The sequence below is a fragment of the Lytechinus variegatus genome, chromosome 4, assembly GCF_018143015.1.
Source record: "Lytechinus variegatus isolate NC3 chromosome 4, Lvar_3.0, whole genome shotgun sequence".
Classification (NCBI taxonomy): Eukaryota; Metazoa; Echinodermata; class Echinoidea; order Temnopleuroida; family Toxopneustidae; genus Lytechinus; species Lytechinus variegatus.
In genome coordinates, this window is record NC_054743.1 from 58,453,472 (window position 1) to 58,525,560 (window position 72,089).

Sequence of the window (72,089 nt, forward strand, 5' to 3'; positions counted from 1 at the left end):
ATTTCCATAGAGTTACAATTGATCAGATGTATGGGTTTGCTACAGAAATGATGCGAGCGCGAAGTGCGAGCTGAAGATTTTTATGTTCCAATCTGAAAAGCTGACATTTTGAGCACGATTTTAAATAAAGAATGGGTTGTGTATCTCAAACTCGCTTGCTGATTTCTGTGTAAGATTACAATCTTATTTTATTTTTTTTTGCATTATTGGGGGGGGGGGGCAAAACGATATGTTTGCCCCCAATATTTTCATTGATGGAGCGATCGCCCCCTCCCCCCCGCCAGGATCGACGCCTCTGTATAACGCAATGTTACGGAATATGACGAATATTAGTAGTAAAAAGACTGGAAACACAAATATATTGATAGAAATAGATATGAATCTGAAAGTGCGCGGAACTTTTTAAGCTCACCCTCTGTGCTAGCTCGCATCCCCCGCCTTTTTTTACTATCTAAGCCCCCTCATTTCCCATTATATATTTATAAAAAAAAATAATAAACAACCCCCCCCCAAAAAAAAAAAAAAAAACGCCTTTCCCGCATGTTTCCAGATCTTAGTTCTTTCAATAGTTTTTTTCTAATAATTATGATTAACTTGACAATGTTTTAGGATATTGATTACATATGAATATTTTTTATCACAAAATGCCCTCTAGAAAAATTAGAATTTTGTAGACGCTAAGGGCTATGCTCCCTGGACCCCCGGCCTGCCGCGGGAAGGGGAAAAGGAAAGAGAAGATAAATATTAGAGCAAGATAAGAAGAAAAGGAAATGTATATGAAATAAGGGAATGGCAATAGTTGAAAAATGAACCAAAAATCAAGTAATATAAAAATAATGGTTTCGCTAGCGCGTTATGCTCACATTCCCTATTTATTAAAAAGGTATTCAAACTCTCCATTTTTTCAGGTCAAAATGTAAAAAAATCAGCTCGCATCATTACTTAAAATCATATTAGATATCTAGTCTTATTTGTAAGAAAAAAAACTTTAATGTATTAGTGGGGACTATACACCCTAAACAAAAATGTGGGTGAAAATTGTTCCCCTATCCCTCCCCCTAAATTTTGATGCTTCTGCCGCCAATGAGGAACTCATCAGCTTGCTTCCATTATCTCATTAGGAATAAACATTACATCCGGGACATCACCCTTCTGAGATTTATCAATTCAATCATTTTTTTTAATATTTCGTTATTATGATCATACATCTCACCTGCATGGAGGAAATTCAAGAGACAATCCTAAACTTTTTACCCTGTCATCCAAATGTCGCTTGCGCTATATACTTTTTGTTACATCTTGGTGATTTTGTGTTATCCGGAATTGTGCAATTATTGGAAAATCATTACATTGGAGGATTAGATATCATTGTCTGCTGGGTTTATCAGACGGTAAATGGAAATTGGATTGGAATATATCAGGCGCGAATCTGGGGGAGCCCCCCCCCCCATCCCTTTGAGAAGAAAAGTTAAAATTTGTAATGTAAAAATGTCATTGAAACCGTGTGTGTGTGTGTATTTTAGCTTTGTCAGACGTGTATCAATCAGATATGATTATTTACGTCTGGGACCGACCTTTAACGTCACCATCCGAAAGACGTGACCAGGGCTCGAACCTCGAACCTCTGCATCAATTTGTAACTTCCCCACAGCTTGGATTACAGGCGCACGCCACAACGCCCAGGCGCACGCCCCAACCGAAGTGTGCCCCCTCTTTTAAAAATGAAGTCCCTTTTTTGCCCCTAAAAATTTGTCGGGTACGAAATATCCTTAATTTTTGGTTGAAAATCCCTTTTTTCCGTTTGTCAAATTTTCCTCCGAAACATTTGCCCCCTGTTGGAAAATCCTGGATCCGCTCCTGGAATATATATGCTTCTCAGGAAAAAAAAGAAAGCCTGAGAGGAACAATAAAGCAGAGCGAAAAGAAAAGATGAACATGATCGAAGTTTTCTTTTGGGAAACATCGCAGAAAAATAATGCGAGATTCAAGTGGCGATGATTGCATCCGCTGGGGGGCATGGTGCGCTGCCATTTGCCAAAATCCCTGCATTCGAGGATTTTTGCATTTTGACCACTTTCCTCAAGAGAAGGGTTTAAACCGTTTGCACTGTAAACTAAAATGGAAGGTGCGGGCCCGTTTAGGGGAGGGGGGGGGGGCAGGGTCTGGCCAGCCGTCACCTCCACTTTTTTTTTGGGGGGGGCGGGCCTCGGGAGTAGGTCTTATGATAGTAAACTCCCGGAGTAAACTATTCTTTAAATAAGCAGCCCATCATCATAATGATCGATGCAGTAAGTGGTGCCCTGCCAATCCACTGGCGGATCCAGGGGGTCTGTATTAAAAAAAACATTAAAACAGAGGTGTGCCCCCTCTTTTGAAATTGAAAACCTTTTTTTTGGGGGGGGTTTCAAAATTTTCCTCCGAAAAATTTGCCCCGAGTCAGTTATTTCGTTAACCCCTACTTGGGCCCCTACTGAAAAGAATGAGTGATTTTCCTTTTCCTAACTAGGTCCCTCGACTCATTTAATTATTTTTAGTCGAGGCACCATGCAAGCGTACAATTCGTTAACAAAATTGAGGGGCCATGGTGATAATGGGGGCATTTTCTGAAAGGCTGTGAGCGAGTGGAGTTAAAACAAAACGAAACCTCCAAAATGAAAAAAAAAATAGCATGACGTGTTTTCCCATTATTACAAGTCGTCCATCACTCGACTGGGCGTGGCCAGGCCGGCCGGGGCGTGGTTTGTTTAGGCAATTTTCAGCAATCCAAAATGGCAGCATCCATGGCGTCTTCTTCTCTTGCGGGTAAAGTTGCTATCATCACAGGTATGCACCAATAATTCGCCTAATTTGAACCCTGTAATGCACAGCTGCAATTTAAGTAATTATTCGGAGTGATAAAAGACCGGATTTTGAGCTTCAAAGTTAGGTCAGGAAATGGTACAACTACAAGTCTTATTGAATTGAGTTATTATTGCCTGTCGTGAATCGATGTGTCGCTCTCCGTTCAGTTCGGGCTTCTCGTATGACTCCTCCCGACGGCCGTTCTGCACGGCACGGCAAGCGTGGCAAGGCAGACGTTTGTATTACCCAGGCCGGGCAGCAGCAGGCTCTCAATCTCACGTCATGTGCGCAGACTGTTGTTTTTGTCCGTGTACGTGTACGTGCACTTAGCCTAGGGAGTAAAAGTCATTTACTCTACGTAGGCTTACTCCCCACTGACGCCTGGGCATGCTGGGACGCCTAGACAGCTGGCAGCCGTCTGTTTCGAGGAGTTTTTTAACATTTTTTGAATTTTTAAAAATATTTCTCCTCGTACACAGACGGCTCGCTATCGTGCAGCCACCATTAGGGGACTTTCAATGCAAAATCCCCCGGCGTAGGGGCTCTTCAATTTTTGTCTTTAATGAATAAAATTAAAATTTTTGAAATTTAACGCAACCAAAATGCAAATTAATAAAGGCTCTTGCCTTGATTGCCCCAAAACGGAGAAAAATCAAGTTAAAAGGAACAAAAACAGTGACTTACCTCGGCTGTTGCGCAAATTCACTTCCCCGTTTTATCTGATCTTAAGTACATAAACATATTATGGCCATTGAGTCCCCTGTACAGATCGCGCTAGAACTTCGGTCTCTGTGTATTTGGTGAGTGAAGCCAATGGAGTTCAGCTGAACAACCAACATAACAGAGACCGAAGCTTTTGGTCTAGGGATGCCAAGCTACATTCACCCACGTACGGGTACAAAACCTGAAACTTTCGCCCCCTGATCGCGCGATTTGCGTGCTGTCGCCAAGCGGAAGACAACGAAATCTAGATGGCGACGTAAACACGGCCGAAAGCTAATCCCATCTTTTCATAACATTTTTCTTGGTTTATTAATGAATTCTTCTTTAAAAATGAAATCAATATCGCAGAAATGTTGGAAATGAAGTTGAACCCCATGTACATGTTTTAGGGCTAGATCGTTTAGAGGGAAAGTAGAAATCTCGGGGGCGAAAGTTTCAGGTTTTGTACCCGTACGAGGGTGAATATAGCTTGGCATCCCAGGCGTCAGTGGGGAGTAAGCCTACGTAGAGTACTAGATGACTTTTACTCCCCAAACGCCTCCAGGCTACATGCACTGAATGGTGAACTGTTTTGTAATTGTAATTTACTTATTTTGCCAATGCCAATTAAAGTCTTGCGTAGCCCATATGAAGTTTGAAGTCCACAAACATGACCTTCATTCAACTTTAAAGCCTAAATTTATTATTTTTTTTATTTCTTTAGATCTACAGTACCAGTATCTGCCTTTTTTTTCAGTGGGGGGCATGTATCTTGTCTTTGAGTGCACTTCCTGTTTAGTGTTTGTTGGTGTGTTGCTGAATTGATTAACAGTTAGATCTACATGTAGAGATGTTGATCTGGCTCTGCTTTATCAAATTGATGTCATGGAATTGAGATTTAGAAATTCATTTACTCTGTCTCTTAGTTAAGTCTAACATTACTCAAAAAATAAGATAAAATATATGTTTTTATTCAATGAAAGCATAATATTGACAGGCCTTGAGGGGAAAATCAAATATATTGCCAGCAAAAGAATCATATTGGCCCGAGTCTTTAGACGAGGGCAATATGGGTCTTTTAAGGGCAATATATTTTATGTTCCCCGAAAGAAGAGCCAGTCAATATTTTTATTATCATCCAAATCAGATATCTAGAGCAAAAATCGTGATAATGGTGATATTTCTTTTTAAAATAGTTATATTGTGTCTTGTTAATATAAGGGTCTAGGGCTAGGCTCTGCACTTTACCATTATGACGTACTTGCAAGCGCTTGGATCCAGTGATGTCTTTATAATGACGTATAATGTTGGCGCGCAGATCCTATGAAGCGTATCTCTTTATACGCATCCTCAAATGCCCGGATGTGAGACCAGGGAAAATACAAAGGTATATTTTGCGTCGTCTCTGCATGCAAAGTAAATATGCGCATTGAGACCGAGGAAAATACAAATAATATACCTATCCCTTCCCGATATTTATGAATCTAGGGCAATACGGTTTTGAAAATGACCAGCTCAGATGTCAGATAAGGGTGATAATTGATTTTATCTTTGAGTAACATCATATGTTAGACTTAGAGACAGAGTGAATGAAAGAGAATGATTGATGTCATGATAAGGACTTTAAAGTGATGGTAAAGACAATCAATAATGATGTGATGATGTTGACAAAATGATCAGATAATAATGATGAAGAAGATTGATTGGGGCCCGAAATGAGGAGGAAAGTGATCATGTAATTGATGATGATGACAATTTAGAAGGTGAGGAGATGATGTCGACCCAGTCAGTTGGCAAGCCCCTGTGTTAAATGAGCAAATGAGCAAGATTTATCCAAGTCCTCTTGTGGCTGAATTCATGTCCCTGCAAAATCTCGTGAATTGTGAGACTTTCTTTCTCAAAGAATTTAACCACTTTCTCTTTGAGTAATATTGATTATTTTTGTACCATGGGCAAGAGTAAATGTTACTCTTTTATATTGGTCATTTCTTTTGAATGAATTTTTTTGATAAATAAGTGTATTTTTTACCTGAAGGCACCAACATTATTTATATCATCAGAAAGCTCAAACTCTACTCTCAATACGATGTCACTCTTGATGTGTGGCATCTTTTAGATGGGTCAGCAGCCAGCTTTTTCCATCAAGAAGCAAGACGAGATTTCTGAAATTTCTGAGTAACATAAAATCCAGAGTTCTGATTGGCTGAATAATGTTTTCAGAACAACAGGCGCGGCTAATTTGAAGAGATTACCACATGTTGAGTGTGACCTTGCAGAGGCCCAGTGTGGGGAACATTGGAATTTGCGTGGGTGTGTGGTTTTTATGACCAATCAGAGCACAGTATTCTTGTTTTTCAGCTGCTAAATGTACTTGACCTATGAAAAGCTGGCTGACCCATCTAAAATACATCTTGTAAAAATCATATGATATTAAAGCTTCGATCTTCAGCTTTATCATGATCTAAAAATCATTTGTGCTCAAACAGAAATTACATGTTTAGTGTGAAAACAACATTTGTTGCATGAAAAAATTATTTTGTTTCATGTTTTAGATAAAAAGTTGTCCCTATATTACAACATCCTTTTAAAAATCCAAACACATGACCTGAAAGAATAATTCTTCTTTACAAAGATACCAAAAACATGAAATTTGGTCAATATTTAGAGCAGCAATGGCAGCAATTTGAATATTTCATGTAATAACATACAAAAGAAATAGTGAGTGGATGATGTCATAGTCTCCTCATTTGCATACCAGCCAGGATGTGCATATAACTGTTTAGTGAAATTAAGCAAAACTTTATAATGTCATAACTCTTATTTTACATCTGATTTTGATGAAATTTTCAGTGTTATGCTTGTTGGATTTTCCTCTTTTATTAAAATCAACTTTTTGTTGGGGGACTTGTCCTTTAATTTTCAGGGATTTGTAGTTTTCTCCTAAGTGCTTCTTTCCCTGGGGCAGTAATAAGAATATTATAACCAAGGTAGTAATGTTTATGTCCTCATGAAAGAAAAATATAATTTGAAGTAAATTTTTTTTAAAAAGAAGATATTTTAGTAATTTCCATGTATTAGAGTAAATCAAAGAAAAGTCCTTGCCTTGCATCACCACAACTTCACCATTGTGGCCAATTTGAATTCTTCATGGTTATAGTGATTACCAATTTTTCTTTCAGCTTTTAAAGATTCATAACTTTCTTAAATAGTTTTTCCGATATTCAAACTTTCACCTATGCACTTGAGATTTTTATTTTTACTTAAAAAAAAAAAATTAGTTGGGTTGGATTCCTCGTTGATAATGTCAAGTTGTTGATCATCTCTACCATTAAATTTCAGTTTATTATGCCTCCGCTGACTATGATGTTCCAGACTTTTCACATTTAGTACTGGGAAACCCTCAAATCACAATGGTGAGCTGAGAGTGAGAGTGAGAGGTTTTGTCAAAAGGTGGTGGACTGGGACAGCATGCGAATCGCTTGACTCTGGACAATGACATATTTGCAGTTGTTTGTCCAGTGCAAATCTTCAGTTGATCTGCTGTCCCAGTCCACCAACTTTTGACAAAAGCCTCTCAGCTCTCCATTGTGATTTTAATTGCATTTTCAAAGGATGTGTGCCAGAGAGGGTTTTGGGTCTTCCCTTTCTTCTCTTCATCAATCTGCCCTTTGTTCTCTCTATAACTGAAGAAGTATTTCGTGGATTAACTTCCAACTTGGTCTTAGCATGGATATAGGAGTGACAATTTTGGGGTCATGAGGTTGAAGGAAATGGGCACAAAATAACATGTGGGGATAGAAAATGTAAATCACTTTATTCTCATCTCCTTCTTATCTCAGTTCAGTTTTTAATTAACTCCAGGTTCACATAATGCGCACAACTACAAGGTTGAAGAGCGAACTGCCAAGTTGCAGGGTACATGTATGTCAACTGTGTTACATATTGTTGTAAGATGTAATTATGTCATAATGTATTCATGTGTATTTTGTATCAGGTAGTTCTGTTTTATAGGAATTGTATCTGGGTATCGGGCAGATCAAAGTAAGACCCCATCCTATGCAGACAATGACCTTGCTTTCCCCCACCTTTTGGGGGTACCTCTAATGCTCAATGTGCTAACACCCTATAGGGATGATTTGTAAAGGTGTTGGTGGGTGAGTGATTCCCTTTGTCTTGGACTGTGTAGATCCAGCTAGTCATTCTTTAGGAAGAGGAGTCAGACTGCATTCTGGAAAGTAGAGACTGCTTGCTGGTCTCAGCTGCTCTCACTCTCTGAAGTCAGAAGAACTTTAGAAGACTGATATTTCATGATCAGTTGGTGCGATGATGTTTTTTGTGGATGGTTGGAGCTATACAGCTATAGCACAGGCCTACAGTACATTGTGATTACTGGTATGTAGTGCTAATTATACAGAGGGGTGGCAGAGGCTGTTTTCCTGGTGATATGAAGAAGACACTCAAAATAGAGTCTCTCCAACAGAGACGGAAAGCAAACCGAATGTCAATCTTCCAGCAGGCATTGTCGGGCCAGCTCGCCGTGCCGCTGCGATCCACCCTGCGCCCGGCCCAAAGGAACCTGCGTAATACCTCAACCACAAATAGCTTTATTCCGATTGCAACTAACAAAAACTGCTATAAGTTTTCTTTTATACCACGTTCTGTTGTTGACTGGAACAACTTGCCAAACTCAATCAAATCAATTCTCGACAAAGACAAATTCAAAGTAACAATCCAGAAGTACCTAAACCAAAATTAATACTAAGCATCGCCTCTCACCTCCGCGTAACGACCATCAGCGCACCCTAACCCTGCCCGTTTGACCCCTTTTAGGGGAGTTGGGCAGTATCCTGGAAGTAAGTAAGTAAGTAACTGAAAAGAAATTAACGTACATAGCCGTCGTTGTTGGTTGAATCTCTTCAATATCAAGGGTCCTTTCCAGGACTCAGCCTAAAAACCAACCAAAAGTTTTTCCTATTCATTTCCACACCTGGCCTTGTGCAGGCAGACAATACAGGCTGATCTGTATTGTACATAACTTTCTTTCACTCATTCACGCTGTATGCTCAAGAGTTATGCTTGTGCCTGTACATGTAAGTATTTTTACATTTATAATTTTCATTCACTTCAGGGTCTATGCCTGAACATTATGCTTGCACCTGTTAGTATTTTACATAACTTTCTTTCATTCAGGCGTTATGCTCGCACCTGTGTTTCATATCCCTACAAGGTCAAAGAGGTCATTCTTCTTTTCTCTTTGTATACAATTATAGGAGCCAGCTCAGGAATAGGGGCAGCTACGAGCATCCTGTTTTCTCGGCTGGGATCAAAGCTAGTCCTTGCCGGTCGAAAGGAGGATAACTTGAAGAGGACGAGAGATGCGTGCATGCAGACAGGAGATGAGGAGGTAATATTTTTCTCATTTCATTTTCATGTCCAATGAACAAATATAATTGAAGTGACATTATATGCCTTGGATGTTGTTTGAAGGTTTGCATGATGGCATCGCTGATGTGGTTTACGGCACTTGTTCACTGCTACCACCCTGCCTGTGGGGAATCTACAGGTAGGACTATGGTATGCCAATGTTGTACAGAGCACAAACTTTAAAAAATCAATAAAATATCAATTGTGACCAAAATTACTTATTTCCATACAGTTGCAATTTATTTTTCATTAGTAACTTGGGAATAATTTTTGTATTCACCAGAGCGCTCAAAAACTTGAATTTGGGGCATATTTTTTGTACGCCCTCTATTGGTGGAAAGTAATATGGCAAGAAAATTTTCATTTTTTGATCTCTATTTTTAATTAAGAAAAAAATGATTTAAAGAATCAAATTTAAATAAGAGTCAAGTTGTATGAATAATAGGTGTAATGGAAATTGTCAGTGCAAAAAAAAATCAAGCATTTGCCCCAAAGAAAAAGAGAAAATAAGCCAAACATTGCCACCCTTATTTTGCCACACATGGAGATATAACTAAGTGAGAACAAGGTTATATCATAACCTTGTTCAATGGATGAGTGGTTTACGGTACAACATGAGAGATATATAGTAACAGTGGATAGAAGAAGAAAAAGGAAATGGAGAGGCGAGAAAGTTGAGTTTTGAGAGTACAGTAATCTTTCTTGAATGTAGTCCTGAAATTAAGGACTGTAAACCAGAAGAGATTGATGGATTGAAAAAAACAGCTTGAGTAGTAGGATGGATGAGGAGATGCTGGCTTGAGTCGGCGAGTAGATAGAGATGATGAGTAGAAGCAGTAGAGAGATTCGATGTTTCGGGCAGGTTGACTATTTTTGTCTCCTTGATTGGTTGATGTTTTTTTTTGTGACTTTGTACCACGAAATGTGTCCTCTGATCTCTAAATTGAAAGCATTACACAATTAATGCCTCGGATCGGAGCTGCAGCTTGGCACGCGCTAGCTATCCCAGGCTGCCCAGCAAAGATCGGCAATGTTGTTTTTCAGTCCAGGTCGGTCGACACGGCGACTCACAACAATCATAATTACAATATTCAATTCTATGGGACCTTGTCTATAAAGTAATCAAAATTGAAATAAGTACCTGGATAATGATACAGTCAATTTTTTCTTGTGTATCTCCATATTATTTCCTTCTGTTTTTGTATTTCATTCGATAATGCGATTGATTTTTACTGTGCTGCACTGGCGCTCCTTTGAAAGAGCAACTCGATGTATTATGTCAAACTGTCTCAGTCCTGTTCACTGTTCACAAGACAAAAATTCACCGGCATTTTTTTAAAGGAAATATCTACGTCTCCAAAAGAATCCGCCACGTAAGAAGCACATGATCATAACTCAATTTTCATAGTAAATGTTTTTATTATGCGTCGTTACTTCTCCCTTTTTTTCATATGATGGTCTGCGGGTTTGAGAATGAACTCGGCCCGGCATACCGGCAGGTTAACCCGTACCGCAATGGGAACGGGTTACAACATTACAAAGTGGTTACATTATAAAGTAATATTGCAAGTCTTTGCAACAAGTCTAGACTCTGGAGTACAGCATATTTATTTTTTTCTGACTACAGTGTAAATAATCGCTTCCATTGGGTTGGGTATGGCTTTCATTAAATATCTTGACAGAGAAAGGCTCCAGAGCCCTTTCAAGAATATAGCAGATGATGATGGTGATGGGGTATATGTGCCCATCTTTTCCTTGCTAAATTATCATTATCAGATAATAATATGATGCTTGAATTCTTTGCCATATTTTCCCAATTTTAGTGGAGGGGTCATATGATATTCTCGACTGATTTTGTGTCCCATAGAATGACACGATGATGATGATTTTAAAAAAAATGTTAGATTGAATTTATTTCTGATTTGGAGCTACATGTACATTTTTTCCAATGGTAGCCCGTGGCACTGAGAATTGTATTTCATGTTGTAGTTTTATTTAGATTAAATTCTCTAATCATTGTTTTTTGCAATTTTCAGTAAAATGAAGTAATTCATATAACAGCTAATAAAATCCTTCCATTTAATTGGCTGAAAGTAAATTTGTTATAGAAACATTGTATTTTTCATAATTTTAACGATTCTTAAATATGAAACAGGACCCATGGTAGAGGCATATTTATCAAAATTTCCTGTTAAAAAATCCATCGTGTCCTATTCATATGATTAATTAATTAATTTTTGTTGACGTCTTGATTATTCTAATAGCCTCTTCTGGTTGTCGGAGAGCTGAGAGATAGTTCATACAGAGAAAACCTTGTTGAGCGGACGGTGGAGAAGTATGGAAAGCTGGATATTTTGGTGAGAGATTATTTTCAGATTGTAACTTTAAAAATTACAAATTATCCCATACAACACCTTATGTATGTATTCAAATCAATGAAGAAAAATCAAATAAGCATACCGATGAAAATTCACTTGTGATTGGATATTCAGGCCTTATTCTTTTATATTTGTAGGGGAAGGCCATTTTCTAGCTATAGGGCATATTTAGATATAAGGCAAATGGGGAAAAATAATAGGCACAACATTAGAGCTGGCAATTCATTGGATTTTTATATCATTTTAAAGCTTAGGATATGAAATCAGCTGTTCATTCATTTTTATTCAAACCACCTATAGTAAGCTGTGAAATGTTAAAGGAGGAGTTCACCCTGAAGAAAACTTTGTTGTAAAAATAGCAGAAAAAATAGTAAAAAATATTGGTGAAGGTTTGAGGAAAATCCGTTAAAGAATAAGAAAGTTATTGGAGTTCAAACTTTTGGATTTGTGACGTCATAAACAAGCAGCTGCTTCATGTGTTATGTAATATAAAATCATGAATTTCAATTTTTTATGGTTCCTGATGATTTAATTATGTTTTCTATTCATGATCGGGTGTGAAATGATTTGTCTATTGATATACAATAGGTACAGTGAAAACCATTTTTAATTTTCTGAGAAAATGACATTTCGTTGATTTTTTACCATTCGCTATGTAGGAATGCTGCTCGCATATGACGTCACAAATCAAATAATTGAAATTATAATTACTTTTTTTATTATTTGATGAATTTTTCTCAAACCTTCGTCAATATTTTTTATTATTTTTTCTGCTATTTTTACAATAAACTTTTTGTCAGGGTGAACTTCCCCTTTAAAAGTGCTGTTTTTGACTCGCCATACGCCCAACGTAGAGCAAATGTGAAAGATATTATTGTGGGTTTGGAGTGGCAGAGTAGGGCCGTCTGCACCTTCCCGAGTTTTCAAATTAGCGCGCTATTTCTGATCCGGCAAATTATCCCGATCTGAACAATCTCGAGATTATTTGCAATGGAGTCGCAATTATCGAGCTAGTTCGTAGGATTAATCTCAAGATTGCAATCCCAAGTCACCTAGTTTATTTGCAAAATAGCACGCTATTTTACGAATTATTGCACTAATTCGGAGGTGGAGACGCACTCAGGATTATTTATATAGGCGTCAGACCATAATGCATTGATGCCTCACTCGAGCAAGAATCGCTCTTCTTGCGATGGTGGAGACGGGGTTTCTTGAATCTTGAGATGAATCGCGAAGAGGGCCTATCGGGCTAAAATTTTGAGATTGGCAAACTCGGGATGATGCAGCACCGCCTAGTAACACTACTCACTGAGCTATCTTTATTTATTCAGGTCAACAATGCTGGGATTATATCTCTAGGATCTATTGAGAACAGTACTATGGAGAATTACGACACTATGATGGATGTTAATGTTAGGTATGATCTCTTCTTACCTTTTTTTTAATTATGTGCTTTATTGGTTTTATCATCATGAACATAATCACAGTATCATTAGTAGGCTATTTCAGACCTTCACGTTTATAATTTTGTGGAGCTCAATGAATCGCTCTCCTTAATTTTTTTGAGGAGCTCGATTGAGCTCCTCAGAATCGCTCTCCGTGAGGAGCTCAATCAATTCATTACAATACATGTATGATAAATTGTAGATTTTTCTGAACATTGTATACATGCAATAGCTGTTTTAGCAATTAATAATTAATCTAGTGAAACTAGGCCTGGGTCAATACGTTTACAAGATGTTGCACGCGTTCCTGCTAAAAAAAAAAATTAAATGGCTAAAATTTCACATTTTACATCTTTATTTCCATGACATGGTCTTCTTTTTTCCATAATTCCTTGAAATTACTTTGATTTAGTTGAAAACTATCAGAAAAATGAAGAACATTCACCTCTTTAGCGACTCTGATTTGAACTTACCTCGATAAATATTGTAGTCCCACATGTAGACTTCCATGGTGTTGCCATGAAAATCTACATATGGGACTACATGGGACTGCAATATTTACTGAATTTAAATTAAAATCAGAGTCGGGAAATAGATGAATATTCTTCATTTTCTGATAGTTTTCAACTAAATCAAAGTAATTTCAAGGAATTATGGAAAATAGAAGGCCATTTCATGGATTTAAAGATGTAAAATGTGAAATTTTAGCATTTTTTTTTTAGGAGCGCGATTTTTTGTTCTTATTTTTTTTAGGAGCGTGATTTTTTGCTCTCCTTATTTTTTTTTAGGAGCACGGTAGGACCACCGGCGCGATCGCGCTCCTCAAAAATGAAAGTCTGCTATTTACATGTACATGTATATGATTAATTCCCTAGTTCTATTAATATTATGTGGTAAATGTTATTATCGTCTATATAGAGTGTTCTAGCGATGCATTAAAAACATTATTGGTCTGCATCAATTGCCTGTGCAGTATCAGAGCATATCCCTAAAAAGGACCAAAATCCGCCAAATATCCCATAGGCTCCTGTAAAAAAATTTGCTATTGAATATGAGAGCATATACAACAGTTTAACGGGAATGCGCGAATGCATGAAGTGTACAACACGTACAATAATGAATGTAATGTAATGCGCAGCATAGAGCACAATTATGCGTGATGACGTCATAATGAGTTACATGCAAGTTGCATGTCGACAACCAAAATTTATCCAATAAATGATGATGGCATAATGTGATATTGATCCACGATTCATTCTTTCAAATCGCTCCGTCTTTTTTTGGGGGGGGGTGGGGTAGATAATATTTATATTAGTTTGCTTTATTTCATGAAATACCAGAAATATTCCACTCGTCAGGGCCAATATTCCATCATCTGCGATTTGTGGAATATTTTCCTGAACTCTTGGAATATTTCTGGTATTCCATTCTGAGCAATCCAATATAATTAAATATTTGTTTTTGTTGTGTAGCCTTCTTATTATCATGGTTATATTTTAATGTATACATTTCATAATATTTTTGTGTATTTTGTTAAACTGAGATTAAGTTATCATATTGTTGTAAAGTGCATTGAAATATTAATGGAATGCACTATATAAATTTAACTTCTTTGTATATCAATGTTAAAAATTACATGAAATATCAAAGCTTTAACAGCAAAAGTAATAAGCATAAATCACAAAAATAATAATATAAATGAAAAGAAGTTACATTTTGACAATATGAGAAAAGACAAGCCAGCCACTGCAATCTCTTCTTAACTGCATTTAAAGGGATTGTTTACCTTCATCCAGGGTCTTCAAGGGATGCTCTGGGCTGAAGATATTTATATCTTAGAGTAAAATTCACCGAGCAAAATGCTGACAATTTGATCAAAATTGGATAACAAATGAGAAGTTATTGAGTTTTAAAGATTTGCATTATTCCGGTGAAACAGTTCTAGGCATGTCTTCATGAATATTTATTTCATGGGCTGATGATGTCGCATCCCCATTTTCCTTTTTCTCATGTTAATACATGAAATCATAGTTTAATTTTTTCATAAATGTGTAAATGATGTGTCTCCATTATGAAGAAAGAAGTTGCAGCAAGAAATTACTAATGCAATTAGTTGTCAGTTCAATTGTTAAGTTCTTAGTAGAAAATTTTTGAATAAACATAATTTCATATGATAAAATACAAAAGAACAAGTGGGGATATGACATCGGCCAACTTAATGAATATTCATGAAGACATGCCCAGAACTGTTTCACCTGAATAATGCAAATCTTTAAAATTCAATAACTGTTATTTATTATCTGATTTTGATAAAATTTTCAGCATTTTGCTCTGAATTTTACTCTATTTAGTGAGATATAAATATCTTCAGCAAGAGCATCCCTTTAAGATTTTTTTTCCTTGCATACCATACAATTATCAATCCAAATACTATTCCAGGGAGCCAAAATATATATATTCTATTTTTTTTCATTTATGATTATAGTGCTGAAATCAATCCAAAGACTATTCCACTGAGCCACAGCGCCTCCACACATATGTCTGAAGTACATATTTTTAAATTATGATTAATTATCTAGGTCCGTGTTCCATCTAACATCATTAGCAGTGCCTCACCTCATTGACACCAGAGGAAACATAGTAAATGTATCCAGTGTGAATGGGATACGAGCAGTGAGTACCTGTCATTTATCTATTTCACCAACCTACCTGGAACAATGTTAATAATGGTGATGATATTATTCAAGTGGCAATTCTATGTTTGAAAGCATTAAAGAATAATGATATAAAAAAGTACAAGGGAGAAGAAGAAAGAAGAAGGAAGAAGAAATAAGAATAAGGAAGAAGAAGGAAAAAGAACGAAGAAGGAAAAAGAAGAGAGAAGAAGGAAGAAGAAGGAAGAAGAAGGAAGAAGAGAGAAGAAGAGAGAAGAAGGAAGAAGAAGGAAGAAGAGAGAAGAAGGAAGAAGAGAGAAGAAGAAGGAAGAAGAAAGAAGAAGGAAGAAGAGAGAAGAAGAAGGAAGAAGAAGGAAGAAGAGAGAAGAAGAAAGAAGAAGGAAGAAGAAGGAAGAAGAGAGAAGAAGAGAGAAGAAGGAAGAAGAAAGAAGAAGAAAGAAGAAGAAGGAAGAGAAGAAGAAGAGAGAAGAAGAAGGAAGAAGAAGGAAGAAGGAAGAAGAGAGAAGAAGAGAGAAGAAGGAAGAAGAGAGAAGAAGAAAGAAGAAGGAAGAAGGAAGAAGAGAGAAGAAGGAAAAAGAAGAAGGAAGAAGAGGGGGGAGATACGGAAATGGAGGAGGGGAGATAGGGAGGAGAGGAAGGAGAAGAAAGCCAAAGAAGACAAAGAAGGAGAAACAGAACGACAAAACAACATGAGGGAGGAAGATGGAGAAGCAGAAAGCTAGTCTGAACGCACAGACCCATATTTGACACTTCAACCATAATGGGTCTAGAGTGAAGACTAGACTCCAAAGATTCTGTCCTTTATAGTAGAGCCAGCCACAGCACATAGTGAATCTAGCTTCACTAAGGGTGTGTTTATGCTTCCATTGCGAGGACAGAATCAGCGATTTCAAACGTTGATTCAAAACGCCGATCGTAAACGTGGTTCTGGGAGTGCTGTTTATGCTTTTCAGAGCAAATCATGATCTCAAGCTGGCTTCGCATCGTAAAGCGAGGTCAAATTGGGCGCGCCTTTTTTCGAAAGTTTTTTTTCCGATTGTTGTTATTACGTGGAGATAACATGGAGTAATACGACTGTATTTGCCCGCGGATTTTCATCTCACCGGAAGCATGTGCCAAATGACGTCATTTAAACACGTTTACGATCGTGGTTCTGTTTATACTTCCTCAGAAAGCCTGATTCTGGTCAAACGACGTTTACAAACGCACCTTTTTGTGAGTTTACGATCGGCATTTTGAAACAGCGTTTAAATGAAAGTAAGCATGGACGCAACCGTGTTTTGGACTAATCACGTTTGGAAACGCTGATTCTGGCCTGAAAAGTGGAAGCATAAACACGGCCTAAATCAGCCTCTGCATTATGCACTATGTGAATGGGGAATACCAACGTCTGCGCCTGAAGACTAGTAGAAAGCCTAGGAAGACCAATAAGGAAACGATGAAGGAGAGAAGAACAAGAGCAACAGAAAAAAGCAAGAGGGAGGAAGAGAAGAAGAAAATGATTTCAGAAATTAAAGCGCACTGGGAAGTCAAAAAGACCATTAAAGAGTTTTCCTTACATTCCTCCTTTTTCAAATGATTTTAATCATTGGAAAATCTTCATTCAAGATTGATCGGGTAATTATTTGTTTTATTATTTTTAGTTTGCAGGAGTTTTGAGTTACTGCATGTCAAAGGCCGCTTTGGATCAATTTACAAGATGTGCTGCACTAGGTGAGTTACACTCAAGGCTTGTGTGATATACAGTGCAATTCAGTTATCTGTGCTGGGGGGGTTTCACAAAGATTTAATTATGACTTTAATATAGTCGCACTTCAATACCAAGTTGCGTACGGTATGAAAGGCTTGACCGCATTGGTCAGATCATGTCATGAGGACGCGCACTAATGGGTATATATCAATAAGATAGCGCTTTGCATATCATGTACATGTCAGCATTTAAGTGCGACTTAAGTCATGCTTAAATCTTTTTGAAACATCCCCCTGGTATTCAATTTGATACTTAGGCCAGAATTTTAATTATTTTTGTCAGTATTGTGATTTATAGGAAAATCCCTCAATGTCTTTGGTATTTAAATGTATTTTTTGGCATGGTATAGTGCTTAAATCTAAGTCAGCCTCTTACCCACCTTAAATCTGGCTTGTGTGAAGTTTACAAACGTGCATATATGCAGTCATACACACTCTGAAGAGATTAACTTTTTTCTGCTTCTATTGAATTCAACTGATCATCAGGTTGAGCTCTTTCTTTGAAATTTTGACTTAATATTGATCTGCAATGGAATGTTTTTTTTCTTTTATTTTACAGATCTGGCCCCCAAGGGAGTGAGGGTGAATTCTGTCAAGTAAGCATTTCTGTAAACTATAATCAGGGATTATTTTTCCCTGTCATAATCCCGACAGTTATTCATGTAAAATTTTGAAGCAGCACTTGCTTCTGGAAGAAGAAAGAAATAATGAGCCAAAACTTGACAAATTAACCTCTTCTAGTTGCTTGTCTTTTTGATGTACATGCTAAAAAAAATCATGACATCTTGTATTTGGTTGTCTATGTTATGGATGAACATGTAGTAAAAGGTTTATATAATAATAATATGTTCCATTTGTAAAACGCAGGTACTATAATGACAAATAATTTGTAAACTTTTCAGCATTACTCGTGTAACTTTAAGATTGCATGCTCGATCTGTAATGAAAATCATAAGTAAAAAAAATTGGAACCAGTGGGATTCGAACCTGCCATCTACTGCTTTCCGGGCAGTGACTTAACCTCCAGGCTATTCTGGTTCATGGCTATTGTCACGTTGAACTGGAATTCAAATACCCTCGATCCTCTTCTTTCTGATGCATTTATATACAAATGCAGTCCACTGTGTACAATAGACAGTAAATAAAGAGGCTTATATAAATAGGAGGAAATTATAATTTGTAATGCCAAAAATTTGTTTACATATTTTGTTTACAAATAGTGCTAGTTTCTGTTTCTGGAGTAACAATAACTGAGCTGCAGAAGGGGGGCTTTGTTTTTAATGGAAATAGCATGAATTATAATAAACCATAAAACAAAATAGATTAACATGCATGTCCATGTTTAAAAAGTGAATTTGTATTTCAGGGGTAATACATGTAGGTATTTGTTTCCTTTTGATTTCTATAGCCCTGGAGTAACAATAACTGAACTGCAGAAGAGAGGGGGCCTTAGCGATGAAGCTTATGCAAATGTAAGTTGAAAACTATGATAGTGCACAAAAAATGCAGTGAAATAGAGATGTCTTTATATTGTGACAGATATTTTATTGCAATAAATCTTGCAGATCAAACTTTCTGTTGCTTCCTATCAACAAAGTTAGCCTGGTTTGTGTATCACTCCAAGGCATGATTAGTTGTTGCAGTGTCTTTTAAAGTGATTGGTTTGACTTTTTAAAAAATCTGAGCTAGGTCACACTTGTCACCTGTGTCTGTGATATGTTACAAAAATGAAGCCCAGAAAAATTTGCGTTTGAAAATAATTATTTAGTGCTTCAAGAATTGAAATATAAAGTGACTGGAAATACCATCTTCATTTTATCCCATGCACTTATGTGTACTATTTAGGTGTCTATACGACGCCTATTTACAAAATCAGGGTTTGCCTTGTAATTTTAGCTTTTCATTCTCAATAATGGTTGTTTTCAGGGTTTATTAGTTCTAATACATGCACTGGTACACATGTTTCATCTTGGTTTGAGAATTTTTAAAATCAGCTGCTCACAAAGTTAATACCTTTAAGCAGTAATGACAGTGCTAAGCAGCTTCAACAATAGTGTGTCGTGGATGAAATGTGAGAATTGAAATATACTATTCTAAGATAACTATTAATGATATATAAACTTAGAATAGTGTATGTAATATTTGTATGGAGAAAATAAATAAATGTTTAAAAAGGAAAGGGACTTGTTTTGCTACTTGGTAACATGACTATTGCAATATAAATGTAGTTGGTAGTGAATTTGTGTGTTATCATTCAAGTGGACCTAGAGTACAAGACTATGCTGCTCACAAAATTGCTTATGCTATATGAACCTGGTCAGATTTGAGGTGTTGCTATACTACAAGGCTACTGGTTCGAATTTGCTTTAAAAACATGAATTTTGTGAAAACGATAAATAGTCGGTACCTCACAACTGGTCCGATGAATTGAAAACATATTTTTTTTCTTTGATTGCAGTTCTTGGAGAGGAGTAAGATGACGCACGCCCTCGGCCGCCCAGGAGAAGCCAGTGAGATTGCGGAGAGTATTGCCTTCCTAGCATCGGATGCATCGTCATTCATCACTGGAGCCACCTTGCCAGTAGATGGCGGCAGACATGCTATGTGCCCAAGATAAGAGTTACATCTTTACGTGGTTGTAATGATCCATGTCCATTCATCATTCAAATCAGTCAGCTTTTCCCCCTTTATGAAGGGTTATTGACTCTAAATCCATGACGGCACTCTCTCTTTCCACTACTTTCCGTCTTGAGCATCCTCCTCGTTCAGACCTACCTTACTGCTTTCCTTCTTCACCATATCTTTCGCGGGATCTTTTCATGTAACCTTTGGTCTTCCGTTTCCGTCTTCCTCTCATGCCATCCACTGTCATGATTAATTCATTCATGATATAAAGATGTATGTGTAACATGTGTCTTCAGTCATTACTGGAGCCATCTTGCCGGTAGATGGCGGCAGATGTTATTTGCTCAAGATAAGTTATACTATGTGATTATGAATGATAAATCGATGATATTAATAGAAAATCATGTGTCATTCATTCATTTCTGGAACGGTCTTGCCAGTAGATGGCAGCAGACATGATATGTGCCAAAAATGTGGATAGTGTTTATGTCATTATGATTGCTCAATTCATGATTTTGATAGAATAGGTGTCATTATTTGAGAGATATGAAATAAATTGAATAATTCATTACTAGAACCATCTTGCTAGTAGATGGTAGGTAGCCTTTGTGATATGTGCCAAACAAGGATTATTTCTATGTGATTATACTGATTGATCAATTCATGATATAAAGGTACATGTGCCATCATGTATTACTTGAGCTGCCCTACCAGTAGATGGCAACGAACATACGTGCCCGAGATGAAAGCTCTATAGACATTTTTGTATCATTCATTCATTGTTTATTCATTGAATAATGATCATGATATGTAAATGTAATTGCGCACACTGTTTATGGTGCACTGTTTTGAGTACTAAGTTCCATAAGTGCAAGCTATTGTCAATGTGTTGCCAAAGGGGAAGTTTTAGATGTTGGTGTAACTAAATTCTTTGTGAAATACCCCTTTGGATGAACTCGTGAAGTGAAATTGAAGCCAGAGTCGAAAACGGTCTATATTTGACAGTTGGAAAATAACTCTTCTTTTTTTTCTTCCAAAGACAAAGCAAAATTTGGGTTTTTTATATGCATCATATGATGAATGTTATCATTGTATTCAATATTTATGATAGCACTTCATGTAAATGTTTGTAAGTGCTGCATAATTACCACAGCTGTAGCATGATTAGTCACTGTATTAACAGTGGCTGTAGATAAGTTTTGATAGTGGGGGTTGGGGCTAATCATGAATTATTTTTTGTACACTTTTATTTTAGAAGTTGGAGAGGCCTTAAGCCCCTAGCCACCCAGCCAGCATTTCAAGGAAAAGTCTAACCTCTTGGTACCCCATTCACTTCACCTGGGTGGGGAGTGGTAAATGTGTATAAATGCTTTGCCGGAAGGAAGCTACATGTAGCATTGCAGTGGGATTTGAACCCATCGTCACAACTGTGGTAAATGGTGGTGATTTTTTTTTACCTGATTGCTACTAAAAAAGGAGGCATAAATGTTTGTAAGCAAGCAACCAGAGGAATAAGTGGAATACACAAATAAAGAGTCCTTCAAAATTGAAAGGTAAAAGCTCAATCTATGTCTTTATTAAAGTAATGTGAATGCCGTCTTAAAACTCCACTGTCACATTCTCCTTGTGAGATTCACCGGTGTTTGAACAATATTGATTTAGATAATTGTTTTCGTACAACAGGCCCAGGTCCACGCAGCTTCTCATTTTTCCTTCTAGTAAGAAGATGCATTCTTATCTTGAAGTAAGATAGAGCAATATGCTTGATAAGAACATAGATATGATTATTGCCAGCTTCCCAATCAAACATATGGTCAGACAGGGTGTTGAAGTTGACATGGCACTTGACCTCTCCTAGAGGTGACACGACATTTGCTCCTGCGACAATTGCTCCGGTCTTAGTATCTCAGAAGGGATAGGGTTAGAGTTAGGATTGTAATAGAGTTTTCGGTTCAGAGTAATGTAAAGATAAAGATTAGGGTTTATTTAGTTCTGGAGGTTAGGTTTTATGTTTCGCGTAATGTGCATCTTTTCCATCTGAGCAATTGTCGCCTGAGCGAATGTCATGGAACCTTCCTAGAACAGCAGATGAAATGGCATTAATAGGTCCAGACACCTGAGGAAGGTCTCCTCTTGTAAAATTCAGTAACCTCTGAAAGCACTTCTCTGTTTCACATACTTTTACAACGTCAAGAGAAGGTCTGACCAAACCACCTCCATTTTTCTTTTCGAGCAAGCTTCTTGCCATGCCCTCTCCTGTAGTTAATGCAGCAAATGCATTCTTCGCAAGAAAGATGTTTTTTTGACATCTTTACAACATATCCAGCAATATATGCTATCACACAGTTCTTATAGTCAGAAAGAGTAGAGACGTTGGATATATCTGCGTAATCATGATCTGTCTCAAGTGGGTTCCTTAAAGTCGGGTCATACTTCCCCATTAAGAGCATGTCACTATCATTTCATTCATTGGCAGCTCTTGTTGTTGCACTTACTAGAAACATGAAGAATGTTTGTCTCGTCTTGGGCTAGGCAGTTCTCATTAACTCCTTCAATTTCATGGCGAAGAAGCATCTTCCTGTATTATGTCGAGAATTCTCTAGAATTGAAGTGCTAGATCTAACTTTAGGAGGTAGAAGGGTGCCATGCCCACGGTACCCATGTCCACTGCCACTGGCAGGGTCAGCAGGAGGAGGGTTGTAGATGTGGGGTATGGCATTTGCCAGCAGCTTCGGAGGCAATTTACGAAGTCCCAGTTCAAACATTTTGAGCTGTGTCTGATCATACTGCGATTTATCAAAGTGCAGGCTACATACATGAATATGCCTCACCCTTGAGTGATCGAAAACACGGTGTCTTTTGATAAAGTTAAACCAGGCCATTTGGTAGGAGCTAAACCTACCTACAGGTCTAGGCATGGGCCTGGGCATCGTATGTACTGTTGTAGTTGCGTAGGTGGACAAACAATGCGTCACCATGCAACGATACCCTCTGGAATCCTTTTTTTTACTTCCCTTTTTCTTTTTTCTCCGAACCTGACAGCCCATTGTCGTCCTTCATCATTAATCTGTTCACAGACATCACTTTGTCAAAAAAATAATTCCATGAACTTTACATCACCCAAAACATACCGAATTCACCGCGTGAAAATTGAGGTTGATGACTTCCATATTTGTAGTTGGGTTAATCGCTCATTTTTTATATGTTCATTTCGTTTTATTTCGATGTACATAGAAACAGGGTTGAGGATTGCTGGCTCAAATTCTCTTGTCTCTAAACCTGGCACCATACTCATCTGCTACCTGCCTTACCTCTGGTACTTCTGAGCAACATACGTGATCACCTGCATTGAAGCTTGGTTCGATGTGACAGCAGCCACAAGTACACCTGAAAACCCAAAAGAGATGAAGGGATAAAATTGTTTTATTTTGTGATAAAACGTAGCAACAAAGCTTCGCAATCATGTCTACCTTGCTCTTTCCCTTATCAAATAATGTAGATTTGTAATGTAAAAGTGCCATAAAAACAGAAGTGTGCCCCCCCCCCTCTTTCGAAAGTGAAAGCCTTTTTTTTTTTGGCTTGTCAAATTTTTTTGTTTGTGAAATCCCCTTAATTTTTGGTTGAAACTTTTTTGGGTTTTTTGGGGGTCAAATTTTTTCTCGGGGAAAATGAGCCCCCCTTTTGAAAAATCCTGGATCCGCCCCTGAGCCCAACCTCCGCAAATGAATAGACCATAATCCTTGTATATTCAGAGGACATGGCTGATCCCAAAATATTAGGATCTATTGAATTAAAATTAATACAGACTTAACTTTAACCCTATCCCCTCTGAGATCAGGTGTGGATGCAGGATTTTCAAAAAGTGATGGCACAATTTATCCATTGGAAATTTGACAAGCAAATATAAAAAAGGTTGTCACCTAAATTTAAGGTCAATTATTCATCCACCAAAATATTAATTAGCAAAAAAAGGCTCTCTTTTTAAATTCCTACAGGGGGTGGGCACTTTCACCCCCCCCCCCACCCTGGATCCGCACCTGGAGATATATAAGGACCGGAGCAAATGTGCTAACCAAGGATTTGAAACAAGTAATGAATAGAGATCCATGCCAGGTTGAGCAATCAAAGTTGGCGGTCGGTACAGCTATAGGTCTGTAAGTCTCACTCTCAAGCTACCCTCTCAAGCAAAGTCAGACTCGGACTCGATTTGCCCAGTCTCAGCCTGGAATCTACTTGTATGTGAGCTGAACATTTCATTGGAATCATCAAACACAAAACTCGCCACTCTTCCACATTCCCATGAATTCTGTTTTCACGATTATTAGGGAGTCCCGCATCTCCAACATTATCTCCTGGTTCACCTCTTGGCAGTGGCTCGTACTCCCATGGCACAATATGGCCCTTTCACTCCTTTCATCTGCAGCAATATCCCCTTCTTCACCATCGCTGTCGCGTGACAACTCTAGCGAAATTATTACATTAATAATGAAAAGAGAAATGATGAAGAGGAAAGAAGAGATTAAGAAAGTGGAAAAACATAGAATTACACAATATCAAATCAAATTTTCATTTTTGTTGTGTTGGCTCCTTGATCGGGAATTCCCTAGTCTTCTGTCTTCTTTAACCTATTTTCATGTAGACATGTTAGGTGTCTACCTCCACAGTTTCTACACACTCTCTTGTTTCTACATTCTCTACCACAAAGTTCATCTGTAAGAGCACAACCAAAACACATTCTCTTCAAGAAGAATAATTTTCTCTCTTCGATAGGTTTCATCATGAACCTTGCACATCATTTGAGGTGATGGCGGCCATCACAGTAAGGACATGTCGAGATATTGGATCCATCCTCCAGTCTGGAGATAGAAAAGATCTGTGCATTTCCATCTGGAGATCGCCTTGATAGGTTGAACCTTAAAGGTTCCAACTCGGGAAGGTTTGCTCTATCAGTTGCTTTCGTCACAGCTTCAAAAATTTTGAAAGAAAAGTTGTGCTTTACCATACAGATCTAAATTGTTCGTCCAAGCACTGTTCTTATCTGTTCGAGTTTGTTGACATGATTTTTTTTTTTCCTCGATTGTGGAAATTGTATAGTTCTTACATTTCTTGGTGGACCAAAACCATTTTACGAGCATGTTCCATCTGTAGACAAGTTCTATTTTTATCTACGGCCGGTAACAAGGTTCAAAAGAGCACCCAGGATGGGACCGACGAGATTGGAAATGAGAGGAATGAAGAAGCCTCCTTGCTGAGTGATGTCGCTTTTATTCTTTAAACCATGTTTGGGGAATATCAATGTGACAGTAGGTTATTACAGTCCAGAATTCTTTAAACACGTTTTGTGAATACTACCCGATCATCCTTTTTGGATTGAACCATATGTAGGGCTTTTGTTTTGATATCCCGAACTATTTTTGATTCGTCAATGGTACGTTTATTTTCTCCATCTTGAATCAGTTCTTTCAGTGTCTCGTGGGTGGTTGTCAATGAACTCAGGCCATGAAGGGTAAATCCCCTTACTTTACAAGTGATCTTGTTTTTTATTTGTCTTGTATTAATTTTTTGGTCCACCACATACCAACGTCTGAATGTACTCCTCCCCAGTCTCGTCGATCTCATCTGTCAGATCACCTAGATAATTACCAGTTGGAGGATTGATGTGCGAGAAAGATTAATCTGTTTTAAAGACAACAGAGTCCGTATCACTGTACAATACTCTGTCATCTAACAATTGGAGGACGGAGTACAGCTTCAAACGTGCCGAGGCGGTGGAAAACGAAGTTGTTGAAACTGACCTGTACTTGACTAGAAACTTTCAGGGTTTTGTTTACCTCCTTCCAAATCTGAGTAGTACCACCACCATTTTCTGACAAACTTAGGCTGATACCAGCAACTTCTTACATCATCTGCCTTTTCAGAAACATGAAATTCCTCTTGTATCGCACACATTTGGCTATGTTCTTCCAGTTTGATTTGCTCCTAAGGCTGAGTTTTCAGTCGCTTTGTCTTCATGAGCTGCACATGACATATATTTTGTAGTGCATGCATATAATACTGGTTTCATGGCAGTGGTAAACGATGCAATTATACGTTCTGATCAATAAAACCATCGCTTTTAGAGAAGTACATTTCAAGAATGTCCTCGGTGTGAATCAGAATGTCCTTGACATCAATGGTTTTATCATTAAGATAGACCAATAAGTCGTTTGCGGTGGTCCAGAACTTCGTTTGGGTTAGGTTATCCCGGTCGGCAAATTTTCCCCACAGTACATTGATAATCATTTAGCGATTGCTCAAAGTCCGAGATTTTTTTCAACTTTGGAAGGATCAAGTTGAATGCCTTCATGTTCCATTAGTTTTCAATATAGTATTGCCATTCTTTGTCTGTCTTGGCATGACAGGGGTAACCAGAGGCCTCTTGTTTGATTTTCACGAAGGCATCTATATACGATGTGAATAGCCCTCCTGTGCATGTAATCGGATCGTATGTGCTATGTTTCTCAAAATGCCATGCCTCAATGATGTTTAGACCAGTGTACCACTCTTGTTTTATTTTCATGAAGGCATCTATTTATGATGCGAATAGCCCTCCTGTGCATGTAATTGGATCATATGTACTATGGTTCTCAAAATGCCATACCTCAATGATGTTTAGACCAGTGTACCCCTCTTGTTTTATTTTCATGAAGGCATCTATATACGATGTGAATAACCCTCCTTTGCGTGTAATCAGATCGTACATACTATGCTTCTCAAAATGCCATGCCTCAATGATTTTTAGACCAGTGTACCCCATTTCTAACGCCTTCTTTATCTCCTCTGACACCCAGACCCCTTCTAAAGCCCTTTCACTATCTGTATGGTGACAAGGGACTCGATTGAGGGTCTCCGCGCATGTGCAAAACAGGAGAAACGTCAATTTTTTTCGGATCTGAATAGCAAGACGGGGTGAACTAGACTCCTGGGAGGTATGATATGACATTTGACAAGGCCAAATATCTCTTCTATTGGAGGGAAATCTGATCGTAAGATTTTCGGATGTCCGATAGGGTATTTAGAAAATTTATTGATATACGGGTAGAGGCTAGTAAAATCAAGTCTGAATTAATGTACTCCTCCCCATTCTCATCAAGCGCGTCTGTCTGGTCACCTAGAAAGTTACCTGTTGATGTGTTAGGATTGATCTGTTTTGAAGACCACAGAGTCGGTATCACAATACAATACTCTGTTATCTAACGATTGAAGGACAGAATAAGGTTAGAAAACAATGCGATGATGATATTGGCATTCACGTTTTGAGCAACAAAGCCTTTGCTCTTAGAGAATTACATTTCAAGAATGTCTTTGTTGTGAATCAAAATGTCCTTGACATTTATGGTTTTGTCATTAAGATAGCCCAATAAGTCGTTTGCAGAAGTCAAGAACTTTATTTGGGTTAGGTTATCCCGTTCGGCAAATTTACCCCACAGTATATTGATAATAATTTTAGAAGCGGCTCAAAGACCAGGATTTGTCTGGAAGGATCTAGTTGAATGCCTTCATGCTCCGTGTAATTTTTGTATACAGGCTTGTCGCTCTTCGTCAGTCTTAGCATGACGGGTAACCAGAGGCCTCCTGCTTTATTTCATGAAGGCATCTTCCAAGTGCATAACCATTCTGTGTGTGTATTCGGATCGTTGGTACTATGGTTCTCAAAATGCCATGTACTTCTATCACCAAAGATCGTATCTTAAAGTATTTTTCCAAGTTTTTGATACCGTCCTGTACTGGACTAGAAACTTCCATGGTTTCTTTTACCTCCTTCAAAATCTGAATAGTACCTCCATATTCTGATATCCGTGGGTGATACCAGCAACTTCTCACATCGTCTGTCCTTTCAGAAACATGGAATTCCTTTTGTATCGAACACATAGCTGTTTGGCCATGGTCTTCCACTTTGATTTGTTCCTAAGCCTGAGTGTTCAGTCGCTTTGTCCTCATGAGCTGCACATGACTTATATTTTTATTGCATTTATTACTGGTAATAGTGGTTTCATGTTCGTCACAACTAGTTTAAAACTTTCATTCTTGCATGCCTGCTTCTCGGCCCACAGCCAATATTTGCATGAGGCATCTTTGCACATATATCAAATCCCTAAGATTAGAGGTAATTTATTGGAAGATATTGTGGGTAGGCATACATTTTAACAGTAAACATATTGACTGCTTATTGTGCAACTGCATGCAGACAACAATTTTTTTTCTTCATATCCCATGGCAGAGTTAAATTGTATCTACCACAGTAGCCTCTGCCCCTCGTCTCATAGCATCCATACTTTTTAGAAGCTTTTCCTTCTCTGCATGATGCTTTCTTCGCAACTTTGTTCTCTGTTTTGAGCTATCCGCTAGTCTGCTAATGGCCATGTTTCTCTACTTAATCTAAAGAGCGATTACCTCTAGTCATTGATGAAGAAGAGGCGGTTGGCTTTCATTTTCAATTGCAGTTTTTCTCCCATTTGAAGTTCATCCGGACTCACATTAAAAGGCCGGCTCAGGGATTCTTCTAAGACGTCAGATTCTCTTGTTCTAGCAAACTCTGCCTTCTTGGAGGCTTCCCTAAAAAAAGAAGAGGAATCAAGAAGACAGGTTTGCTTGCTTGATGTGGAGATTATACTACTCAATTTGGGTATCTTCTAAAGGATCGTATCTTAAGGTAGTTTTCCAAGTTGTTGATACCGTCCTGTACTTGACTAGAACCTTCCAGGGTTTCTTTAACCTCCTTCCAAGTCTGAATAGATAGTATCTCCATATTCTGACAATCCGTGGCTGATACCGGCAACTTCTCACATCGTCTGTCCTTTCAGAAACATGGAATTCCTTTTGTATCGAACACATAGCTGTTTGGCCATGGTCTTCCACTTTGATTTGTTCCTAAGCCTGAGTGTTCAGTCGCTTTGTCCTCATGAGCTGCACATGACTTATATTTTTATTGCATTTATTACTGGTAATAGTGGTTTCATGTTCGTCACAACTAGTTTAAAACTTTCATTCTTGCATGCCTGCTTCTCGGCCCACAGCCAATATTTGCATGAGGCATCTTTCCACATATATCAAATCCCTAAGATTAGAGGTAATTTATTGGAAGATATTGTGGGTAGGCATACATTTTAACAGTAAACATATTGACTGCTTATTGTGCAACTGCATGCGGACAACAATTTTTTTTCTTCATATCCCATGGCAGAGTTAAATTGTATCTACCACAGTAGCCTCTGCCCCTCGTCTCATAGCATCCATACTTTTTAGAAGCTTTTCCTTCTCTGCATGATTCTTTCTTCGCAACTTTGTTCTCTGTTTTGAGCTATCCGCTAGTCTGCTAATGGCCATGTTTCTCTGCTTAATCTAAAGAGCGATTACCTCTAGTCATTGATGAAGAAGAGGCGGTTGGCTTTCATTTTCAATTGCAGTTTTTCTCCCATTTGAAGTTCATCCGGACTCACATTAAAAGGCCGGCTCAGGGATTCTTCTAAGACGTCAGATTCTCTTGTTCTAGCAAACTCTACCTTCTTGGAGGCTTCCCTAAAAAAAGAAGAGGAATCAAGAAGAAGACAGGTTTGCTTGCTTGATGTGGAGATTATACTACTCGATTTGGGTATCTTCTAAAGGATCGTATCTTAAAGTACTTTTCCAAGTTGTTGATACCGTGACTAGAAACTTCCATGGTTTCTTTTACCTCCTTATTCTGACATCCGTGGCTGATACCGGCAACTTCTCACATCGTCTGTCCTTTCAGAAACATGGAATTCCTTTTGTATCGAACACATAGCTGTTTGGCCATGGTCTTCAACTTTGGTTTGTTCCTAAGAATAATGTGTTCAGTTGGTTTGTTCTCATGAGCTGCACATGACATATTTTTTGTAGTGCATGCATTACTGATAATACTGGTTTCATGTTCATCACAACTAGTTTTTAAATTTTCATTCTTGCATGCCTGCTTCTCGGCCCACAGCCAATATTTGCTTATGACATCTTTCCACACATACCAAACCCGTAAGACTAGGGGTAATTTACTTGAAGATGTACAGTAAACATATTGACTGCTTTTTGTGTAATTGAATGCAGACAACTATTTGTTTTCTTCATATCCAATGGCAGAGTAAATTGCAAATTGCACACTGCATCAGTGTTGTAAACGTTTGTTCTTTTATTTGCACAGGGACCGTGTTCATTGTTAGCTGCCATAGCACCTGAAGCTTCATAGCCCAGAGCAACAAGTAGACAAGGTTCTTACTTATAAAAACGGTCCTCCACTTGGCTGCATAATATGATTTCCGGCTAAACGTGCTTACAGGCAAGTTCGCTGAAAATGAAATCTCTCGGTTTGGCCTTGTCACTGAACTGATGGCATGCTGATTGCTAGTATAATCTGCATACATGTAGTACGGTACTCACACGTATTGCGAGGTACGGCTACTACTCACTGGTGTTGACTTTGCACATTGTTTTCACGTTCCTTAGTTATGTTATTCCCATGGTTCTTGATTTTATACATGGAGCTTATCTGCTTATGGACACATTTCGACATTGCACCATCTTCGTTAAATTTACTTCTTCAGTCTTTGTTCCGGTATTGCCGTCTTCTCTACAATACACACCAAAGACTTGGGGGGAGTATTATGCACACTGCATCATTGGTATAAACGTTCTTTTATTTGCACCGGGACCATGTTCATTGTCAGCTGCCATAGTACCTTAAGCTTTATAGCCCAGAGCAAAAAATAGACAAGGTTCTTATTTAGTCCTTTTTATAGCATCTACCACAGTAGCCTGTGCCCCTCCCCTGATAGCATCTGTACTTTTTAGAACCTTTCCTTCTCTGAATGATTCTTTCTTCACAACTTTGTAAACAGCACCTCATCCTCAGTTTTGTTGGTGAGGCTGCCACCAGCAGCTCATGTGTGGTCCTTCCGTAGGGGCTCATCACAACACTCAAGAAGCTGTACAACCTTGTCTTTCCCAGTGATCTTTAAGTGGCATCAACATAGTCGGACCACCGTGACTTGAAGTATGCCCATTCCTCGCTGGTGCCAGCAGCAGCAGCAGCAGCAATCGTTGGTCTCTTGACCTTCTCAACCTTTGCGGCTTGTCCAGAGGTGTAAATGGTACTGTGGGTAGTTAAGAGGGCAGCATCAAGGTCTGGTGTGGAGTAGTCACAGCCGGGTATTGGGCAGTCAACGGTAGGCATGTTGGAGAGTTGACCGTGTTCATAAATAAGAACCTAGTCTATTTCAAAGCTGCCAATTAGTACTGATTTTCAGTATTTAGTACTGAAAAGTGAGAGAAATACTGTTTGTTTCATGTAAAATACTGATTTCTAAAGTTTCAGCTTTATGTCTTGTCCTATGTTTTTTTTTAAATATTGATTTCCTCACTGAAATACTGATTTTCAGCTTTAAAATACTGAAATGTTCTTTTTCAGGTTGGCAGGACTGCTATTTGTTGTTCTGGGCTATGAAGCTTCTGATGCTATGGCTGCTAACAATGAACATGGTCCCTGTGCACATAAAAGAACAAACACCAATGATGCAGTGTGCATAATACATATTCTTCTACTTTGTTCTCTGCTTGGAACTATCGGGAAGTCTGCTAATGGCCATCTTTCTTTGCTTAATTTAACGAGCAATTACCTCTACTCATCGTTGAAGAAGAGACGGTTGGCTTTCATTTTAAATTGCAGCTTTTCTCCCATTTATAGGAGTTCATCCAGACTCGCATTGAACCGCAGGCACGCGATTCTTCTAACACGGCAGATTCTCTTGTTCTAGCAAACTCCGCTATCTTGAGGCTTCCCTGAAGAAAGAAGAGGAATCAAGGAGAAGACATGTTTCCTTGCTTGATGTGGAGATAAACTACTTGAGATGGGTACCTTCTGTCACCAAGGATCGTAGCTTGAAGTATTTTTCCAAGTCGTTGATACCGACCTGTACTTGACTAGAACCTTCCACTGTCCTTTTAGAAACATCAGATTCCTTTTGTACCGAGCACATAGCTGTTTGTCCATGGTCCTCCACTCTGATTTGTCCCTAAAGAGATTGTGTTCTGTTAATGTGTCCTCATGAGCTACATGTGACATATATTCGGTATATTACTTTGTAATAGAGCCCAATCCTAGACACACAAGAACTGTTCCATACCTTCTCCAGCTCTCTGTTGTTACAACCATGACCTGACGCAACCATTCGATTGATGGGCTTTGGCATGCATTACTGATTATGATCTCCATCACCTAAGGTTTGCCGATGATATCATTCTAATCACTGATGATGGCCTCAAGCTAAAAAATATGCTTAACGATCTCAACACTGAAAGTAACAAAGTAGGGCTGAACATCAACATGAAAAAGACAAAAGTAATGTTTAACATACTTGTTACGGAGCAAAGAATCATAATGGATAATTCTGAAATCGAGAGAGTAGATCATTATATCTACCTTGGGCAACATGTCAGAATGGATCATGAACAACTGGAAGAAGTTAAAAGGAGGACAAGAGCTGGATGGATCGCTTTTGGGAATTTCAATGACATTATGAAGAGCAATATGCCAATTTGCCTTAAAAGAAAAGTCTTTAATCAATGTGTTATACCGGCAATGACCTATGGTTCCGAAACCTGGTCTGTAACAAAGAAAATGGAACAGAAATTAAAAACCACTCAACACAGTATGGAACGTATAATGCTAGGGATATCAAAACGTGACAGGAAAACCATACAATGGATTAGGAACCAGACTAAAGTAATAGACATAATCAAAGCAATTAAATCAATGAAATGGAGATGGGCTGGCCACCTTGCAAGATCACATGATAATAGGTGGACCAAACGCATCACAGAATGGAGACCATGGCTAGGATCACGAAATCGGGGTAGACAGAAATTGAGATGGAGTGACGAGCTCACAAAATTCATTGGTATAAATTGGATTGCGTCAGCACAAGACAAGCACCTTTGGCACCAACTTGAGGAGGCCTTCGCCCTGCAGTGGGCTGAACATGGCTGATATGATGATGACTGATTATGCTGGTTTCATGTTTGTCACAGCTACTTTAAAACTCTTTTTTTTTAATTTCAGAAAGTCTGAGAATATGTAGCCATGACTTGGGCATAGAAGTAGTAGTAGTAGTATGGTATTTATTCAATAAGAAACTGGGAAAACAGTCCAAAGACTGAAAAATCCAGTGCACAGTATAAACAAAGGCAAAGTACAATATTATAAAGATGATATAACAGCAAACAATTACAACCAACCGATAATCATATTACACAATCATAAAAGATATACCAAAAAAAAAGAAACTTTAAAAAGTAACATATTGATCAACGAAGCATGTACAAACGTCAAGAAGTGTGAAAGTGTAATTCGAACAGAACGCAACTAGGGCATTGAATGATATATTACAAGTATAATCATGTAATATTGGGACAAAAATAAAGGGGAAATGAGAAAAGGAAGAGAAAGAAAAAAAAGAGGATGAGATAGGACGAATGATGAAAAAAGAGTGACGGGAAAAGAGTGGGTGGAAAGAAACAGAAAGGAAAGGTAAAGGAGGGGCAGATGAAGGCAAAAAATTGAAAAGACCAACAGAAGGGGGGAAATATAGTAGGAAAAAATGGACGCAAAGCTGGTTTTAACCTTGTAAAAATATAACAGTAAGTGATAAAAAAAAATGCCAAGAATATGTCAATTAAGTGAATGCCATAATGCTTCCATTCCTATACCTCTGTGCAAATAGGTCCCATGCTTTCCGATATGCATTGCTTGTACCAGCAGTAGGTAGTGTTCAATGACTTCCTTCGGTTCGCCCACAACATAGATACTAAAATAGTGTAGCTTTGCATCGATCATGCCATCAAATGCATTGTCCACAGTGTGTTAATCACCTTGAATGCCTGGTCTCTCAAGCCTGGGCAGCTGGCTAGTTACAGCCAGTTTCTCTGATACCACACTGTGCTTCCTGTTGAAGAATTGAGCCATCGGTGCCAATGGGTTGGTGACTTTATCCCAGCTATTTTTGTCCTTGGAATTACTGTCTTTGTCCTATAGCTACTTTGGTACTTGGAATTTTTTTTATCCCAGCTACTTTCGTCCTTAGAATGACTGTTTTTAGCCCAGGTTGGTGTTTCATAAAGCTGTTCGTAAAGTTACGAACGACTTTACGCACGACTGAAACATGATCTCGGGTCATATCTCAATTACTTAGGGATATCACATAGCACAAGAAAGGATCACCAGTCATGCGTACAGTCATTCGTATCTTATGAACAGCTTTATGAAACACCCACCAGCTACTTTTGTCCTTGGAATTATTACTGTCATTATCCCAGCTACTTATGTCCTTGGTATTACTGTCCCTATCCCTGCAATTTTCATTCTTGGAATTATTATCTTTATCCCAGCTACTTTTGTCCTTGGAATTACTTTTTTTTACCATGGTTGCGACATAATCATGACATCGTCTCACCTTCAGATGCCGTTAGAATGTTGTCCAGTTGTGATGTACAAGATTCTGCATCTTTCTTATCCACATCTTATGCTGCTTATATCTCAACAAACCCTTCTTACTGAGGCTCTTTGAACTTGGTTTGTCCTTCTTCAGGGCAAACTGATGGACTGCCTCTTTAAGCTCTGACCGGTGGCCTCTTTTACCTCGATGGCATTCTCTTGATCACAGCTAACTCTGCCTTCAAGGCTGCTTCTTGTTGAATGGTCCTTCTGTAATTGTTTGTGCTTGTGTTGGAGGTACATCCATGGTAAGAGTCCTTGGGCGATTTCAAGTCCGGTGTTGAAATTTTCTTCCACCAGATCCAAAACTTATTCAGAGTTTGTAAAACTGATCCAGATCCCATTATTGACATCTCAACAACTAGTGAGTGACTTTTGGGGACAATCTTCATTTTATGATTGGTGTTATAATCATGTAAAAATTGACCTAACACCAACATCAAAAGGTCAACACTGAACTTGAAATTGCCCATTACCTTCCTCTTAATAGCAAGTCCACCTGGTACATAGGACTTCTTGGCTGTAGCCATAACCACTGCTGTCCAAATCAAGCTGGTTGTATATTATTATGACTGCCTCACTGCACCTCTTAGTTTTCAGTGAGGAGTTTCAAAATACCACACTCGAAAAGAAATTTATTCATGGAATCCATATTTTATTATTGTGAATGTCTTTATTTCAAACAATCCCATCATCCAAATCCCAAGATAATACTGTAAACAAACACAGAAAAACATTTTGAGATAATTGTTGACATATTTACAGAAATATGGGCCGATAAGATCACACTTGTTCCACATCTATGAAACCAAACTCTAACTATTGTTATTAAGGTATTAAAGTGTTTTCCTTCAGCAAGAAATTTATCCACATTGTGTTGCACTCAACCCAGGTGAGGTGAATGGGTACCTGTTAAAAATTTATTCCTTGAAACGCAGCGCCCTTTGTAGTTGCTCTGCTAGAGCCAGTTTAATTATGCTGCATTTCTGTTAGAGTGCTTAGAGACTTCTGATAAAAGTAAGTGTAAAGTGCTATGTACATGTCTAGAAGCAAGTATAATTAGAAAGTTTTAAAACACAAAAACTTCAGCTGAGAAACCAAATAAATCATGTATGCAGTTGAAAATTTAGTATTAATTTTGCCATCTGCTTTTGTATAGATTCGATTTGACAATTGGGTCTCATTTCATAGAATTTAAAATTATTTTTCCACCATTTTTAGTCGGATTTTTTACTGAATATCTGTCTATGTATTGCATGTGTAAAGTGTGTGTTCATTGCTTATCTTCTTATACTAGAAACGCGTGTGCGCAGACCAGGGGGACTGCACAGACTTTGGGGAACTTGCCATACACTTAGAAATTGTATCTTTATATAATTTATATTGTCAACATGTATCAAATTTGTACTTTGTGTATGATTAACAATAAATATAAGCCATATGAAATTTGACATTTTTTGGATGTGTTTCATGTTATTTGATTCAATGACAGCTGCTCCTGCGACATTTGCCCACCTGAAAATGCACACTTATGCTGCTATCCTCCATATAAAACATTTATTATTTTAAAGGGGTGCAGGATTACACTAAATTTTAATTAAAAAGATATATAGCTTAATCTTAAAGCCTTTATAGTAGGTTGTGTGGAGTCTCTAGTACAATGATTAATTGGTGACATGACATTTGCTCCGGCGATAATTGCTCCGGCGATAATTGCTTCGGGTACTAATTTCCTCTAGGATATAGGGTTAGGGTTACAATAGGGTTTTATGGTAGCAGAGATGCCAAGTTCAAAGACCAGCTATGTGTGAGATTTTCTGTGAATCTGAGTGAGATCACAGACATTGCGTACAATGTATATGGGGATAGGCTGTGATAGTTGTGTGAGACAGAGATTGGAGGGGATGAACAAGAGTCCAAAATGCTTGAGTCTCACGCATAATGCGTGAGACTTGGTAGCTCTGTGGTAGGTTGAGGGATATGTTAAGGGTAGGGTATAGTGTTAAATCCAGGGTTAAAGTTGGTCATCCCATTATTGTGTAGAATTTACAGTGGAGCAATTGTCACCGGTGCAAATGAAAGGGAGCCTATTTTTTTCATCGAAATGATATACCAATATGAGTGCAATTTCGTAATCTTTTTAAGATTGAAGGGTACGCAACAAGCGGAATGAAATATAGAGGAAATATGTATACTATTAAAGATAAATCAATACCCTTTAAATTATTTTCGTCTTGCCCACCAGAGGTGAAGGCAAGACCTAGGGATCCAAATGTTGTCCGTCCGTCACAAATCTAATTACACATAACTCCACAACCATAAGTCACTTTTCGACCAAACTTGGATGGAAGATGTACTTGGGGACCTGCATATTATGCTGCAGTTGGAGGTCACATGGTAAGGTCAAAGGTCACTTTCAGGTCAACGTTAAAGTTTACATGCAAGACTCTCTTATGACACCTAACTCCGCAACCGTAAGTCGCTTTTCAACCAAACTTGGATGGTAGATGGACTTGGGGACCTGCATGTTATGCTGTAGTCGGAGGTCACATGGTAAGGTCAAAGATCATTTTCAGGTCAACATTAAAGTTTACGTGCAAGGCTCTTATGTCAATTGTTATTCCATCCCAGTCATTTCACAATTAAGTTTCAATACAATTCTGTTGCGTGCCCTCGCAAATCACGATATTTCTGGTTATTTTCATAAGTGGGCGAGACACAAAATCGCTTTTGCCTTGTTTTTTTCAATTTCATTGACCCTTAAGACAGTTCAGAGAAATAAGTTCATTTTGTTTATATTGTTCAAATGATCATATCATACTTTGTTCCCAGATTATGGACATACATTAATAAAGAAATTAAATCTAGAGTCCTAAATTAGGAAGTATCCCTAAAAGACAAGTTCATCCCAACAAAAAATTGATTTGAATAAGACAAGAAAAATAGCATAACACTGAAAATTTCATCAAAATCTGATGAAGAAAGTTGTGACATTTTAAAGTTTTGCTTAATTTCACAAAACAGTTATATGCATATCCTGGGAGCCGTTTCATAAAGCTGTTCGTAAGTTAAGAGCGACTTTAAGAACGACTGGTGATCCTTTCTTAAGCACTAAACCATCTCTAATTCAACAAAACATTTACCACAAGAAAGGATTACCAGTCATTCTTAAAGTTGCTCTTAACTTACGAACAGCTTTATGAAACACCCACCTGGTCGGTATGCTAATGAGGAGACTGATGATGTCATACACCCATTTCTTTTATGTTTCATTATGTAAGATATGAAATATTTAAATTTTCTCATCGTCAAGTGAAACAATAATTCCACTCTGGACATGTGGAATTAGCATTGTTTAATAGTTGTATGGTTCAGTCGAGTGGGTCTTTATTGTCAAATATAATTATGTGAAAATATATATATATATATATATTGTATTATTCAAACATTGAAAAACAAAAGAAATAGTGAAAGACATCGCAGACTGTCTCGTTTGCATGTCACTGAATTGTTTTGTGAAAAATAAGCGAAACTTAAAAATGTTATAACTTTCCATTTTTTATTTCGATTTTGATAAATTTTCAGCGTTATGCTACTTTTATTTTTCTCAATGTATTCAAATTAACATTTTCTTGGGTGGACTTGATCTTTAATGATATGGGTATTTTAATTGCCCTAAAGATTTCGGAATCAAAAGTAAAGCGAATGAAATGTTCATATCAGTGTGAGGGTGATATCGTATCTCTGCTTACATTTTAAGAAGACACATAGTATAGGAAATAAACCAAGAAGACTACATTAAAAATAATACATATCCACAATTAATAGAATACAATGAAATAACTAAAGCAGGTCTTCATTTCAAGAAGAAATGTAACCATAAAATCAATAAATAATGGTTATTTTTTATTCATCCCATAGGGGTCAAGATCGGATATAAAATCATATTTATTGACATTATATCGAGTGCAATCTTGGTCACACTTAAAATGTTCGGCAGCATACTATCCACTGTGTTGGGTAATGTAGGTAAAATATATGTGATGTTTATTTGATTTATTTACCAACAATATTTGCTTGTTTACAGGTTATGAAGCAAATTGCATAACAGTTACACATGTAGGCCCTATAAACAATACAATGGTAAATGGGACCAGAAAAAAAGCACAAGTGCTAATCTAGCTTGGCCCCACAAATATTACAAAATGCTTACTTAAGAAAAAAAAAATAAATTGCAATATATTCCTTGTAAAGTCTTATCAACATTTTTTTAGTATCTTAGTTGTATTAATTATCTACTGGAGACTTACATGTTGGTGGTTTAAATTTATAAAAGCAAATAACTTTTTAGAGAATTCCTAAAAAATTTTTTCTTGATTTCTTCAATATTATTTCAACTAGTAATTTGTTCCAGAAATTACTACCGAGGAAATTATAATCCAATTGAGCAAATTCAATTCATTACCCAATTATTAGTTTTTATTACCCAATTTGGACATATTTTAAACAATAGTGGATAATTGTGTGGACAGTATGTTGCCCAGGGTTGGTTAAAAGTTGGTCTTTTTTGCCCAACTAGTTTAAGAGAGTCGACTCTTTCTACATGTAGGTTAAAGGATATTCACGTGAATTATCTCAAGTGGCCATTATTTAAGGAAAATGTATTTCATAAAGACTCTCAGTTACCCCAAAGTTACTCGTTTTGAGTTGTGAGTACAGAAAAAAGCCTCACTTTAGTAGCCTATGTTTACCATCCCGCCCATTAATATTGCCAGCCACATCGTATAAAACTTGGCGCAAAGTCGCCTGGCCTCGGTGTTCTTCAGTATGGAGATAATGGGCGTTATTTAGGTGCTACTAATCATCAAGAATTAATCAAGAATTAGAAGATACATGTGATGGACGTCGAAGGAGTAGTAGATGACATGGAAAGTCCAGAGGAGACAAAAAGAAGCAGAGAGCACTATAAAAGTGAGGTATCCTTTCATCCGCCATGAAGACTGCTTTTTAATCAGGTGACCTTTCAGAGCTTGGTGGGTACGCACACGCCTTGCCTTTTCGTGTCTTTGTCCCGCATCAAAGTGAGCTGTGTTGTCTGCAAGGATGAAGGCGCAAAGTTGGACTAGACCAAAAGCTTCAGTCTCTGTATTTTGGTTGTTCCGCTGAACTACGTTGGCTCCACTCACCATGTCAGAAATTGTTGAATAAATCCCCAGAAACGACGGTTATTCCTGTCTACCTTGGACCGTCTAGAAGTTGGTAACGGCTTTGGTCTTTTGCCGCATGATGACCAGTAACCTGATGTTGATTGCTTACGTTAAGGCCTGGTCACACCGCCCGAGCGTTGTTGGAGCGGTCGTGGAGCGGTAGGGAGAGAGGGTCGAATTTCGCTAACAAAATTTGGGAAAAAATCGGAAACAAAAATAGAAGAAAAAAAACAAACGAAATCGAAAATGGTAAACGGTAGCGAGCGGTGATGAATTTTTTCTCTCCAACAACGCTCGGGCGGTGTGACCATGCCTTTAAGGCGAATGTTACACAAATGGGAAAATCTGAAAGATTGTGTGCACCGTTGATGTCCAGTGTGGTTTCGCATTCATTTCCTTCATGATGCAACGCTGTATCAGAAGCTTCATGAATATGCTGTCAGGAATAGGCAAATATACACAACAGGGGCCTGTTGCATAAAACTTTTTGCCTGAGAAAACTCTGGTAAAAACTGAAAACTAAGGTTAGTCTGATTTCTGCCATTGACTTTAACACAGGGCAAAAACTCCGGTAAAAATAACCAGAGTTTTCTCAGGTAAAAAGTTATATGCAACGGGCCCCAGACTAATAGTTATGATTTTGTCTATTATTACGGTAAGGCGAAACCGTTTTCTGGTTACCAGTGTGTAATATCGTAACGGCCTCGTGACGAGAATGGAGACGTTTAATCTAATGCCACAGACCGATGCCATTGCAATGAGAAACGAGACTTAATAGACAAATGAAAAACCATGCTATAATCTTGCAGGAGTCTTTGCTATCTACTGAGAACCACAAAGTGCCACGCACTCAAGCTTGCGCCAATTCCGATGCGGCCATGATGTTGTATATGACCGGCATGTGCTCTTGAAGCTGTTTTGGCGCCACAGTACTACGAGGGCGACAGTATTCAAAATCAAGCAGAAAGTTAATGTCACAATGTGCGCAATATTTGAAGGATCCATGCTAAAATGCACAATCCTAGCAATATCAAGACACTTGGGTAAATACTTGACTGTTAGAGGTGGTTTGAAGATCGTGGCGACAATCCCGATTGATGATGCCCTTTGCCACGAGGCTCTCCACGGGTGATTGTGATCTTCCTTCATTTCGAGAAAACGTTTGTAAAAAGAAAAAAATTATTCCACAAATGGGCCTATGGAAGTAAACTTACACGTATGAGGTGCAAATTAAACACTTAGGTGCAGGTTGCACGCATATTCTCCTGTTTTAATGAGAAATTGATGGATGAGGTTATTTACTTTTAATATTGACAGTGGCAGTAAATTGATTTTTTCCACATGCCATTGTCGTCGTCAGTCATGGCCCTATGAAGAGGGGGGGATGCTGTCATCGGTCATCAGAATTCATGTTAATATTTTGCAACGTATCTTTATCAAGTCGTAAGAAGTGTCTCGTTCCTACTCATCATGAATGTCGAAAGACTATGTCGAAATGTCAGATAAAATCTGCCTTTAGGCCTATCGACGAAGAAATTTAAAAATCATCCACGACAAACAATCTCAAAGGTTTCCCGAAGATTGAAAAAGAGGGGAGAAATTTATTTTTTATATTTTTGTTTGGCAGACTTCTCCAAATTGAATCGTAAGGTGTCTCGATATCATTTTGTTGATTCCCATGTTTATTTGGGAATTCAACCTTCCTCGATTTCAATGTTTTCTTGAACAGATGTAACTTATTAATTTTGTAAGAACGCGTGTTATTCCCTTTAATTCAGTGCGATAAGCAGTGTCTTACACAGTAAAAAGATAAATTATACAACGCTGTTTACTATATGAACCTTACAGTAATTATTTAAACAATTTAAACAACTGTTTAAATCTCAAGCAACAAAGTTTAATTTTCAATATCTAATCGTCAATCAATTAAACATGATTGTTTAAAAGGTTAAACAAATACTGTAAGGTTCATATAGTAAACAGCGTTGTATAAAATCTTAAACAGCGTTTTTACTGTGTATGTTGCTCTCTTCAATCTAATGTGCAAATAGTTCCAAACAATTCTCTTATGTACGTACATCTCAGAAAAGCATTATAATAATGATAATAATAATTCGATTTTATACATGTATATCTATAAAAGAGTATAGAGCAGGCAGAAATGAAAAAGAAGATTATCAAAAAGAGATAATTATCAGAGTTGTGTAATACAACTATTATTAAATTGGTAAAACCGTGTCACCTTTTGGTCATCTCACACCCCCTCACCCACCCCTAGCGCCACCCCTGACGCAACGTGGTCTTTATCCCCACCATCTCCCCCCCTCTCTCTTTAAGTTGAACCATTAATTTTTTCAAAGTAATGAGCGCCATTTGTATTTCGACAACACATGGTAATGACTTTTTTATTTTGCATTAGAGAAATAAAAATGTATGCCAAATCAAACTCTCTACATTAGGAAAATGTGTGCCGTACACTCAATTGATTCTGTTGGTGAGTGACACCTGTCGTTGGCCGGAATTGTGTGTTTGAGTTAGAGTATAATTCAAATAAGAACGTTTTTAGTGCAGCCAGACCGCAGGTCCCTATACTAATGAGCAAAAAGGCCAGATTCATCTCGTGGTTGAATCCTCTTCCTTGCAAAATCTCGTGATTCGTGAGATTTTCTTTCTCTAAGAATTTACCTGTTTTAACCTTAAGTTAAATGAAATATTATTGCACCATCAGATAGAGTAACAGTTACTCTATCATACTGGTTATTTATTTTGTATATAATATGTTCAATAAGTAAATTTCGGGCCTGAAAATGTGCCTCAAAACTGAATTTTCTTCCTCTGTTTTCTTTTGCAAATTGTGCAAAACTTTTTATTTTGAGCCTCGATGATATCTATATCACATAAAGCTGAACTTCTATACTTTCTCACAATGCCACTCTTGATATACGGCACCTTTTAATCGGGTCAAGATCACACTTTCCCCACCAAGGTACAAGACGAGATTTCTGACATTTGTACTTGCATGAAATCAGAAATTCTGATTGGCTGGATACGGTTCACAGAACAACAGGCGCGGGGTATTTGAGGAGATTACCACATGGGAAGTGTGACCTTCCCACGAACCCAGGCACTGGAACCGTTGGAATTTGCCATTGTGTGGTCTCTTTGACCAATCAGAGTGCAGTATTCTTGTTTTTAAACTGCTTTATGTACTTGGCAAATGAAAAGTGTGATCTTGACCCGATTAAACCAATTCTTATTTTGAAACCTATATCATTTCAAAGCATACATATTCAGCTTTATCATGATATAAAAATAATTTCTTAATGGGCTCAAACAAAAATGAATTGTGAAAAAGGCAGCTTTTGTCAGGTGAAAATATTTATTTTGTAGCATATTTTAGATCAAAATTTTAACCTATATTACATAATCTTTGAATAAATCCAAACACATGACCTGAAAGAATGATTCTTCTTTATAATGGTACCAAATTCATGAAATTCGATGCACAATTAGAGCAGCAATGACTGAATGAAAAGAGGTGTTTTGGTCCGCATCAAGCTCATTAAATATGCAAAACATCTCAAGTCATGAATATCACTTGGATGAAAGAAGCCACTTTCTTGGGACCTGCAGTCTGACTGAGTGATCCACAGCAAATTCCTAGATGATTTTAAACATTTTGAACCTCTAGTGTTCGAAACTGGTGTCACAATTTGTTATCCATTATTTTGAACACAACTTCAGACCATAGTTTAACTTAAACCAGAGTTAGAATACAGGCAAATATGCAAATATCACCTAGATGTACATAAAAACATTACGTCATGTCAACATCATGTAGAAATGACCAGGCAACCTTTGTAGAAAGAGTTGCGATCAAACGCAACTCAAAAAATCTTGCGCAACTTGATTTTCAGCCAAAGAAGCACCCGTATTCGGGACTTTCGCTTGATATTTTGATTTGCGTTTAAACGCAACTCTTTCTGCAACCAGCCCCTCGATGACCCGATCACAGATCTTATGTTAACATCCTGTATAAGAGATGTGACGCAGAACGAATCCTAACACGCAGCAAATACATTGACAATACAAGTCAAATCACAACGAAGTCCTTGTCGAGGGTTGGGGAATCGGAACAGCAGATTCACCCGACGTTCCAGAGCTGACGAAAATCACAAATATGTCGTTTTTCTAGAGTCACGGACGAAAGTACTGTTTTGATTCACCAACCCTCGACAAAGACGTCATTGTCATGAAGGGCATTTGACAATAGATTCTCTACGTTCCAGAAAGCGTTTGCGAAGACTCCCTGGCCCGTATTCTGAAGTCGGGTTTAACTTAAACTCAGGTTTAAAGTTGTGGTTTAAGTATGGACAGCCAATTGCTACATAAATCACTAACAGTATAGAGACATCATACTTCAACTCAATCAGCTCTCAAATCATGTATAATTGTGTAGAAAGTATATATAAATGATTGTCTTCAATCGATGAATCAGGAAAGAGCAAAGTAAACATTAAGAAACATACAACTTAATTAAAATTTTGATACTTTGGGCTTTCCATACTTAAACCACAACTTTAAACCTGAGTTTAAGTTCAACCCGACTTCAGAATACGGGCGCCCCTATGTCTGTCTCAGTTTTTTTATAGATATATTAGTGTTTGGTGTCGCAAACTATTGAAAAGCTCTCGAAACTCAAATGATTTAGTTGTTTACACCGAATCTTACAGGCAGTCAAGACGGAAGTCACAGAAACAATATAGCACATCTTTTCTCTCATTTTAGTACTTTACTCAGGGGCGGATCCAGGATTTTCAAAAAAGGGGGGGGGGGTAAATTTTTCAGAGGAAAATTTTGACAAGCCCCCCCCCCAAAAAAAAGGATTTCAACCACAAATCGTACCCGAAAAATTGACAAACAAAAAAAAAGTTGTTTTTCAACCACAAATTAAAGATATTTCGTAACTGAAAAAAAATTTCACAAGCAAAAAAGAAAGGTCCTCAGTCTCTACAATCTCTAAAGAGGGGACACACTCTATTTTAATGCCATTTTACAATACAATTTTTTTTGTTTTACTTACATTTTAAATAAAAACGTTGATACCATGCAGCCTATAGCAGAGGTTCTGCTTGATACTTCAAATAAATTGACAAACAGACTGTTTAAGGTGAGCTTTAAGCGTACAAAGTGAAAACATTGATTGCATTAAAAACTTAAGACTTTGGAAATTAAACACAGCTAATTGCCTCAGTGGTGAATGGGGGGGGGGCAAAATGATTTGCGAATTGAATTACTAAAGCAGAAAAGACGTTGCCCCTCCAGGGCTCCGTAACACAAATGATCTGACCAATCAACGTCAATGTTTGACGCGCATTTGGTTTAAAATACTTACCAGAAACTAATCAGTGCGGTTCCTCATATTTGCAATCCATCGCAAACCTTTGTGTTACGGAGCCCTGATATCGATATAACCGACCTTTTTTAACGCCTCTTCCAGCATGTTCAAGTTGATAAACTTTGTTTAACATGTCAGTTTTGGGCGATGTTGTATAATATCTTCCCAACAATTTGTCATTTTGTTTTAAAAATTGGAGCAATTTGCTGCTCTCCCGCATTGATAAAACCATATGGATTCACCATATGGATTGTGCGAGACGCTGCATGCATGCATGCAGGAGTTTCCAAGAAACTTACAAAACGTACTCATTACAGGTGTAAACATGATTTCAACGTATTTATTCGTCGGGGAGAGAAATTTTGACTCTAAACAATGTCAACATAAAATGAAATACCTCAGTATTAAGAGCGTATACTCTTCCTTTTGGGGGGACTTGTTGATAAGACCAAAAGATGATCTCGAGAACTGACCATTCGTTATAGAGAACTTCTGTTTGGGAACAATCTGAAAAAGTAATTGGGGAAATCTGAAGAAAAAAATATCTCTATACAATCGCAGCATTTTGTTCTTCCAAATTCATTTGTCAGCTGCAATGAACCTCTTGAGCAGAATGAACAGAACCAAAGTGGGAAGGATGCTAAGGTTATGGTCAGTAAAATAAATGAGGTAGATAGTAACGTGATTGAAGAGCACAGGGTCGAAGAAGGATCCCTGGGGTAATCCACATTTGCTTAACAAGAAACACAGACAGTTCAGAACCTGGATGGCAACCTCCTCCACTGCGAGTCAGCAGGTCTTTCTCGAAAATGATGATATCGTTGGAAGGAACATTTTCCCTTGAAACAAATTATTCATATCATTCTCAATTTTTACAACAACGGGTGTGTTTTAAAAACCTCCAGCTCAATCGTCTAGCCTCCGAGTTTATTAGCAAATAAAGGACAGGCTGTACCCATGTATTGCTTGCGGAAAATTTGTCCAGAACTACAACGTAATAGTCATCAATATCCATGGCATAGTAGATAACATGAGGCGTCCATAAGACGCAAAAGGTTGCGGACATGATTATGACCGTGAGGTAACCTTTGAAACGTCTTCTAGAAATCCTTTTATCGATGACTGCTTTGAGTGTCCGAACGGGCTTATTCTTTGTCTTTACGGGTGGATCTTCAGAGAAATTGGAATTATTGTTAACTTCCGTGTCCTTGGGTAGGTTTAGTGTTGCCTCTACCGCTTTTGTTTTTTGACGAACAATGAGCAGTAATCTGATATTGATGATTGAGGTGAGTATCAGCGTCGCACAAGCTGGAAATATCTGGTAAAATGTATGTATCGCCGATGGCCAGTTGGATTTCGCGCTGAGATCTTTGTTGAAGCAACGATCTTCTAGAAGAGTCATGAACGGACTGCCGGGGATTGGAAAATAGATGCCGCACGAAAAGAAGATGGTGAAAACAGTCAACGTCACCGCTAAGGAAAATCGTTTCCTGGTGACAATATTGTAATACCGCAATGGTTTTGTGACGAGTACATAGAGATTTAAACTGATCCCGCACCGTGACGCCATTGCCATCGAGTTTGAGACTTGGTAGGCGAAAGAGAACGTCAGACTTATGACCTCGCAGGCTTCTTTGCTCTCGACTGTAAACCAGAGAAGATGCCAAATACTCCAACTGATCCCAAAACTCATGTCTGAAGCAGCCATTATGTTGTGAAGAACCCTCATGTGGTCTTGGAGTTCGGTTTGGTGCCGAATTACAGTCAGAACCACTGTGTTCAAAATCACGCAAAGGACAATAGTAATGATGTATACAACACTTTCTGGTGCCAGTTGTCCCGTCGTGGTTGTAACGTTCCCTGTCGCTTCGGAGCCATCCATCTCCTTCCCCCTCGATATTTAAAATTACAGAGATGCAATCGGGCTCAGGAGTGAGCAAGTTACCACGAGTGGGGCGGGAGCGCTAATGAACCAAAGACCACAAGGGGACACTGTTTAATGAAACTGTTCCGCCTGCTCTCGCCAATTAGCGCGCTTTTAGGAAGATTGGTATGCTTTTAGCGAGCGATTGCATAAGGTTGGGGGTAAAATGTTTGGTTTGCTTCAATTGAGGCGAGCGTTATAGGTTGAATGTATTTCCGAAGTGTACATGGCAACTATTCATTCGTGCCGCTAATTAAGCGAAGTATTGATAGTAGGTTGGACTAATGGATACGCCAAAGCGACCGATGAGGTATTTGGTCGCTCGTATAGGATGTTAGTTCGGGTCTGATGATTAAATTGGGGGATGCGGGAGGGGTGCGTTTCCCCTATTATTGTCGGGGGGGGGGATGCTGAGAAAAGGTATCGTCTTACATTTATTCCTGGTGCTCCTGTCAGATACCGCTAACTGCGCCTCTCTTACAATTTCAGTCAGAACTTGAAACTAACGGCCGCAAATTCAATTTTGATATGCCCAAGATTTTAAACAACTAGCGCCGTATTTTCGTCTAAATATACCTTAACACCAGCTGAAGAACGAATGATAAATAAATGAAATAGGTATACACATTCATTCCTCAGAAAGGTATATGCTTTACAGATGGTATGAAGGGGGCAGGGCCGTGAATCTGTCTGTGCACATCGTTCCTGTTTATTTATCAGTCATTGCGGTAACCCGTACCCTTATAATGCCGATTCTAAAAAAATATACCCGTTTTATTCTTGAAATCGATATACTGGATTTGAAATATATATTTGGTTTCCCATGCCACTAGCCCAAACAAGTCTGCTACCTGGTTTGACATTCTCATTTAATTAAACATTCCTGTCTGAACCTCTCTCAACTTTCTCTTCACGTCTATGTCTCTCTGGCTCTACCTCTCTCCTCTCGACTGTCCCGACCCCCCCCCCCCCCCATTCTCTCACCTATCTCTTTGGCCCCCGTTTAATCTTAATCTCTCCTAATTTCAGCTCCACCCCCTTTACCCATTCTCCTCTCTATGCACCCCTTACCACAGGCGGCGGAAGCGGGGGGGGGACTTGTCCCCCCTCCCCAAATTTGAGGTGGGGGACAATCCCCCCTAAATTTTTTGTTGATAACCTTTTTTTTTTGGGGGGGGGGGTCAATTTTGTTTCCTGCGTCCCCCTTAATATTTCTCAGTTAATTTTGGTGGTTCCCCCTAAAATGTTGACTTCCGCCGCCAATGCCCCTTACCCTTCTTCATCTTATCACATACCTTCCACTCCTTTCATACGTGCCACCTGAAACAAGTGTCGTGGCGATATAGTAATTGATATTATTCTTGTTATTGTCCGATTAATACGTTTTTCATCTCATTGGATCTAAATTTCATGAACAGCCATGCCTCGTGATTGTCCTCCCCAAAGTGCAATTAATTGATAGCAATTGATCATTATTTTCATTACACATGCGAACAAAACGAGCATGCAATTAATGACATGCAATACAATTTCATGTGCAAACTCTTCGCATTGTATACCGTATCAATCATTCGCACAAGACAATAACATTTACAACAATCACAAAAAAGTGTACAAATTGCGACAAGTGAAGATACAGAGATAAAAAGATATCTCATTTGATTGATCTGGTGCTTGACAACGGTTCTTACCAATATTGAACTGCATGTTATTGCTTTTAGAATTATTGGATTATTAGAATTATTGGATTGGCGCAAGGTAAAAAAAAATGACACCTCACAAATCCCCGATAAATGTCTAATACATCTAAAACAAGCGCATGCATGTTTATCGATATACAAAGCTTGTTCTTTATTTAAAACGTGCTTAAAATTATGAAGTTTCAGATCAGAATCTAAACAAATTTCTGATTTTATTCATTCATTAAAGGATTTACAAAACATAAATAGAGCGCCCCGTTTATTGGTCTGAATCTTATTTGTTTATATACATGTCTATCCCGTTCATGATTACAAAAAGTGCTTAAAGAATGTCTACTTTGTAGGTCGGAATTTCAAAAATTATTTGATGATTGAAATATGTATCTTTTTTTCATGGTTACCTGCCAACAGTCAATACATGTCCCTTTACGATCAGACCAGAACGTATATTACAAATTTCTGCTCACGCTTCGAACTCGCAGTAATAATTTAGGGTTATTTAGTTACATACGCATCTTGTTCACGATCACAAACATTGCCAAGAATGTTCAATTTTCGGGACAAAATACATGCACTGTAAAAACTGCGGTGTTAAAACTGACACCAATTGGTGTTAATAGAGGACCACGCCCTGAGGTGTTAATATTACACCCTAGAGATTAAACATAATACCAAAGAGTGTAATTGTAACAACAAAAGGTGTTGTATTAACACCTACATGTGTGAAATTAATACCACCAAGTTAACACCGGTGTAAAATAACTGGTGTGGTCCTCTATGTACACCGGTTAACACCACAGTTTTTGCTGTATGGAAGCGTTATAAGATTATATTTATTGTTGTTTTATAAGAATAAAGCTAAGAAATGACTGTTAGGACTACCCCTTCAAAGAAAAGAACAAAAATCAACTTTAAGCGGCCGATCGGGCATAATAAAGGTGCAGTTGGTATTTGAATATTCAGAGTAATGTTAAATAATAGTGGTGCGGAGAGTAATATTCATCATGTAATGTTGCTGTTTGATAAACCTGTTCGTAAGTTATACAATGTTTTACACACGACTTAACGACCGACCTCAGCGTGGTCTTAGGTGCGAACATATAGGGTTATATACTAGTAATTTATCAGAGGTTCAAAGAATAGGAGAGCATTTCACGAAACAAAAACTTTTTTCACAGTATTTGATATAAGTTGCTTAAATCTTTGCATCTGATCGACTCAGAACAAATATTTATCTAAAAATAATTGACAAGGTGCATCATAAACATAATAAAACGCCCCATTTTACTAGTCACAAGTTACGAAACACTTTTTCAAAACGGCTCCCTTGATTGAAAAAAAATATTATGGAATGTCAAAACTTTGTAAACATCTTCATTAGATAATGTGTGTCGTAATCAATAAAAAATATGATTTTGATAATGATTTATGATGACGAACTGCATTTGTAAAGTGCCATTTATCTGTAAAAAAAGTATTCAAATACGCCGGCTCCCCAATATGTCACATATTATTTACACTGATCTCCATTTATTCATATATTTACAAACACACCCACCTACACACATACTCCCCCTCACACCCTCACTCACAAACGCACACAATCACACACACACACACATATATATATATATATATATATATATACATACATATTGATTAACAAAGACTATCTAATGAAGATATGAACATAGTTTTGACATTCCAATCCCATATTTTGTTTCCATCAAGAGAATCGTTTTGTCAAGCTGTACGTATATCTAAGCATTACATGATTTGCACATGCATACATACACACACACTCACACCCTCGCCCTCACACACACAGCTTCTCTCACACTGCAATCTAATCTTGCAGTTTCATTTTCCGGTTAAGACCCTCTCGAAACAAAGCTGAGCCAAAGCCCTTTTTTTTGGGGGGGATACCCTTTAAAAAAAAATGTCGACAAAAACGGTCTTCCATTACGGTAAAATGGCTCGATAATTGTCTCCTCAGGAGTTTGACAAGCGAATCAAATTTTTCAAAGAATCTAGTCCAGACGCGGTCGACTTCTTGCTATTTCTTGGTTGCTACTTTTGCAGGAGGGCGAGCACATACTTTGTTACGGCCCCGCACAAATTGATGTTTTTAAAAGTTTATTTCTTTTAATTATACCAATTTGTTGAAACCTCCTTTTAGAATGATTGTCCTTGCTTATGGTCGAGGAGGCGAAACCGAAATCACTTCTCCCAAGGTTTGAGTAATAGCTCAGTTGGCAATTAGCTGCTATATGAACTGGAATTTTTCTCGGTCAAACGCATTTCCAAAGAGAGCATGCAAGGAAAATTACAGCGTGTCCCACAAAAATGCCAGTGGTGTACAGATGTAGGGGCTTGTAGGGGCTCTTGCCCCCCCATAAAAACCACGACCAAGGGGAAAGAGAGAAGGGTGAAATGTATTATTTTCTGAACATATGTCAAAATCTATCACGCTTTTTGTGAATATATATATATATATATATATATATAAACCCCTCAAAAAAGTTCTGCAACTCAAGTTTGAGTGCTAATAAATTTCTTAGTGAGCCATCATCATATGTAAAAGTGATATCTTTAGAAAGCATGATTATTCTTCTTTACAATCATGTGTCATTTGTAATGCTAGTGTTATCATGAAATACACAGACATGATAATACGCAGCAATGTTAGAATTGAAATGTTGCAAAATGCGTCGTTTCCAATAGCGAATTTCCAATTGTTTCGAGGATGGACCGAGTGCATTCACTGTCACCGGCCGGCCTGCATGGTGGAAATTCTATAGAAATGGAGACTCTTGTTAGAAATCAATGCACTTTGCAACATTTCACTTCTGACTTTTCTCAATGTTCATGGTGACTGCACATTCCATGATTACATAATCACAGCAAATGGCATGTCATTGTAAAGAGGAATAATTCAGCTTTCCAATGAAACCAGTTTCATCTTTTATACTTCATTAACCAAACAGATATCATCCCCCAAAACTGAGTTGCAAAACTTTTTTTGAGGGGTTTATATATATATTGCGCAATATTAATTGTTACGTAACAATTAGATAATTACAAACAAGCGTTACTATGTATGTTTCTGTGAAGGGCGCGCATCCTCAGCCAGTCATCATAACAACATCTGTCTGAGGATGCGCTCTCTGATTGATACCACACATTGTATATACTCCTGAAGAAGACGGAGGTCCGTCGAAAATTCGAGGAAATAAAAACTATATTGGCTTTGAAAGCATTACCATTTATCTCCAGCATATTTTGTTACTATAGTATTAGAGAAGCCAATACGTGAAACTTTAAGATATATATATATTTATATATATATATATATATTTATATATAAATATTTATATATCATGGGCACTGAATCTGAATCTGTGAAGTTCCTGGTCCTGATCCTCAAGTGGATATTGATGACCAATAAGAACGTTAGCGATCGAGAGAGCTCAATATTTTTAGTACATTTTGGAGTTGAGTCCCACCACTTTGCAATTGACTGGAGGGACTATAGTAATTATTCCTTTCACGACTGACGAATAGTATGACATTACCTTTCGTGTTTCAGAGCTATGCTCCATATAAAATCTATGATTTTATTTCTATGGCATTTTCTAAACTATTTGTGAGATATATATATATATATATATATATATATAATTTGCACCTATTGAATAGACCTAAATAACAAATCCGGTTAGCTGAACTTTACTATACATTACGATTTAATACCAAACTTGGATTGAAAGGTTTTCAGATGAATACTGAAAGAAGGCTTATATCTCTATGTTCAATGAACCATAGCGCATGAAATGTAAGTCAGTTGTATAAAATATATAGGCTATATAATTTGATTTGGTAATTTTCGAATTAAGAGTGCATTTAGCATTTTATTTGGGCACGCTGTATTGATGGGTAACCATGAGAGCTCCCAGTCACACCTGCGATACCGACTCCAGACCGATTACAAAGCTATTACCCTTCTTTCAATGGCATACCGTCGGTTGGAAGGGAGTATGTTTCTTTGATGTGACTGCCGTATTGTGCTGCGCATATTTATTTTCAAGGAAAACTTTAATCCATTTCCATAACCTTGCTGATTTTTGTATTTTTCACTGCGTAAGTGCGTTTCTGCACTGATCAGATGTGCGAAAATGTTTTGCTATAGGCCAATCAGTCACATTTGCTCTTCGGCGGCAATACGGCGAATCGAAAATATCCGCTTTACTCATTTTTATTCGAACCACCTGTATAGCTGGTACAAAAAAAAATTGTTAAAACATCTATTTTCGACTCGCCGTACGTAGAGCAAATGTGACTGAGGTATTAGGCAGTTAACAATTTCTTTTTATTACGGGAGGTGCCGATGTTAATTCGAAAAGCAAAAGGAAAAAATCACTACAAAATGGAAGGAGGTCATTTTGGTTTCATTTTTCCATTTTCATACATCTTCCAGCAGAGTACCTGGGGGTGCTGCCTTTGGAGAATGATACACGCAGCACCCCAATTAATTTTTTTCTGAAGGAGGGAGGGGGCTGTGCTTCAGCACATGGTATTAGGACACCGACACGACGATCTGTAATATTCAACATATTCAATGACTGCATGTGCTCTATCTCTTGAACCTGTGCAAAGAACACATTGACGAAGCTTGATCTCCCGATAACATAAATTGGCAATATCAGATGTTATTGAGTGGATAATTAGGAGTCAACTACCGAAACCCTATTAATTTGGTAGCTATAATGCATCAAGTGTCAGTTAAAAAAATCAAGAGAATACTTTAACCAAAATAAAAATGGAGAGACTTGGTGTTGATAGTATCACAGATTGTTATCAAACTGATGAGCGGGGGAGACACTTTGTTCACGTTTCTATCGGAAGTATTATTAAATTTGATTAGGGGCGACGTCAGATTTCTTGTGTTCGATCAAGACGGTTTATGTTGGCAGTCTGTATGTTGGTCAGAAAGCAGTTGCTCTGTCAACCTTCCTATCGGATAGTCTAATATCACATGGACTAAAACTTATTCTTGTCTACCATGTCTGCTAGCTAAGCTACTATCAAATTTGGTATACAATATACTAGTCTTGGTCTAGCTCTTATTTATGCTGATGCCTATTTTTTTCTCCGCCTGTCTTTTTCTTTACTTTGTTAAACCAAAAATTGCTCTATTAATAGTTCATCTAACCACATTTGTATTAGACCAAGTGCATATTAGACGAAATGGGTAATGGAAGGTAGACAAAAATAAATGGGCTAAATGGCTATTAGACCAAATGCTAAGTAGACCAACTGATTGTAGACGAACTAGGAGTAGACCAAGTGGGAGAAGACGCAACGGAATGTAGACGACGTGGGTGTAGACCAAACGGCATTTTTAAATTTTCATTTCATTCATTGTTTCTGCAACTTTACATATACAAACTTAACAAAGAAAATGCATAATACATAACAAACTAGTTTAGAATATGAATGTGAGCAAGGTTGTATTTTCTATAACATAAATATTTGAAAAGGTCCCCATTTTCGTCAAGACGCCCTATTGATTTGATTTTGATTTGATTTTATTGATTTCCGTTTCACAACATAAGAATGATAAATATAACATGATAAGGTCGAAAATACTGCAAAACATAATAGATATATATAACATAATCTTAGACTTAAGGAACATGATTTAACAAATAAAAAAAAAACACCTAATATGACATTTGTATTTGAAAGTAAAACGGAGGGTCTTGCCGAAAAAAGCCAAGCTTGTACAAAAGGCAAGACCCTAAATAAACTTAGTTTCATTACACACAAAAAACACTGAGTCGTAATGATATGTAGAGCTTTTGTTTACAAATAAATACAAACAGCATTATTATGCGACGTCACATTATATTAACAAATACTCGCAGGCTATTGATTGAAAATATAATAAACCTACTTTTTCATAATCTCCTTTATTTTCCTTTTTTTTCCTGATTCACTTAAAAAAAACATGGGGGCGGTTGCCCCGTCCCCATACCCCGTAATACGGCCCATGGGGTTTGACATCGACAAAATTAATGATGAGGTGTGATGTACATATTTACCGCTCCCCTCCCCTCTCTTTTTCTCTCTCCCTCAATTTATTTCAATTCCCTCTCCTACTCTGTCTTTCATACAAGTTGTATAGAACCATCATGCTTGGAGTACATGGACAAACCAATATAGGCTATAGGTTAGACGCCCCAACACTCCTCTTTCCAATCTCAAGTGCTTGCCAATAAAATGCTCCCATTCATTCCACAATTTTATTATCATCTACGCGAAAGTGTATTCTGTGAGCAATCACGGCATGGAATTATCATTTGCATCAGAGCTTTAATAGGCAGTAGCGTAATGAGCCAACATTTATAGGGGATCGAAGCGACGAGCAAAATAAATTGATATTTTTTGTAACAAAAATCTAACTTTGTGGGAGATTTTGACGAAATATTTAGAAAATATCATATTTGACCATTCCCTCTTTTCTTTCCTTATCTCCCCGGATCTGGTGCTGTGTGATTGTTCCAGTCCTTCAAAAGTTTGTTGTTAACTGCCTGTAACTTCTTTGTGATTGAACCAGTCACTCACACGGCACTGATATCTCTTACGCAATATATATAACATTCGTTTATAATTTCTGCCTGTTCTTACTGTTTTTCTTTTTTCTCTTCTCATTGTTTACAACTTTTGGTGCATCTTAACCCTAAAAAGACTGGGGGGGCAGTGGCGTAGCTACGGGGGGGCCTGGGGGGGGGGGGCACGTGCCCCCCCCCCTGAGATTTGGTGTGCCCCCCCCCAGGTGCCCCCCCAGAAAAAATTGGCAGAGCAAAAAAAAAGAAAAGAAAAAAGGGAGAAAGAAGAAAGAATAAGGAAAAGAAGAAAGACAGAAGAAAAAAGAAGAGGAGGAAGACGAGTGAATGAAATAATTAATGTGAGGGGAAGACTTGCAATTACAAAAAAATATTTTCATGTTACTATATGGAATTTTTGCTGGCGCTTCGCGCCATAATTGCCGGTTCGATGGGATTCATATCTTGCTCAATAAGCTGATGTGGAGCAAGTTTTGAAGTCAATATGCAAAACATATTTTAGCTCGGACATCGAGCTTTCATTATTTTTTTTTCATTTACAAATTAAGGTGCTCTGTAAAATGTCCGTTTTATGGTCTACATACAGTGGCGTAGCTACGGGGGGGGGGCCTGGGGGGGGCACGTGCCCCCCCCCCCTGAGATTTGGTGTGCCCCCCCCAGGTGCCCCCCCAGAAAAAATTGGCAGAGCAAAAAAAAAGAAAAGAAAAAAGGGAGAAAGAAGAAAGAATAAGGAAAAGAAGAAGAAAGACAGAAGAAAAAAGAAGAGGAGGAAGACGAGTGAATGAAATAATTAATGTGAGGGGAAGACTTGCAATTACAAAAAAATATTTCATGTTACTATATAGAATTTTGCTGGCGCTTCGCGCCATAATTGCCTGTTCGATGGGATTCATATCTTGCTCAATAAGCTGATGTGGAGCAAGTTTTGAAGTCAATATGCAAAACATATTTTAGCTCGGACATCGAGCTTTCATTATTTTTTTTTCATTTACAAATTAAGGTGCTCTGTAAAATGTCCGTTTTATGGTCTACATATCAGCATTTTAAGCTCACGCTGCGTGGTCACATTGTTTGATTTGCCAAGTTTATACTGTCTACGTGTATTCCATAATGTTCCATTACACAAATGTGTTCAGAATGCCCAGATTTTAGGTCTAAATATAAAACATGCGCGATAGCCTGCATGTTCTTTATATATCCAGTTTTACATCAGAATATCAATAATTGTCTGCTCACGCTTCACGATCGCATTATTAATGATACCCAATTGACTATATCCTACTTATGACTTACAAAATATGAATAGAGTGTCCCGCTTTTAGGTCTAAAATCTCAATTTTCTTCCTCTTGCGCTTCGCGCTCGCATCAATTGTTTAGTTACATACCTATCCCATTAATTAATACAAAAAGTGCTTAGAATGACCATTTTTTTTAGGTCAGAATGTCAAAAAAATTTGCTCGCGCTTCGCGCTCGCATTATTGAAATATATACCGTCTTCGTGGGTAACTGTAAGCAGTCCTTAACAGGTCCCTTTTCGATAATGCTAGAACAGTTGATAAAAAATTCTGTTCATGCTTGGGGGTACATATGAATCTTGTTAAGGATCACACATAACATTGCCCAGATAATTAAATTTTCAGGAAAAAATACATTGAAGAAAAAAAAAAATCGCTCGCGCTTCGCGCTCGCACTTTTTATAAGGCTTATGAGATTATTTTATGTTTATGTTGTTTTATAAGAATAAAACTAAGAAGTGACTGATATAGGTGAAGATAATTTCTGGCCTGGTCCCCTATTGGCGAAAGTCGGATCCGCCCTTGTGGACACATAGACACACACCGGAAAATGGCCGGTGCCCCCCCTGAAAAAGCAAGGACCCCCCAGTGCCCCCCGGGAAAAAAATCCTAGCTACGCCACTGGGGGGGGGGCTGATTCAGCCCCCCCCCCCCCTCAACATTTTTCGCGATAAATCCGCCGCGCAAAATCTTTTGACCGCGTCGCTCACTGACTTTTTACTTTCAAGTCTCGCGCAACTTTTGAGACCAAAATTGTGACCCCCGGGTACGCGGTTCGGAAATTACGCAACATTTCGTAAGTGCATGCACACCCAAAATTACTCAAAAACGTGAATTTGTGTACAAATCCAATGCAAATAGTGTTTTTAACCAAAATTCATAAATGTATCATTATTTTTCCTTTTACTGCTTAAAATCAATTAATTTTATCTTTTTTATGGTCCAAATAAAGTCCCTGACAATTTCCATTGAAAAAACAATAAAAAACAAAAAGTCGAAAAACAAAGAAATACATAAGAAATTTAGAAAACAATAGAATACATAAGAAAATAAATGTGATGTTGAAATTTTTTTTAAATAAATTTGATCAGATGCCTATCTAGAGTATGTGAAACAAAAATTAGCATTTCAGGGGCATTATTTTATTAATTACAGCAAACTTATGATTTTACGCATAAATTAGCATAATTAATCAAACATGAGATTTTTGCAGAATTTGATGTTATAGTTTTGTAGATAATGCCATGGGTAACGCGTGTGCCAATTATCGTCGCGATCGCGCGATCGACGGCCGAGATCTTAAGGGGGGGGGGCTGAATTAGCCCCCCCCCCCCAGTCTTCTTAGGCGTCGAAATAGCCCAGTCTATTTAGGGTTAAGAGTTGCATGTACATAAGGGAATCTTTTTGAACTATTTGCACTTTAGTCTTTAGAGTGAAGAGAATAAATTTGTCACTCAGCTTGTTCCACTGAATTTAATAATAATAATAATAATATGTTCCGTTTGTATAGCGCAGCAACTATAATTGCATATTCTCTACTGCGCTTGATATTTGGCATCATGATATATTATTACCCCGGCTGTAGCTGATCCGCCGTATAGGCGCTTAAGTATTCAATGAATAAATCCTACCATTCACCTAACCAGGGTCGAGTGCAGCAGAATGTGGCTAAATTTCTTGCTGAAGGAAAACACGCCATGGCTCGAATTCGAATCCACGTCCCTCTCATTGAAAGACGAGAGTCGTAACTCTACGAGACCACGACGCCCCCACATTTATGGAAATAAAAAATAAGTTGCATCGTTTCAAGAAAATATTCAAATAAAATCGAGGAAGATTGAAGTCACAAATAAACATGGGCATCGTCAAACGGCTAGAGACACCTTTCCATTTGGAGAAGTCAGCCGAACGAAAATGTAAAAATCAATTTATTCCTAGCTCCTTTTAAGTCTTCAGGGCCCCGTCTTATACAAAGAGTTACGATTGATTCAATCAATCGTAACTCTATGGAAATCCGTCAGTGTCATAAATTTTCTACAGGACATTTGCAAAATGTCCTTTATAAACAAAGCAGATCACACCAAAATGTCAAGAAATCAATAAATGTAGGGGAGAGTGGGGTAATCCCGAACGCGGGGTAATCCCGAACACCTTAATATCTCTAGGAGAGGTGAGGTTCTGCTGTCACGGCATAATAGCCGTAACACAGAATGTTGTCTGACTTCCCATCATGTTCGGATCTGTTGATTGGTCTCTTCCGATTAAAGAATAATCGGGAAAAATGCAAATGACAGATTTTCGCTTATTTACGTTTCCTTCATTGAAGAATGAAGAGTGGGGTAATCCCGAACGCGGGGTAACCCCGAACATCTCAATATCTCCTAGGAGAGGTAAGGTTCTGCTGTCACGGCATAATAGCCGTATCAAAGAATGTTGTCTGACTTCCCATGCAGGGATCTGTTGTCTCTTCCGATTAAAGGGGAATGAAACCTTTTGAACAAATAGGCCTGTGTAAAAACAGAAAAATCAAAGAATAGGAATAAAGAAAGTTTGAGAAAAATCGGACAAATAATAAGAAAGTTATGAGCATTTGAATATTGCAATCACTAATGCCATGGAGATCCTCCCATTGGCAATGCGACAATGATGTGTGATGTCACTGATGAACAACTTTCCCTTTGGTGGACTATAAAATACCCTCAAAATGTCTCTTTTTGCTTTTTCTTATGATGATACAAACTCTTTATCCATGATGTATTCTTAAAAAAATATGTATTACATGCCCTCATGTAGAAAGAACACATGATCTATGGATAGATGTGATAAAAGAGGCAATTCAAGTGAAATAAATACTAAAGTAATGGGGAGAGTTGTTCACAAGTGACATCACACATCTTTGTCGCATTGTCAATTTGCTATCTCCATAGCATTAGTGATCGCAATATTCAAATGCTCATAACTTTCTCATTATTTGTCCGATTTTTCTCAAACTTTTGTTGATCTGTTTCTTTGATTTTTCTGTTTTCACACAAGCTATCCTGTTCCAATGGTTTCATTCTCCTTTAAACAATAATCGAAAAGAATCAAAATTACGTATCTTTACTTGTGTATGTTTCCACGAATGGCGTTCGCGATTACCATGTGGCCCGGAAGTGCGGGGGTAATCCCGAAAATCTGCGTTTTGTACTATAAGTTATAAAGGAATGCTTGATGTTGAATAAAGACGTTGTTAGAGTCAATACATGATGTGTTTTATCAAATTATGTACTAGTTGTGGAATAAGGCTCACTTTGATTCTTGCTATCGCTCTGATCAGAAAGGTGTTCGTCATTACCCCACTTTCCCCTATTGATATACCTTCATATCTAGAATTAAAAAAAAACCACACGTATACTAGATATTGAGGTTGCTGGCTTTCCATAGTTGAGATAGATCAGATCAATTGCAACTCTTTGTAAGACGGGCCCCAGGTAACCTCTTAAGATTTTTTTCTTTTGTCGTGAAATTTTCAGATTTTCCTCATCGATAAAGACGGATAGCGGGCGATGAGCGGGAATGTTTGACACTTCTAACGGCTTGATAAACATAGGTTGTACAATGGTAACTTGAATTGTGATTACTGACTGCCTGACGCCAATGGATTGATCAGAATTCAATTTACAGTCTCTGTCAATATCATAATGTAAATACTATCATCCATCAATTTCTCATTAAAATTCGATTGGACAATAGTCATGCTACCTACTCGTAAATGTTTAATTTGTACCCTTAGGCGTGATCTTGCATCCATATAAAGAATAAAGTGTTTCTTTTTGTAAATGTTTGCTCGAAATGAAGCAAGATTGCATCACCCGTGGAGAGCCTAGTGGCACAGGGCATCATCAATCGGGATCGTCACCACGATCTTTGAAACACCTCTGACGGGGGCAAGTCTTAATCCAAGCGTCTTGATGTTGCTAGGATTATTAGTTTAGTTTTAGTTTACTCCAACGATGTTGTAGGACTAAGTCTGTTCATCGATCAAAGGGGAAATGACTATTGCTGCTCTCCTTCAGACAAAATCAGATGCGCTACTTATGTTGGCATGGAGGGGTGGCAGGGGTATCGTAGACAGTGAAAAACTCCATGGAAACACACAAGAAACGAAAATTACTCAAAGTCATAGGCAATCTTCTCCCAATCCTTATCCAGTCTATTCTTAAAAGCAGTCACTGAACAAGCAGTAACTACATCTTCTGGAGGACCGCTCCACACATCTATCACTCGGCTAGCAAAGAAAAACTTACGCACATCAAGACGCGAATATCTTTTTTTCTAGTTTTAAGGAACGACCACGTGTTTTACCACCACGTCTAAGATGCATTTAAGCATGGACCCTTCAAATATTGCATACGTTGTTACAATGATCCTCTGCTTGATTTTAAATACTGTCATCCTCGCGGTCCTATGGCGCCAAAAACAACTTCAAGATCACATGCGGGTTCTGTACATCATCATGGCCACATCCGAAATGGCTCTCTGCGCAAGCTGGAGTACGTGGCACTTTCTGTGGTTTTCAGTACAAAGCATTGACTCCTGCAAAATCATAAGTATGGTATTTCCGTTTGTCTATCAAGTTTCGTTTCACATTGCAATGGCATCGGTCTGTGGCATAAGCTTGAACCTCTACATTCTCGTCACGAGGCCTTTACGGTATTACACACTGGTAACCAGAAAACGGTTTCGCCTAACCGTGATAGGCACGATCATAACGATTAGTTTGATCTGTTGCATCTATTTGCCTATTCCCGACAGCATATTCATGAAGCTTCTCATACACCGGTGCACCATAAAAGAAATGAATGCGAAACCAAACTGGACATCAACGGTGCACACAATCTTTCAGATTTTCCCTGTTTGTGTTACATTCGCCTTAACGTCAGCAATCAATATCAGGTTACTGGTCATCGTGCGGCAAAAAACCAAAGCCGTTGCCAACTTCGAGACGGTCCAAGGCGCCTTCATCCTCGCAGACAACACAGCCAACTTTGACGCGGGACAAAGACACGAAAAGGCAAGGCATACGCGTACCCATCAAGCTCTGAAATGTCACCTGGTTAAAAAGCAGTCTTCATGGCGGATGAAAGGATACCTCACTTTTATAGTTCTCTCTGCTTCTTTCTGTCTCCTCTGGACTCCCCATGTCATCTACTACTCCTTCGACATCCATCACACGTATCTTTTAGTTCTTGATAAATTCGCGATTAGTAGTACTTGGATAGTGCCTATTCTGTATATATCAACGAACTCCGAGGCCAGACGACTTTGCGCCAAATTTTTACGATGCAGTTAGCATTAATGGGCGGGATAGTTAACATAGGCTACCAAAATTGACTGTTTTTTATTCGTTAATTGTACTCACGACTCAGAACAAGTAACTTTGAGAATACGTAGAGTACGTAAAGGTGTTGTGGCTCAGTGGATAAGAGTAGTCTCCGGACTTTGAACCACAAGATCCGAGGTTCAAATCCCATAGCTTTAGCAAGGCGTCAATCTGCATTTGCCACTCTCCACCCAGGTGTAGTAAATGGGTACGTGGTTGGAATGAATTCCTTGAATGCTCGTGCACCTGATCAGGGTACACAGCAAAAACTGTGGTGTTAACCGGTGGACATAGAGGACCACACCAGTTATTTTAGACCGGTGTTAAATTGGTGGTGTTAGTTTTACACCTATAGGTGTTATTACGACACCTTTTGTTGTTACATTTACACTCTTTTGTGTTATGTTTAATCTCTAGGGTGTAGTTTTAACACCTCAGGGTGTGGTCCTCTATTAAAACCAATTGGTGTCAGTTTTAACAGTTTTTTACAGTGTAGCCATGCTAAAGCCGGTGTAATATTTTATGCACCACTTAGAAACATTGAATTATGCGCTATATGAATGTTGGATATTATTATTAGTATCAATGATAATACATTTTTCTTAAATGATGGCCACTTGATTTAATTAACGTGAATCTCTTTTTTTTTGTTCTTCTGACTTATAATTTTCATTACAGATCGAGCATGCGATCTTAAACACATAGGAGTAATGCCGAAAATTTGCTTGCAAACGTGAATATCCTTTAACTTTAGAAAGTACGATATTTGCACTTTATCGATAAAATTATGCCAATGACTTGACTCCGATCTTGACTCATATAGGATGAATGAAAAATATCTACTATTAATTATGTGATTATATATCATTTTGTTATCATGCAAGCATTCTGATTTAATTTTTTCACTATGTTTCATTCATTATGAATATTTATTTTCAATATAGCCCTCTTGATTTATTTCCTGTACCTCTATATGTGTGTCTCCTTGAAATACGATATCACCATCACCATCACGTCAAAATGAATATTTTGATGGAAATATGAGCAATAACTATACTTATGATTCCGAACGCATAAATCTAGGGTCAATTAAAATACATTATTAAGGATACTTTTAAATGAAGCACTCTAGATTTAATTCCTGTGTAAATGTGTCTCCATAACTTGGAAACATAATATGTATTGTAAATACATCGATGTGATTATTTCAATAAAACTATAAGCAAAATGCACTAATTTCTCCGAACGTCTTTAGGGTCAATAAAAAGGCTCATTTGAAGGGTATTGTCTTTAAATTATACATATTGCCCTTTTGAATATTTATTTTATTATCTTGATCTTGATTTTGTTGAGTCCCCTTCAACCTTAACAAGTTTACGAAGTTGCACTTATATTGGCAAAATTATATCAATAAAAAAAATTGTACTAGAGACTTCAAACGACTTACTTTTTAGGGTCTTAAAATTAAAAGATGTATGTCGCTAAAAGGGGAGGGGTTAGACACCCTCCCCCATTACTTTGGATATCGTCGGTATATCTGGCCATCCGTCAGGAAAAAATGAAGAAAGAGGGCGAGAGGGAAGAAGGAAGGGAACAAGGAAGAAAGAAACAAGGGAGAGGAGAGAAAAGGAAGAGAAAATGGGAAAGAGAGAAAGAAAAATGAAAAAGGTGAAGAAAGGAGCAAATAATATAGGATAAAAGGAAAGTAGAAGGAAAACAAAAGGAAGGATTAAGAACTCCAACAGAAAAAACTGCATTATTTCCAGAAATATGATTTCAAATTAATCACGTGACGCATGTGGTCGTAGCTGTGACAAATAAAAAAATAAAAATGTATTCCAAGAACTTTTGTAGGTTGGCTGTTTGTGAAAATTTGTAAAATGCTGATTTTACAGATCCGATTTTGATGAAATTTTCGTCGTTTTGCTAATTAGATTTTTCGCTATCTATTCAAATTAACATTTTCTGGGATGAACTTGACCTTTAATGTAGGAAGATACCCACTTTCCCATCCTGATTTACAAAACATGAATAGAGTGTCCTGTTTTAGGTCTAAATCTCAATTTAATTTCCACTCGCGCTTCGAGCTCGCATCAATTGTTTACTTATTATATCCCTATCCTGTTCATGATTACAAAGAGTGTTAAGAATGTCCACTTCTTAGGTTAGAATGTCAAAGATTTTCAGATCGCGTTTCGCGCTCACACTATTTAATTTGGGTTTGTAAGATTATTATGTATTTATGTTGTTTTATAAGAATGAAGCTAAGAAGAGACTGTTCGGACTACCCCTTCAAAGAAATAAACAAACTGTCACATGGGCGGACTCTAATAAAATTCAAGAAAAACTCAATGTGTACAAAATCACAATTTACAATTTATTTCAGTATACAAAACTCCAATATCAACATATCTCTCTTTGACGTTCAAAAGGGGAAATAAAACTAACACCTCAAATGATAAAGTGTTCTGAAAAGTACTCTGATTCACAAGTTTACAATCATAAAATAAGCAAAGGATCCTGATTTGATCCAATCTATAACTTCCTAACTCTCGACCTGTTTCTTACTCCAGTATCCCTGAAAAGACCCTGTACTGATCTAATCAACAACTTACGTTTCAGTATATTACACTTTCACTTGTAACAATACCTTCAAAAAAAATATCAATTGAACCTTTAACTTTGTTTCATTCTTTTCACAATCATAACTACCAAACATTCATAATTATGAAAGGATCCTGCATTAATCCACCTTCATATATAATTCTACTTTCACCATTTTGTATCTCTGACCTAATATATTTTTCTGATCACATTTTATCTTCTAACACCTGAAACTTGAGCTGTTCTCCAAACTCTAGCTCAAGACTATCATCCGACATATCTTACAAGGATCCAAATTCAAATCAATACTTCTATCAATCAACTGTTCATAATTAATGTCTGTATCTTCAATCTCAAATCTCCAATCGTTAGACTTTCTGATATTCAGAAATCGAGTTCACATTTAAAGAAAAGTCCTCCTGCTTTCTCTCTCACTGTTCTTTATAATAACTTATCTGTTGGCCGAAAACCTCCATCAAAGACGGCGCTTTATATTCTCAGCTTACTAATAATTCACCAGTCTCCTAAACGACCCGACCTTGGGAAATGTCCCGATCCTGGAAATTATCTGGTGTTGGAAAATATCCCGATCTTGGAACCATCTAAAATTAAAGACAAAACCAAGAATCTCTCTACGATATATCCTAACAAGTACATCGGAAGTTATTTTCATTTTTCATGTCATACTATAATTGATGAAAACTTGTTTGAAAATTCTATAACTCTGAGGTTCAAATCACATTCATAAATATTATTTTATAAAGTTTGAATTAACTGTCACATAAACTTGTAAAATAACATCCTTTTATGATACTGATATTCTTCCTCACAAGTGCATAACTATTTCATAAAGTTTATACAAATTTACATCAACAGTTCAAATCATCTCTGAAGTCTTTCAAGGTTTTTCTTTTTTGTTTAGTTTTTATTTTTTATTTTGTAAAAGAATTAGAAGATATCACAGATTAACTTACCGATGGCTTCTTCTATTCAGGCATAAAATAACAGCATATATTCTGCTAAATCTGACCTCATACAGGTATTTATAAGTTCCAGCCAATATCAAACAAGTAAGGCTGCTTTTCTGCTTAAAGTTGAAATTCAAAAATTATCAAGATGGCAGATAAAATGGCGACTGCCCCAAAATTGCATAGGTGTGTGTTACACAAAGTCTCCAAGATGCAATGCCAGAAAACTAGTGGAAAGCTACTGGGGTCTCCTCCCAATTTTGCAATTTCCCCAAAAGTATTTTAAGCAGCTGTTTAAAAAGAAAGGCTCACTGAGCTCACTAAAAGGGACCTATACAAGTCTACCACCCTAGACACAACACACAATAGAAATGCAATTCAATTCTAGCAAAAGGAATCTCACACACACTTCTCTCATCTCCTACTCACTCTTGCATAATATCTACTCCTTGTCTCTTAGCAACCTGGCTGTGGAGTGAAACTTAGATAAATAAGCAAGCTTTGCTGAGGAAAATAAATAAAATAAAATAAATGCATTTTTAATGTGACATTTTACTCCCCTCTTCGAGAAAATGCTTTTACTTTTACTTTTTTTTTTTTTTACAACCTACTCAATACGTCTGCTCCGACATTGTCGCTGCCGCGAATCGCTTCTACGCGAAATCTGTAAGGTTGCAATGCTAAGATCCAGCGCATCAGTCTCCCATTAGCTGGGTTAACACTATTCATGTAGGTTAATGGTTGATGATCAGTTTCGAGCACAAATTGTCTACCATATAAGTATGGCTCGAACTTTCTTACAGCCCAAATTATGGCTAAACACTCACGTTCAATGGTGGAATATGCTTGTTCTCTTCGAAGTAACTTACGACTTGCATATGCTACTGGGAATCGTTCCTCTTCGTGTGTCTGAAGCAGGACTGCTCCAATTCCAACATTTGATGCATCTGTTCTGAGTATGAAATCTGTTGACAAGTCTGGTAGATGAAGGATGGGTGGATTGGTTAGTTTGTCTTTGAGTGTGTTGAAGGCCTGTTCCTGATTGGTTTCCCATCTGATTTGATTTGGTTCATCTTTCCGAGTCCTATCTGTCAGTGGAGCGGAAATGGCAGAATAGTTGGGTATGAACTTCCTATAGTAGTTGGTCATGCCGAGAAATGATCGAAGCTCTCGTTTGGTTTGAGGTCTGCTGATCTCTTGGATGGCTTTGAGTTTCTCTGGTCGAGGACTTACTGTTCCATCTTCGATTACGTGTCCCAGAAATTCAACCTTCGAATGTCCCACAAAGCATTTACTGGGTCTGGCTGTCAGTTTTGCTGCTCGTAGCCTGCTAAGCAACTCGGTGAGTGTGGCAAGATGCTGATCCCACGTGGTTGAGTGTATCAGGATATCGTCTATATAGTTTACAGCTCCATCAAGTCCTTTTAGTAGTCTTCTCATCATTCGGCTGAAGGAGGCAGGCGCATTCACCAAGCCGAAGGGCATGACTGTAAACTGAAAAAGGCCATCAGGAGTGAGGAAGGCAGTTAGTGGTTTTGATTTGTGTGACATAGGAACTTGCCAATAGCCTTTACTTAAGTCTATCTTAGTAAAGTATTTGGCATGTGCGACTTTTGTGAATAATTCATCTTGATCGGGTATGGGTTCAGCGTCGAATACAGTGACCTTGTTGAGCTTCCTATAATCAACGCAAAAACGGTTACTACCATCAGGCTTTTTGACTAAGACAATTGGGGAAGCTATGGGGCTATCTGAAGGTTCTATAACCCCCATAGACAGCATGGTTTTTACTTCATCTCTGACAGTATCCCTTAGAGAATGAGGAATGGGGTAAGGTTTACTCTTTAACTGTTTGTGATCACCGACTTTGAGTAAGATGTTGTGTTCGCCAAGTGATGTGCGATTCGGCAGATCTGACATGACGTCTTTGTAGTTGTTGAGAAGTGCATTGACCTGTTCTTTCTGTGAGGGAGAAAGATCTGGATTAATGGTAACATCAGCAAGTGATTCCTTGGCCTGTAATGGAAATGGCTGCAAGAGAGATCTGTTTGTTAGTGGGGATGAAGAAGGTGTGTTTTCATCTTCGGCATTATCCTCGCATTCAATCACTGCGGAGCAAGCTGTCACAGTACCTGAAAGAGAAGGAGATGTGTTATTTCTGTCATGATATTTCTTTAGGAGATTTATGTGGAATACCTTTAGTTTACCATTCAAATCGATTCTGTAGTCTGTTGAGCTTACTTTGGAGACAACTTCAAAAGGGCCCTTCCATTGCAGAAGAAGCTTGTTTCGGTCTGTTGGCAGTAGAAGGAGTACTCTGTCTCCAATTTGGAATTCTCTGTGTTTGGCTTTCTGATTGTAGTACCTTGCGTATCTCTCTGAAGATTTCTGTAGTTGAGTATGAGCGTTGCGACAAGTCTCGTCGATTCTATTCCGAAGATCCAAGATATAGTGGTAGGTAGACTTGGTTTCCGCCGTCTCAGCTTCGCCTGTCCAGAGTTCTTTGAGGATGTCGAGGGGTCCACGAACTTTCCTTCCGTAGAGAAGTTCAAATGGGGAAAATCCCATGCTTTCCTGAGGTGCCTCTCTGACTGCAAATAGAAGTGGGGTGATATACCTGTCCCAGTCCTTTGGGTTCTCGGCACACATACGTTTAAGCATCTGCTTTAAGCTTCCATTGAATCTTTCAACAAGACCGTTTGCAGCTGGGTGATATGGCGAGGTCGTGAAGTGGCGTATAGACAATAGCTTGCTTACTTCTTTCATGAGGTCCGATGTAAATTGTGTTCCTTGATCTGTCAGCATTTCCTTTGGAATCCCGACCCTAGTGAAGACGCTTACAAGAGCCTCTGCTACCCTCTCTGTTTCGATGCTGGGGAGTGGAATCGCCTCAGGATACCTAGTGGCATAATCAACAATTGTGAGAATATAACGATTTTTGTTTTCTGTCATGGGGTGTATTGGTCCAACGATATCTATAGCTATACGTTCAAAGGGGACTTCAATGATTGGCATCTTTCCTAATGGGACCTTTGTTACTCTGCCTCTAGCTAAAGTGCGTTGACATATGTCACATGATCGGACATATCGGGTAATGTCAGAATTCATACCGGGCCAGAAGAAATTGGTAAGAATTTTTTCTGTGGTTTTCTTTGCTCCTTGGTGGCCTCCTAGAAGATTCTCATGAGCTGTCTGCATTACTTGCTTACGGTATTGTTTTGGAACAACAACTTGTGTGACTACTGTATCTGAATCCTTGGAAGAAAGGAAGGATCTGTATAGAATCCCGTCTTTATAGAAGAAGGAAGACTTATTATGATGACGACTTACTTTCTCTGTTCCAGCATCAGCCAGTTCTCTCAGTCGATTTAGAGTCTCATCCTTCTGTTGTGTTTCCTTGAGAACTGATGGGATGACAACTTCTTCCATTGGATGTGGAGTCTTGAGTGGACGAAATGGCTTGCCTTCTCGTTGGACTTGTGCTCTTGTCTGTACTGCGCAGACTGGAATGACGGTCTCTGGTAGAGTCCATTGTGGATCTGGTTGCTCTGCTGGTCTCACACCTGGAATATTTCCTAAGATAAGGTCATAGAGAGGAGTTTTCATACATACAGCACTAACTTTACCTACATAGAAAGGTGTGTTGATATCGATCACTGCAATGGGGAGAGTTCTAATTGATCGATCAATTAGCAAACAAGTACAAACTTCACCTGTCAATTGACTTTGTTTTACAAGATCTTGTTTAATGATGATACCACTGCTTCCGCTGTCTCTGAGAACGGAAATGACATTGTTATTTACAAGTCCCTTGGTAACAGGCATACGTTTGACAAAATTTTCATTTGAGCATGCTGCACTCATTAGGGGCAAACTGTTATCATAACCAAATTTGTCATAATCTGTCATAGATTTAAGGTGAGGGGTATCGTTTGGCATTCGGACCATAATGCATGAAGCTTCAAGTCTGACCTGTGTATTACAAGAGATACATCGACATGGGTTATGGGGAATATACCCTGGGTTATCAGATTGTAAATGAGTAGGGTCAGCTTCCGTTGCAGGTCTATCCTCTGGTTCCTCTGGTTCTTCCGAGATCACGAATCCTGCAGATTTAACTGGAGAGAAAGGACATGAGTTAGCAAAGTGTCCTGGCCTGTGACAGATAAAACAAGTCTTGGTCATTTGTGGTTTTTGTGATTGTTTTGGACAGTTACGAGAAATGTGACCTTCTTGATGACAGTTGTAACATGTCTTTGGGAATGACTTAGAATGTATTTGAGGGGTATTTGTTTTACCTTCATGTCTTGTATTGATTCGCTGTGTTTGTCCTGTAGGGATGTTCCTCTGTGGTGGTGGCGCTCTGAATACACCTCCTCGTGCTTCTAGGTATTGTTCTGTGAACTTCATGGCATCCTTTGTAGTCTTTGGCTGTCGTTCTCGTAGGAAGATTGACAAGTCACGATGGCATCCGTTGATGAAATGTTCTCGAAGAAGAAGATCCTTTAGGTCATCAAAATCATGCTTGACGCCCGAGAGTTCAATCCATCTGTTAAGGTAGTTCTCTAATCTGTTTGAATATTGTGATGCGGTTTCCCCATTAACTGGTTTACCTGTATAAAACTTTGAACGAAATCCTTCTGAGGTAAGTTGAAAAGCTTTCAAAAGAGCAGTTTTCAAAGTCTTATAATCTTTAGCTTCGTCACTGGTTAATCTAGAATGAACATCAAGAGCTTTTCCTGTGAGCAAAGCGCTTAGATTAATCGCCCAATCAGTGCGCGGCCAATTTTGGGTGTCTGCATAACGCTCAAATCGCTGCAAGTATGCATCAATATTATCTTTGTCCTCATGAAAAGGCGGTAGTTTGGGAGACCAGGCTCTCTGGCCTACAGATTTTGATTCACCTTTTACATTCTTTTCGCGCTCTATTTGTAGCTGTATTTCTGCTGTTTCTTTCTCTCGTTTCTTTAACTCCAACAACTCAGCTCTCTCATCTCTTTGCTTTTTCTGTTCATCTGATACAAACTTTTTAAGAGCCTCACCAGTTAACCCAAACTCTTTACCAGCTGCCATAAGACCTGCTAAATCCATGTTTGAAAATACATGTAGGGTCTCTATCAATTTGCAAAAACCTACTTCACCCAAATGAGGTCAAATGTACATTACTATTTACACATATATATTTACAAACATCTGCATTAAACAAATAACTCCATCATTATTGTCTTGAATTGTTTTGTTCTTAATTTTTTGATCAATATACCCATGTGACTGCGAGAGGTCCCGCAAATTACAACAGTAAAACCTCTCCTCCCGGACAAGCCCCCAGAAAATGTCACATGGGCGGACTCTAAATAAAATTCAAGTAAAACTCAATGTGTACAAAATCACAATTTACAATTTATTTCAGTATACAAAACTCCAATATCAACATATCTCTCTTTGACGTTCAAAAGGGGAAATAAAACTAACACCTCAAATGATAAAGTGTTCTGAAAAGTACTCTGATTCACAAGTTTACAATCATAAAATAAGCAAAGGATCCTGATTTGATCCAATCTATAACTTCCTAACTCTCGACCTGTTTCTTACTCCAGTATCCCTGAAAAGACCCTGTACTGATCTAATCAACAACTTACGTTTCAGTATATTACACTTTCACTTGTAACAATACCTTCAAAAAAAATATCAATTGAACCTTTAACTTTGTTTCATTCTTTTCACAATCATAACTACCAAACATTCATAATTATGAAAGGATCCTGCATTAATCCACCTTCATATATAATTCTACTTTCACCATTTTGTATCTCTGACCTAATATATTTTTCTGATCACATTTTATCTTCTAACACCTGAAACTTGAGCTGTTCTCCAAACTCTAGCTCAAGACTATCATCCGACATATCTTACAAGGATCCAAATTCAAATCAATACTTCTATCAATCAACTGTTCATAATTAATGTCTGTATCTTCAATCTCAAATCTCCAATCGTTAGACTTTCTGATATTCAGAAATCGAGTTCACATTTAAAGAAAAGTCCTCCTGCTTTCTCTCTCACTGTTCTTTATAATAACTTATCTGTTGGCCGAAAACCTCCATCAAAGACGGCGCTTTATATTCTCAGCTTACTAATAATTCACCAGTCTCCTAAACGACCCGACCTTGGGAAATGTCCCGATCCTGGAAATTATCTGGTGTTGGAAAATATCCCGATCTTGGAACCATCTAAAATTAAAGACAAAACCAAGAATCTCTCTACGATATATCCTAACAAGTACATCGGAAGTTATTTTCATTTTTCATGTCATACTATAATTGATGAAAACTTGTTTGAAAATTCTATAACTCTGAGGTTCAAATCACATTCATAAATATTATTTTATAAAGTTTGAATTAACTGTCACATAAACTTGTAAAATAACATCCTTTTATGATACTGATATTCTTCCTCACAAGTGCATAACTATTTCATAAAGTTTATACAAATTTACATCAACAGTTCAAATCATCTCTGAAGTCTTTCAAGGTTTTTCTTTTTTGTTTAGTTTTTATTTTTTATTTTGTAAAAGAATTAGAAGAAATCACAGATTAACTTACCGATGGCTTCTTCTATTCAGG

The 72,089-nt window shown here is 37.9% G+C and overlaps 1 protein-coding gene and 1 long non-coding RNA gene across 5 annotated transcripts; one reads left to right on the plus strand and one right to left on the minus strand.

The window, feature by feature from the left end:
- Positions 1-2,748: 2,748 nt before the first annotated feature.
- On the plus strand, positions 2,749-21,380 carry LOC121414392 (3-oxoacyl-[acyl-carrier-protein] reductase FabG-like). 4 transcript variants are annotated; one of them, XM_041607552.1, is made up of 9 exons: positions 2,749-2,823; positions 8,814-8,947; positions 11,232-11,324; positions 12,677-12,762; positions 15,370-15,463; positions 17,109-17,178; positions 17,774-17,810; positions 18,623-18,686; positions 19,673-21,380. In XM_041607552.1, exons 1-9 carry the CDS (start codon positions 2,769-2,771, stop codon positions 19,829-19,831), a joined length of 792 nt encoding a protein of 263 aa, XP_041463486.1. In that variant the 5' UTR covers positions 2,749-2,768; the 3' UTR covers positions 19,832-21,380. The 4 variants fall into 4 exon arrangements, with proteins under 4 accessions (XP_041463486.1, XP_041463487.1, XP_041463485.1 ...); XM_041607553.1 differs by lacking the exon at positions 2,749-2,823 and adding an exon at positions 7,769-7,861; XM_041607551.1 differs by lacking the exon at positions 2,749-2,823 and adding an exon at positions 7,836-7,935.
- A 4,033-nt stretch (positions 21,381-25,413) lies between these two features.
- On the minus strand, positions 25,414-34,719 carry LOC121414394. The gene is made up of 2 exons (XR_005969854.1): positions 29,552-34,719; positions 25,414-28,621 (listed from the first exon to the last, which is right to left on the minus strand). It is a non-coding gene; the product is annotated as an uncharacterized LOC121414394 (long non-coding RNA).
- Positions 34,720-72,089: the final 37,370 nt, after the last annotated feature.

Excerpts from the sequence above, each read along its gene's own strand:
- LOC121414392 (XM_041607551.1), top strand. The coding sequence starts at position 7,851 with ATGATCAGTTGGTGCGATGATGTTTTTTGTGGATGGTTGGAGCTATAC. Across the intron at positions 8,948-11,231 it reads TGCAGACAGGAGATGAGGAG|CCTCTTCTGGTTGTCGGAGA; the intron begins GTAATATTTTTC and ends TTATTCTAATAG. Across the intron at positions 17,179-17,773 it reads TACAAGATGTGCTGCACTAG|ATCTGGCCCCCAAGGGAGTG; the intron begins GTGAGTTACACT and ends TTTATTTTACAG.